The following is a 72089-nucleotide window of genomic DNA, read 5'->3' on the forward strand; positions in this document are numbered from 1 at the left end:
AAAATAATTGTGGTTGGAGATTATCACAACATGAGGCACTGTATTAAAGGGGCATAGCATCAGGAACATTGAGAACCATCACCGTAGAGCAACTAAACTTTTTAGATGTCTATAGAATATTCTATCCAACAGAAACTTAATGCATATTCTTCTCATAGGCCCTTGGAATAATCTGTAAAATAGACCACATTCTTAGTTAGATATCAAGGTCTCCCAAATATAAAAGTCAAAATATACTTTTTCGTTTCTTATCATATAGTAGTATAATGAAACTAGAAATCAATAGCTAGAGAAACTACATGCACACATGGGATTCCAGTTTTTTTTCTGTCAACTTGATACAAGCAAGAGTTTCCTGGGAACGGGAACCTCGTAGGCAAGTCTATAGAGCATTTTCTTAAGTAATTATTGATTTGTTAAATGCCATGTCACCACTGGGCAGGTGGTACTGTGTAATATAAAAAGCAAACTGAGCAAATGAGAAATAACATTAAAATCAGAAATCCATCAAATAAGTAAACTATTGGTACTCACCAGGAAAATAAGACAAGCCCCCAAAGCAGTAGATTATAATATATAATGAACCCCAAGGAAGAAATTAATGAAATAAAGATTAAATGGATAGATAGAATTGATCAGAGTTTATTATTTTAAAAAGGTGAGCAAGTCTGACAAACTCATAGTTAAATAACCCAAAGAAAGTGAGAGAACATTCAAGTAAGTAAAATCAGAGATGAAAAGAGGGAGGTTGCTACAGATCCCAAGGAAATACATAGAATCGTCAGGGAGTACTCTGAAATTTTGCAATAAAAATGGAATATGAGAAGAAATATATAAAGTTAGAAACATATAAAAGCAATAAAAACTAAATTAAGAAGATATAAGCCACTTAAACAGTTGATAATTGTTAGTATTGGATATGGAAAACCTCCTCAGAAGAAAATCCAGGAATATGTGGACTCATGGCTGTATTGTACAGACATTTAAAGGTGTGCTCATAGCAGTGCTCCTACACTATTCCATAAAACAGAAAGAAAAAGAATACCACCAAACCAATTCTTAAAGAGGACATGAAATGCTCTAGACAAAAGTCCAAAGGTATCTTTAAACTATTAAAATTCAAGCTAATGGGACAATTCACTTAAAAAACCCACCTATAAAATTGTCTCCAATAAATCATTTAAAATATGACACCTTCATGGTAAAATGTCTTAAAGCCTTAAACACATTTTATAAAGAATATGTCCAAATAGTTGACAAAAGATACTTCTTTTAGACAACAGTAAGTTCTAAAGTAGAACCTCAACATGATAATATTAACTTTGCCATAAAATGGGCAGGAATGGAAAATGCATTTGTTAGTTTATTTTTAAAAAGGAAATATTGCATTGGTTATGCAAGTACATGATGCCAGTTGGCATAGATTATTCAGTCACAATGTCAGTCACAAACCAGCAACTTTCTCATATTTTGTGTAAAAAGAAGTGTTTTTAATCCATATACACGAGAGTTTTGTATCAGCATTATGTTCCTCAAAACAGAAACACTCACCTATTCTTCCAAGGTAGGCATTGTACAGTGAGTTCAGAGCATCTCTGAGGCCCTGAATTCAATTCCCAAACTGAACAAAACAAGACAAACAATGAAGAAGCATAAACATCATGGAGCAGTTATATAGTGAAATCCACAGTGAGGGAAACTCCTTTACTGTCCCACACAACACTGTTAGGACTCACACGTTATAAGCAGGTAGGGGAAGTCCTACCTAAACGATAGCATATGGTTCTACACATATGAAACCTGAAACAGGAAAAACTTTACTATGTGACAGGAGAAAGCCACTTTTAGGCAAAATGGACCAGGTAGAATGTGGGAGGGACTCTAAGGTGATGGTTTATTGAATCTCTTTTGTAGAAACACAAAAGAGCTAAGTGTCTGTCACACAAATCTTCAAGCTCTATCTTTGTGACTTACGTGTTTTATTTAATTTTTGATGCGTTTTCTTTAATGAGGATTATTTAAAAATGACCTGGGCCATTGGTTGACATGATTATATGCATGTTAATTTCATGTGTAAATTCTAATTTTCCCTTAAAAATAAAAACTTGTTTGCATTTTAATTTTAAAATATACAATCAATTCATGTATGTATATATTAAAATTTGGCCAGTTTTACTGTCTGTATTTCCTTCTTTCATCCTTTCTCTCTTTCCCATTGAAGCTCCCCCTCTTCCCAAAAGACTCTCCCTACTTTGCTCTCACTGAGTTTAATTATGGTTGTAGTCATGAACATGAGTGTGAAGTTTTTTACTGGAAACTGGGCAACATATCCAATTGGTTATCCCACTGAATAAAATAATAGCTCATTCTTCAATACCTATAGTTACTCAGTGAGGCATGGGAACTCATGAGCCCCTTCTGCACACATGATAAAATGTTGATTGTCCCAGGCTTACATAGGTATTGTTCTGTAATTCTAGGTAATTCCTAGAGTGTAATGGCCACATCATATTCAGAAGACACTGCTTCACAGCACTCCTCTCCAACCTCCGTGCTTGCATGCTTTCCAGTCTTTTATTCTGGGGCATTGTCTGAACCTTCGAGGTAGCAAGACAGATGCCCAGTTTAGTACCAAACAGTCCACAGGCAGTTGTCTTTGTACTTTGACTTGTGAGTCTCTGCATTGTTGGAGAACCTTGCTATTGTAGTCCACCATATCCAGATAGCTCTCTGACCTCAGGACACAATGGAAAACTCCCGTTCTCAGAGGGGCTTCCTTTTCTTTGCCACACCTTGTTTGGAGAGTGTTCCTGAGCACAGATACCTGACCTTGCTTGGAAAATAACTCTGCATAAAGCTTCCTGCAAGTGTTATGTGATTTAGCACACAAGTTTCACTCTTTACCCTGCCCTTATGATAGTCCGATACTGTGTTATGACCTGTCAACTCTTCCCACCTATATGATAATTAGATACTGTGTTGTAACCAGTCATTCATTTCCACCAATACCCCTAAGAGTCCTTCTATATCCTGCCCCTGAAACGATAAAGTAGACGGTCTCACTGAAGCTGACTTCTGGAAGCTCTACCATCATACTCATAGCCATCTGAACCCTGCTAAGTGCTTGTGCTCCCTTCACTCTCGTGGATCGGTGACTAATGTCCTTGGAGGAAAGGGAGACCTGCATCGCATTAAGTGTTGCCACTACAAAGTAAAGCTTCTCCAGCGAAGGCTATGTTCAACATCTGTGTTGAACGTAGATGCAAAAATTCTCAACAAAGTACTCAAGCAGAATACAAAAACATATCAGAAGGATCATTCATCATGATCAATTTGGATGGTTTAACCTAAGCAAATAGTAAAATGCAACCCATAATAAAAATGCTACCCAAGACAGAAGTCACACAATTATCTCAATAAATGCATGAAAGACCTTTGACAAAATTCTACATTCCTTCCTGATAAAAGCTCTGGTGAAGCTAGAAAGTGAGGAAGCCTATCTCAACATGATAAAGACAAACTTCTGGCCAAATGTCACACTACATGGAGAAGAACTCAAATAATTATTCTTAAAATCAGAAGGAAGACACTCACACTCATTATAGTACTGGAGCATGAGTAAAGAGAAGGAACAAAGTAGATTTAAATAGGAAAACAAAGTGTCGAGCTCACTTATTTTTTCACATCTATTTCACAATTTTAGTTACTTTTCCCAATTACTGTTTTTGTTATTTGCTCAGTGCTTATTTTTCCACAGCAGTAAGTACATCATTAAGTTATTAGAGACTTTTCTACTTTTTAGTGTGGTCATTTTTAGTGCCATCAGCACCTCTCTTCTTTGCATCACATAAGTTTTGATATATCATGTTTTCAACTTTCACTTAACTGTAGGAATTTTTGGATTTCTTTTTAGAGTCCTGCAGTCACTCATTCATCATCCAATATTGTTCTGTTTAAACTCCATGATTTAGTGTACCTTACATAGCTTCCCTTGCTGTTGATTTTTATTTTTATTTGTTTTACTTCATTGTGTTCATTAAAACAAACAGTTACAAATTTCATTTTCTATATTTTCTGAGATTTTGTTTGTGTTCCTGTATGAAATCTATTTGGGAAAATTTCTTTGGGCTACTGAGAAGAAGGTAAAACTCCAGGGGTAGACTATGTCATCAATTCTGTGAAATCCATGTCATCTAATTTTAGTAATTTTATGTTTCATTTTGTCTACACTGTATGTGATAGTAGGGTATTATGTTTCTGTTCATCTGTGACTTTACATTTAATAGCATTTGTTTTATGGAATCGGATTTGCCTGTGTTTGGTCATATGTATTTTGAATGTCCCCTTTGTGGATTGCTGTGTTGATCAGAATAATGTAACTTTCATTATCTCAGCTGATTATATATGATTTGAAATCTACACTGCCAGAAATTGGAATAGCACATCTATTTGTCTCATTTTTGTTGGAATTACCTATTCCATTCTCTCACTCTGAGGTATCTTTCATTGTGAGATCTTTTACTTTTTTTCTTTTTATAGACCACAAAAAGAAGGATAAGTTTTCTTTATTTTTTCCAACATAATATTTTTATTGATTATTTTGGAGTTTCACATAATACTCCCTGATTACATTCACATCTCTTCCTGGGTGACCTCTCCTAATGAAAAGAAGAAGGAAACAAATAACAAACAAAATTACTTCCCTTTGTGTTGCCCATACACTCACTGGAACTTGGTAAAACTCTCAGTGGCCACCCCCTTAAAGAAAACTGCAGTATTCCTTGAGGCTACCCCTGCCAGAAGCCAGCAACTATAAGTTGCTTATAATTCAGAATCCCTCATAATTTTTAAAGCATTCTCTTTAATGGTTTTATTTCTAGAATATTTTCAGGGGGATAGGCTAGATAAAAGAGGTTGACACAGAAACCTTCTAGTCTTCTAGTCTGTGACATTTGATGGAAGAATTTATACTATTAATGTTTAGTGTTCTCTTTCAAAGGTGCTTATTGATTCCTGTCAGTTTTGCCATCTATATGTTTCTTTCTCTGCTTTTTCTTGACAACTGTGTTAGCATTATTTATCTTTCTATTCAGCCTGAAGGATTTCTTCTGGTGTCCTCTGTAGAACTGGCCTTTTGTCATAAATTTCCTTATCCTATTATTTCTATGGAAATATTTTCTTTTTCATTCAGTTATGACAGATAGTTTTGCAGGGCATATTGGCCTGGATTAGCAGTCATGGTTTTTGAGAATCCATAATATGTCTTTTCAAGTAGACTCTTTTAACTTTTAAGGTTTCCATTGAAAAACCAGCTGAAAGGTGTGCCTCTGTATATATTCTTCTTTATGGCTTTTGGTATGCTTACGTTTTTCCTGTATATTCAGTGTTTTAATTAGTATATGCTGTGGGTCATGACTATATGGGGTTTTGTGCGCCTTCTATATTTGGATGGGTACTTTCTTCCCTAGGTTTTGGAAAAATCCTCCTATGAATTCATTGAAAATATTTGTCAATATAAACACTCCTCCTTCCTTCTACTTATAGACCTTGTCTTTCAGGTTGTCCCCCAAATATTGTATTCTTCCCATTTATGCTTAAAACAAATATCCTTGATTTTCACAAAATAATCCAGTTCCTCTAACTTGTCTTCAAGTCTGACATTCTATCCTCCACATGAACTATTGGTGAGACATTCTACTGAACTTTTTATTTCATTTATTGAAGTTTTCATTTCTATCCCTCTTTCTGCTTTGCTTTTCTTCATTATTTCTATCTTTTTATTCAATTTTACTTTCATGGATATCATGAACAGATTTCCTCTTTTCATTCAGCTATTAGTCTTCTTTCGGGATTCATTAACAAGTTTATTTGTGTCTTTATTGACTAATTTAAAGGTATAATTTTTCTCTAAATTTCCTTGCTAGAGTTTCACATAAGTCACTCTCATTGAGCTCATTGGATTTGATTTTTTTGAAGGAGTCTGTTACCTTATTTTAAAATATATATTACTTGTTGGGATCTTTACATCTAGGGTTAGAACATTTAGGGGTTTTGTTTGTTTGGTTGGTTTTTTAATGTTTTTAATTTTTTTTATTGATCAGTGAACTTTTTTTTTTCAGTAGGGATGTTTGCAGTGTGCGATATTTTCCTCTTTTAGAATGGTATTCAGGGCACTATGCTCTATCCCCAGAGCTTCAATGTGAATTGAGAGTTCTCTGCAACAGCAATCATGACGGAGCATCACATTGACCACCACAGTACAATTATTCATCGTGTGTCCACTGTTTTAGGGAATAATGGACACATACAATACAACGTACGTCAATATAACCGTCGTCATGACTTTCTAGTTTCATCTCTGTTACTGTGTAAAACACTCAGAACAAAAGTTACTGATGGGAGGAAAGGATTGTTTGGTTTACACTTTCAATCACAATCCATCATTGTGAGGAGTCGGGGCAGGAGAAGCTCGAGTAGGAACTTGAAGTAGAAACCATAGAAGTTCATGTCCTGGCTTATGTGAAGTCTTATGTAAACTAGCATTCTTATACAACACAGAATAGTGCTCCTTACAGTGGGCCACACCCTCAATTAACAATCAAAACATCCCGCAACAGACATGCCCACAGCCAATATGACCTGAAGAATCCCTCCCTCTACTGAGACTTTCTTCTAGGATGACTCTAGGCTACATCAAGTTGAAGTTAACTAGGAGAGTGCATATATGTAAACAAAAAATTAAGTAAAAGAACCAAAAAATAACCACAAGATTAATTATTTATATTATAATTATAAATAGGTACTTGAGAGGAAGGAAATACATAGAAAGAGCAACATTAGAGGGAAGGAAAGAATTTAAAAAATGGTAAATGTGGGAATTTTGACGGAAAGTAAACTGGAAGGAGATAGGTAATAAATAGTATGTCTTCAGATAATGTAGAATAGTTTCATTTCTTAGAGGTTGAATCACAGAGATGCTGCATATGAGAAAAGTCTATGTTCTTAGGAAAGGAGAACAAAGGGAAGGTATATGGAGAAGTGGAAAGAATTAAGAGAAATGAAAAGGCACAAATAGTGATGTACCAGAGCTTAGGTACTATGTAGATAAGGGTAGCCAGCTATAGAGAAATATAAAACCTGAATGGAGACTGGCTTTTCAACAAGAGTCTCAGAATGATTACTGTCAGCATTGACCTGGGGTGGGGGACAAAGACTCTGAACTCATTGTACTTTAGAGCAAAACAGTAGAAGTTTCAAAATCTTGGCAACTGTGCTAACATTCCTAAAACATTTTGTTATAAATATTTTATTTTTAATTGTGTGTGTGTGTGCGTGTGTGTGTGTGTGGTGTGTGAGGGGTCTGTGCGTAGTTGTTTATGGAACACAGAAGTGTTGGGTATCCTACATGGTTGTCTGCTCCTCACCATAGGAGCTGGGAATTGAATTTGGGCCCCCTAGAAGCCCATACTCTCAACTGTTCAGTAAAATCTTGATCCCCTTCCTAAAGCTTTTTGATGTAAAAAAATAACACCAATATAATTTGTGAAAGTGACAAATTCACTAAATTTTTGAAAAATGTATTGCCAAATATTCATCCCTGATAGCCAATTTTATTCAAATTTTTATTTCTCTGTCCCTTCTTCTTTCCTTCCCTCTTACCCTTCCTTTGTAGGTGCTTGTGGTCATACAGAATGTGTATTCTGTTACTGAGAAATCTCTGTTACCCCGAACTTATTTTCAGAAGTAGAAATACACATTCCAGAAATAAAATTCAAATTCAGTGCACATTTTAAGCGATAGGATAAATAATTTTCTTTGAGATAGATAGTTATTTACTTTGATATGTTTCTGAAGTACTTTGTACGTGTCCCATTTCATTCTACAGGATACTAAACACACATATATTCTGGCATATACAGGTTAATTAATAATTTTAAAATATTTAATCAAGAACATTTATGAGTGAAACTACTTTTCTCCACCAAGGCTACTCATAGTAAAGACAAAACCAGCTAGATATTACCATAGCTTGGTGGTCTAATGTATACTAAGTGCTGAAGCACCCGTCATTGGCTTTGTATCATCAATACAACAGGATAGAGGCTGCAGGACATTCTTTGTAAGCCAATGGGCTATGTGAACTAAGAGTATTTTGCATGCATTTCTTTCATACCCCACCCTATGGAAGTTTTCTATGAGACATTTGATAATATGTAAAGCGCAATGATCATATACCAAATGCTGATTAATGGAAATACTTTGTGGGCAGGAAGAAAAATTGCTTCTTTTCTCCATTGGGACTTGGGGAGATCACCCTCAGAGCAATGTTGGCAGCAATGGATGGTTTAATATCTGCATCAGTGTAAGTAGCATCACATACATAGTCTGTAAACAGGTTTGGTTTTGCCCTGGAAGGAATGTCTCATGGGTTTTCATTGCTAAGGACAGTTGTAAGAGAGATGGAAGTGAATACATACAAACTCTCTTGGTATGGTAGTTATTTCTTATTTATAAGCCTGAACTAATATATGTTTTGAATTATATTCATAATACAAACAGCTAATCTCATTGGAGAACCACTGCCCCATTGAATGTCATAAACCCCTTAAGGAAATTTTATAAGGTTACTTTTTATATTTTAGTAATCGGCAATGCTCACAATTCTTCAGCATTAACATTTAACTCCGAGGAACAAGTTACAATGACTGTGAAAACATTTAATGAATATTTTAATAAAAAATTTACATTCCAAAATAGATGAAAATGGTTTTTGTTCTGACTCATACATTGAGATTTACTATTCCTGTGCCCTAAAGGACATAATTGTAAAATTCAATTACCTTTTATATCTAGACCCATTGCATCTAAGAATCAAGAGACATTTATTTGGTAATAAAATGATTAATAGTACTTACAGAATTTTTTAATGGTTGTTTTCTTGGAGAAATAAATTACTATCAAATTCAATAAAATCCCTTTTGGCATTGACAGGTAGTTTGAATACAGAGTAGATTTTGTTCTAAAGTCACAAATGAATGTAATTTAGGAGAAAAGCAGAATTGATTCTTAAACTTATTTCATAGTATTTTGCTTCAATTTCACTAGTCCTTTTGTTATGTGCATTTCACAGAGCAATGGGCCCTATGGCTAGAAATGTTTTTTCCTGATGAGTATTTTAAAGGATTGTATATTTACAGTACACAGGAGAAGCCCCTGAAGTCATTGCTTAGTATGAAAATATTTATCTCTTCACTCATTGTTCAAAGAGAAATAACCAAGTTATATGAAAAAAGTCTGAATTATAAAGAATATATTATACTAGAAATGTAAAAAAAGGAAAAAAGGAAGGAGAGAGGGGGGATTTTAAGAGTAATTTTCATACTTCTTATTTTTTGCAATGTTTGTCACTGTGTTTTGACCATAGTATAAGGGGGAATGACATACCAACTTCCATTGTTTCAAAGGTAGGAGACAGCTCTATCAGACTCCTGTCAGCAAGAAATTCTTGGCATTAGCAATAGTGTCTGGGTTTGGTGTCTGCAGGTGGGGCAGTCTCTGGATGGCCTTTCCTGCAGTCTCTGTTCCACTCTTTGCCCATCTATTTCCTTTTGATAGGAGCAATTCTGGGTTAATACTTTTGAGACAGGTGGGTGGCCCTGTCCCTCAACTGGGTGCCTTGCCTAACCTCTGGATATGCTCTCTGCAGGTTCTCTCTCCCATTCATTGGATACTTCATCTAATCTCATCCTTGTTGGGTCCTGGGATCCTCTTGCTTTCCTGGCATCTGGGACTTTCTGGTGGTTACCTCCAGTTCCCCATCCCTACTGCTACACACCTCTGTACAATTTCCGGATGCTCTGTACATCTCCCCTGTCTCCTTCCACACCTGATTCTGTTCCCCCTTTTCCTTCCCCTTCTTCTCTCCCTCCCACATCCTTTCCTCCCTCTACCTCCAGTGGTCATTTTGTTCCCCCATTCTAAGTAGGAATGAAGCCTTTCGTCTTTCTAAGTAGGAATGAACCCTTTGGTCTTTCTTCATCTTGAACTTCATATGGTCTGTGAGGTGTATCGTGGGTATTCCGGCCTTTTGCCTAATATCTATTTATCAGTGAGCACATACTATGTATGTCCTTTTGTGACTACGTTACCTCACTCAGGATGATATTTTCTAGTTCCATCTATTTGCCTGTGAATTTCATGACAATGTGGTATGATCCACTCTCCTAGAAAGACACATGGCATTTTTGAAAGATAATTATTTGTGATTTTGACATAGCTGTGCCACTTGACACAACACTTAAAATCAGAGGGTTGGTTTGCAACAGTTAGTGATGGCTGTGGGTATAAAATGTCATATATCTTATAATAATCAGTGGGAAGATAGTGACCATCAGACAGACACAGAAGCCCCACATGGCCTGAGAAGCTATTGCTCTGGAGTATTCCTGATCTCAAACAAAGCTCTTCAGGCAATTTTGAGGGAGGGGATCAGAAAGTAAGGCAAATAAGAATTTACCACCCCCAGGTACTCAATAAACAAATGGAGGCACAAATGTAACCCTCTACCTCGTCAGATGAGTAATATTGATAGAAATATGGGGAAATGTCTCAAACAGAGAACATTGTCAGTTTTCTGTATCAATCACAAAGTTAATATTTAGGAGATTCCTTGTTAATAAACTTGCAAATAGGTTTTTGGGTCCTTTATGCAAAAAGAAAAAAAAGAAGAGAAAAAAATCAGAAAGGTTGAAAGTGAGTGAAATTGGATATATGTTTGTATTGAAACTCATTGTTGTTTGTCTGCTTTGGCCCCTCTCCTTATAAAACACTTTCCCAAGAATTAAATTCGGGTTCAAAGGAAGGGAAGTACAGAGGTTTTCACAGGAGACAGAAAGCCTTCAGTGTTAGCTCATGCTAACCTTACAATGCTGAATCTCTTCATACACATACACCTTTCCATTTCTAATCCTGATACATTTTTTTTAATTGGATCAAATCTTAGTCAACTAGTCTTAAGCTTCCCTTAGGCTTTTCTGGGCACCCTTATAGGAATTCAGTGTCTGAGAGCCAGCCTCACCCAGCAGGGGTTCCTCCTGATCAGGAGCCTTGAAGTCTCCTGTGATATCTGACCACCCTAGCTGGTCTTCAGCTGATGTCCTTTAGGTCAGGTTACTCATTCTCCCTTTTCTTATACCATTCCTTTGCACAATCTTTCATTATTCTATTTGTACACCAGTCTTCATTTCAAGTTCCAACTCGTTTATTGTGTATCTGAAATTGTGCTCTAGGACACACCATTGTAGTGGCCCATGTGTCTGTGTGTCCTTTTTCAGTTCTCTCAGTAAAGTCTTTCTCGTGGTATTTCAATAAGCACACTATTTTTCTCTAAAAATACTAGAGATTGCTAAATAATCCAGGACAGGGGACCCTCTAGTTATGATTTTCAGGAACTGGATGATATACTTTGTTTCTCTGGGGGAAGCTTTAGTTTAAAAACAGGACACCTCTAAAATCTTGAGGGTTTTCAGAACCAAATATGAAAAGTAACCCACATTTTTGGTTTTCAGGAATTTTTAAGTATCAGTTGTGCTAAAAATTTACTAAAATGTATTCAATTCTCACACATTTATAAATACAATTCCATTATGAATTAATATAAATGTCGGTGAAAACTCATAATTTTAATAATTACCCATCAGAAAAATTTTTTTAAAAATCACTGAATGTTTATCTTTGCCAGTCTGATTTATATATACACATATAAGATGATGAGTAAAGGTATCTATAACCCATGGATTACTGATTATGCCCAAATTGCTTTCTAAAAATATTTGAGTAGAATATGTTAATTATAGAAAGTAATGGGTGTTAATGTGACATTTTTATGCATGCAAATTATGTATTTTAATTATATTTATCCCACTTACTCTCATCAATCCCAATAGTGGTGAGCCTGGTTTACATAATGAACCAGGAGGCCTGCCTATAAACACACACATAAACAAACAAAATAAATCACAAACATATAATTCATATTTCCTTAGCAGACTAACACCTTTTCAAGCTGAAATAAATTAAGAATAACCAGAACAACTCAAGAAAGAGTGCTTTTCAATCAACATTATAAAATTCATGTGAAAACTATTTTCATCGTGACTGTAAGTCATAGTATTGTATAAATGTAACCAAGGAAAACACTCTAAAGTTATTAAAACATAAGGGATATAAATAGTTATTTTAGTATTCATCAATTCAATATGATTTTCCTCTTACCAATTTCTCTTTCTTTGAGATTATAATATAATTGCATCATTTCTTTCCTTTTTCCCCTCAAACCTTCCCCTATATTCCTTCTTTCTCTCTTTAAGGCACACACACACACACACACACACACACACACACACACACACATATATGTGTATGTATATATGTATATATAAATAATATTTCATTGATTATTATGACATACATATATGTTCATGTACAAACACATATAAAATATGTATTATGCAAATAAATATACATATATGTATAGATATATAGATGTATATATGTGTGTAAATATGTACATATAATTAACATTTCATTCATTATCATTACATACATATGTATGTATGTACAGACACACACATATATATACATGCATACATATATGTATATATGTATGTGTGTGTACATATGTGTGTATACACGTGTGTATATATATATTCCTTAATATAACCTGCAGGATACTAGCAACAAATAGTGTCATAAAACAGTCTAGGTAGAATAGACTCAACTAATTTCATTTTCAACTCTCAACAATGATTTGCAGAAGTGCTGTATAAATCTGTTGTAATGTACTACACTCATTTCCTAATAGCTCTAGTGAACACAGGAGTAGTCAGTGCAGATTAATCATGAGAGTCAGGTCAATCTCACTTAAGTTTTTAAAATTGACTTATTTTTCAAAATTGTATTAGACTTCAGAATTTTTTTTTTTTATTAACTTGAGTATTTCTTATATACATTTCGAGTGTTATTCCCTTTCCCGGTTTCCGGGCAAACATCCCCCTCCCCCCTCCCCTTCCTTATGGGTGTTCCCCTCCCAACCCTCCCCCCATTGCCGCCCTCCCCCCATAGACTAGTTCACTGGGGGTTCAGTCTTAGCAGGACCCAGGGCTTCCCCTTCCACTGGTGCTCTTACTAGGATATTCATTGCTACCTATGGGGTCAGAGTCCAGGGTCAGTCCATGTATAGTCTTTAGGTAGTGGCTTAGTCCCTGGAAGCTCTGGTTGCTTGGCATTGTTGTACTTTTGGGGTCTCGAGCCCCTTCAAGCTCTTCCAGTTCTTTCTCTGATTCCTTCAATAGGGGACCTATTCTCAGTTCAGTGGTTTGCTGCTGGCATTCGCCTCTGTATTTGCTGTATTCTGGCTGTGTCTCTCAGGAGCGATCTACATCCGGCTCCTGTCGTAGACTTAAGAATTAAATATCTATTTTTGAGTCAGACTGCAGATTTCCACCAAGAGATACATTCATGCTTTTTTGTACCTTGTGGGTCAATTGTAAATATTAAAATTTTAGTATTTTCCTTTCTGTTCGTATATTGTTGGTCAGTTAGTTTGTTTATAAATTTGAAAAATATTGAACTAATATCAGTCATTTATGGTAATGGGGAAGTGTTTATAATCTACTACTGATACTTGTTTCCATAGTTGAGAGATTACAATCAGTATAAGATTGGGGATATACTCTTTTATTCTTAGTTTATGAATAATTTTAAAAGATTAGCACAAAAGAATCAGTTTTGTCATATGTTTTGATACAGATATTGAGATAGTCATGACATTTTTTCTTAATTTTGTTGATTACATTGATTTAATAAATATAGAAATACATTTTCCAGGCAAGAATATAAATAAACAGAAACCCCAGACTAATTTGGCTTTGGTGTATTTTCATTTTCAGTCTCTATTATATACACCTCACTAATGTATTTATACTTTTTTTGTTGAACTTCCACAATGTGAAAATTAATGAATAGCCATAAATGTACAAACCTCATGTTCTCCTCTTGCCAAGGAGTCCTGATTTCCCTTGATGCCTGATCATTGGCAAACAGGTTGTTTAATTTCAATCGTAGTTAATAATATTAACACTCAGAACACACCCCATGTATCACACAGTAGACTCTCCCTACAAAGATATGCAGATAGGTTACAGAATGGCCAAAAAAGTGTCAAAGAAGCACAGTTCCATGGGCTTTCTGGAGATAGAGGCTGAGAGCTAATACAAATGGAGTCATGTAGTGATCGGATATGTTCTTAGGGAACCTGGCTGAGAGCTCCTTCAGGTATGGGTATACATAACACCTTCTCACACTCTGTAAGCTAGCTAGCTGGGAGAGCATTTCCTGGTCATTGGGAGTTAAGTTCTCTTTATCTTCTATTCAAAATGGGTAGTGTCTTTCAGCAATAAGGCCTTATTACCTGGTTATAGTGAACAACCAAGCAGTGACAGTAGCCAAGACAGTGACATTGTTCTGCAGAGCCTTCAGGCCTCTTGGACCATTTGCTCACAGGGCACATTCAGTGTCTGGCACTGAGATTTTACTTTATTTTATTTCGTATTTGTTCTTGTATTAATTAATGTATTCATTTACTTTACATTCTGTTTTTAGCTTTCCCTCTCTCTTTTCCTCCCAATCCTACCCTCTCTCTCTCTCTCTCCATCCAATTCTTCCTTTCTTTTCAGAGAATGGGAGGCCTCCCATTGATATCAACCAACTTTGGTATATCAAGTTGCAATAGGACTAGGAGCATCTTCTCTTACTAGGGACAGAAAAGGCAGCCCAGTTAGGGGAAAGGGATTCAAGGGCAGGCAGCCAAGTCAAAGACAAACCCTGCTCCTCCTCTTCCAGGACTAGTATGAAGACCGAGCTGCAAGCCTTTTACATACTTGTGTGTGTGGGTGTTAAGTCTGTCCCATGCATGCTCTCTGGTGATTCAGTCTCTGGGAACCCCTGTGCACCTAGGTTAGTTGATTCTGTAGATTTTCTTGTGGTGTCCTTGACCTCTCTGTCTCCTTCAATCCTTCTTCCCCCTCTTCCACAAGATTCCCTGAACTATGACTAATGTTTGGCCCTGAATCTCTGCATCTATTTCCATCAGTTGCTGGGTGAAGCCTCTCAGATGTCAGTTATGCTATGTTCCTATCTGCATGTATCCTGTCTCCAGGTGTCTGCAAGTGCAGAATATCATTAATGGTGTCAGGAATAGGATCTCTCTCATGGCACGGGTCTCAAGTTGGGCTAGTCATTGTTCGGCCATTCCCTCAGTATTTTCTCCATGTTTATTACTGTACATCTTGTAGACAGGACAAATTATGGCCAAAGGTTTTGTGAGTGAATTGGTGTCCCCATTTCTCCATTGGAAGTCTTGCCTGGTTACAGGAGATGGCCATTTTAGGTTCTCTATTCCCCATTGCTCTGCACCTTAGCTATGGTAACCCTTATAATTCCTGGGAATTTCTCTTGTCCTAGATTTCTAGCTTATCCCAACCCAACCTTCTCCAATCCAGACCCAGAAAGTCAAATGCGTATGTACTCATATATAAGTGGATATTAGTTGTAAAGTACAGGATAACCGTGCTACAATCTACAGACCCAAAGAGGCTAAGTAATACAGAAGACACAAGGGAGGAGGCTTAAATCTCTGATAACAGAAAATAAAATAGACATCTGGGTGGATGAAATGAGGGAACAAGGTGGGGGAGGGTCTGGGAGGTAATAGGAGGATTCTGGTCTGGGGAAGACAGAAGGAGAGGAGAGAGAACCGGGAGTGAGATTTTATTTAATGGCCTATGCAACACTGGAGCAACATTGACTGTCCATGCAGGGTATAGTGATTTCAAACTCCTTTAAAAATATTGTACTTTTAAATTAACCTGCAAACTAGTAGATTTCCACAAGTCCTCTTTGCATAAACTTATTTTTGTGACAACACTCTTATCTACTCTACCCCATTTTTACCAATCTTCCTAGTCCAAAGATCCACTCCCTCTTCTTTTGTCTTATCAGTATTTAACTAGCCCTTCCAATTAATTTTTCTTCTTGATGGGAAGGTTTTAAGTGTCCTTATCTTTCTCATGTACATTTCAGTTGGAGTGTGCTGGTACATTTCCTCATCTACCACCCTTTTTAATGAAAAATGAATTAGGAAGAACAATATCAACTAACCAGACCACCCAGAGCTGCCAGAGACTAAACCACCAACCAAAGAGTATACATGGAGGGATCCATGGTTCCAAATACATATGTAGCAGAGGATGGATTTATCTGGCATCAATGGGGTGGTGGTCCTGTGGAGGCTTGTTGATGCAGTGTAGGGGGATGCTAGAGTGGTAGGGCAGAGTGGTGAGTGAGTAGAGGAGCACCCTTATAGAGGCAGATGGGAGGCGGGGTGGGCTGGGGGGTTTGTGGAAGGGCAACTGGGAAGGGGATATCATTTGAAATACAAACAAATAAAATGATTAATAAAAATAAGTAAATTTAATAATAAAAATAGAATCTCAGAAATTCCTCCTGTCCCTCCCTACACCTGATTCCGAGCCAACCCACCATGGAGATATTCCTAAAAGCTGTTTCCTGTACATGGGATATGTTTTAGCTGGGTTGCATTGTCTGGCCTCAGTGGGCGAGGGCACACCTAGTCCTGCAGAGAGATGATATGCCAGAGTGGAGAGATACGCAGAGAGGGTCCCAACTGCTCAGAGGAGAAGGGGAGGGAGAAGGGGGAAGGATTGTGGGAGGGTGACAGGGGGGCAGTGATCAGAATGTAAAGTGGATAAGTAGAAAAATAAAAATTAAAAGAATCTTGGAGGGGGAGAAAAACAAATAAGGAAAATATGGTACTCGTGCACACTAGAAGATTACTTTGCCACAAAGAAAAATGAAGTAGTGAAATCTATAGGTAAATGGACGGATCTACAAACAATAATGTTGAGTCATGGGCCTGAAAGACAAACACTAGCGTTCTCTTCCACATGTGGGTCCTAACTTCGAATCCCTGGTTTTAGATGTCTAAGTTGGAGAAAGCTGGAAATTACAAATGTAGCAATGATGGCAGACTCATACAGAGAGGGGCAACAGTGAAATCTTAGTGAACTGACAGCAGAGACAGGTAACCTTGGAGGCAGAAGAATGAGCTGTATTTTGGTCTTTTAATACTTGAGAGAATTCAAGGCAGAGTCATCAATAACAGGACTCTTCTTTGTGTAAAGGCTTTACTAAATGTAAGAATTATGATTTTTTTCCTGTTCTTTTCTCTAGAGACGGAATGTGTTTTACTATGCATTTTCCATATTTTCCTATACTCAGGTGTATTGATAATCTTTTCATAAAGTCATATATGAGCACCCACATACCATTTTTGTTTATTTCCAATGCTAGAGGTGTTCTTTTTATTTTTGCATTGAGTTATTTATGACTCCTGCCTTTGCACTTTTCTTGAACATTTTACAAAGTGCCTGTTAATAATCTATCTACTGATGGTTGGTTTCTGTTTTCTTACATTGCGTTTCACTAATTTCTCTCCATAATCTAACAACATTATTACTCTTTTTTATTCTATTCTATCTCCTTGACATTGATTTTTGGATAATTCTCTGCTTTCTTCCCACTCTTAAATCCCATAAAAATTTACCTGAAGGCAGCAATAGTTGTGTCATACATTTAGTGATGGTTAAAAATTATTTTGAAATATTATCCCATACTTTAAATTATCTTTCAATTAAGATATTTTAAAAATTTCTGTTTGATAACTTCTAAGATGTATTGGTAATTTTTAATACAGTTCATAATTTCTATGTAATTCTAAGTTTTCTAATTTCCCTTCTTTTATTTACTGCTCATTTAACTACCACTGATATTTCAGATAATTATTTCATTCATTTGAAATTTATTGATGTTTAATGCTTAAAAGTTCTACATCTTTCTTGATATTTTCACCTTATTATTTTGATGACTGTCAAATTTCCCTTTTCTGTGTCTGTGGTTATATCTCTTGAAAATTGAGCACATTTTAAAGCTGTGCATACAGATGCATACAAATGTCTACCTTCTGGGGAATATGATCTCTTAATACATTTTCCTTCTTAGCCATTCAAGAAGACACTGTTAAGTGTGAATGAACTGATTCTAGAGCTTCAGCCTCCTGTCTTGTGAAATCTGTGAGGCTGCATACCAAGGACATGCATCCTCAAATCTCATTAGAAAACATTCAGTGCTGATGCAGTATCTTTTATTGACAAGAATTCTTCCCATTATTCATATCCAGTCAAAGAAGACAGTGAAGGTGAGGTAACCTTAATTAGTAGCTGTGCAAAGAAGATAAAGATAGCTTTGGTTTAAAGGGCTTGTCTCATCTGTGTGTGGAACAGATGGAATAGGTTTATGTTTCCTGTTGCTCTGAAAATTTCAGATTAATCCTTAAAAGAGTTTTTTTGAAATAACAGCTGGAAAATATAGAAGAGAAATAAATAAGCATGCATATTTAATTATGGGTATAATTTTATTCTAAGTATAGTTTTCTTTTCCCCTTACACCATGCCATTAATATTTAATCCTTTGATAATTGCATATTGTTTTTTGAATATATTTAGCACCTACTCTGTGCAAAAAGCTCAGTAGAGATTTATTTTATGAGCCCTGTCTCTCCAAATATAAACAGTTTTATTAGCTTCATGTCTAAGAGTACAGAAAAATCGCAGGCCAAATCATGCTACATAAAAGGTGAAAAGAAGACAAACAGATATTTTTAAGTTGAGTCAGTGAAAAACCTCTTTCACCTGGCAACAAAAATAGTTAATGTCTCATCATCGTGAAAAAATAAATAAATAAAACTAGAAAGAGCATAACAAGTGGCAATTATATTTAAACTCTTCATTGAAATTAGAGCAGAGTGGCTGGCCCAGTGAAGAGTTATAACAAGCACTCTATTAGAAATAGAACATTTGTAGGTGCTGGCAAAAATATTGAGTAATATGCAAAATTATCTTCAAACATCTATATTTAATAAAGTGAGAGTCTCTGAATCAGCTAATTGATATGACAGCAGATTGAGCAGATTCTGATTGAGCAGAAATAACACAGAAGGAGGACAATTATTAATTTACAGATGGCCTTATCTGTAGCCTGCTGGAACCACCATAACTTGGGAACAGGAGTGTAACTCCAAATTCCAGAAGCCATCACAGATGGCAGAACAAATCTCCCAGAGAATAAATTTCAACAATCATTTATATGCACGAGTAACAGTTAAGAAATCTGAGCTTTGCTTTCTTTTCCATGCTCTGGCATCAATCTCTCACAGGGTGTTTACAAGCATATCTGAGAGCCAAGACCTAGAGAAATATATTCCATTAGATTCTCTTTGTAAAGCTAGGTATTGGAGCATGAAAGCTTGTGCATTGTCTATTTAAGACCTGAAATCAAATGAATATATGCAAATCATATCTCTAGTTACTTTCAGAGATAAACAAGATTAAAATGCAAAGTACATATTGTTACATTCCCGTGTCACAAGTAACTAGGAAAAAAATCTATGCAACAGTACGGGTGCTCATTTAGTTTATATGTGCACAAATGTTTCCATTGTTAATCTGGTGATGTATAGACAGCTATTGCACATTCTCTTTCCTATATAGGATACACCTTGTGCTTAACAATCCTGAATATGACTCCAAAATGTGTTCTACTTCATAACGTCTATCCATTTCACAAAGTTGGTACACTCTTTTTTAAATCCCTGATTCTTTATCCAGTAATAGACATTTCTTCATTTGCAGTTGTCATCCCTACTTGCATCTTTAATCCTCATCCCTCCAACTATGTGCTAACATTGCCTCTATCTTCCCTTCCCCAAAACATTTGCTCTCACCTGCACTGTCTCCTTCCCAGTTCTATTTTAACTTCCTACTCCAGAAGCACCACTCTTTCCCTAGCTATGTTTTCTAAGAATGTCATGAATTCCTACAGTTCACTGATGTCTTTCACTAACAATCAATTGAACACTTTAGCTAATGTGCTATATATTCTGCCTGAGCCACTCTGTCGTCATGGTCGGCCAGTGACTGACTGGGTATCTCCTCACATACAGTCCTGTGGAGAAACCCCTTGCCCTTCAACCCCCTTTTGACTTCTATTTTGTTTCTTTTTTCTGTTCTCATTTCTTAAGACTGCTATGCTGTTTACTCCTCTTATGCTTGCCTCCAAGTGGCAGTGCGTGTATCAGGGCTAGACTTAATCATGTGCTCCTCTTAATTTTTACTGAATTATCTCTTCTTACTTGATGGTTTTGAGAGCAACACATGTATTACTCTGCACTTTCCGAAGTGCTGAATGTATCCAGCAACCTAGACAGTTTTGTTGGGATAATGAAAACCTTTCAAAATCAATGTGTGAGTTGGTTTGCCCTCATTTGAGTCTCAAAGAATATTCTTAATTATATTCTCTCAATTGCTGAAATGGCTTGAGTATGATCTTAAAGGCTTATCATGTCATCACTGTCTTCTCCATTTTCAAATTAACACAGAACACAATGGAACAGGAAAAACATCAAATAGTTAACCCAAGTCTGAGGCTAGTAAATTAGATTTACTAATTACCTAAAGGGTATGCTCTTAACCATGAGAGCATGAGGTTCTAGCAGCTAATTCGATAAATCTGATTTCCCATAATTTCTTTACTAAACTTTCTTAATTGAGCCTCTTAACTCTTTTTCCTTTCTCTCACTTTTTCCGTTTTTTTCCTTTGTTTTGCTTTATTTATATAAGCTGTCATGTAACTCAGGTTGGACTCAAACTTAAATGATCTCAAGATTTAAGGATGATCTTGAACTGATAATCTTACCTTTACTCTGCAGTGCTCGGATTGATAGTGTAGCCTATCATCCCTGGTTTGTGCTTCTCTTTGTCTCACTCTCTCTGTCAGTCTGTCTGTTGGTGTGTGTGTGTGTGTGTGTGTGTGTGTGTGTGTGTGTGTGTGTGTGTGTAATTGTGTTTTGCATTGGTCTGTTTTTATTTTTTTCTAGAAGATATATCTTGTTAAAATCCTTCACTAGCTTTTTAGAACCCAAAGACAACATACTAGACATTTAACAGGAATCATTAAATCCTTTACATCACTGAATGCTATGACTCATCTTTAGATCATGGCTCAGATTTAAATTTTAAGTACTTTTTTATTTATTAATTTTATGTGCATATGAGTGTTGGTGTGCGTATACCATGGAACATGTGTGGGGGTCAAAGACAACTTTTGTGAATCAGTTCACCACTCTCAGTATGTGTGTCACTGGGATCAAACTCAGGTCACCAGGCTTGGCAGCAAGCATGTTTACTCATCAAGCAATCTCTCTGGCCCCATGATTTTTGCATCTTTATTTTGTTCAGATTTTTTGGTTCCAAGTTGTCATTTTCCTGATGCATCTCCTTGGGCAGCTGGTACTTCCTCATTCAACAGCTTTGCTCAAATAGAAGCTTCTTGGATGTGTCACCAAGTTATGCACTTCATTTGTGTAACACTTTGTATACAGTTTTATTCAGTGCATGTTGTATTGCTGTGCTTAACTTGTTCTTGTGACTTTGCTGCATGAATCTGTAAAACACTTTTATTTTATTTATATGTATTTACCCAGAATGTAACATGTTGTATAACATAGAGTAATTGTTTAATGTGCTTTCTGTAGAAGGAAGAGAGGGACTGAGGAAAGAGAGGAAGGCAGGGGAAAGCAGAAGGGGAGAAATAAAGGAAGGCAGGAAGTGGGTATTCTGAAAATATAAATCAGTGGATTAATAATAAAGCTGACAAATTTTAGCAAGGGATGTTTTACTCTTTGTATTGCTCTAATGAAACAGCATGGCCAAGGCACTGTCTAATGAGAAGCATTTACGTATGGGCTTGCTACAGTTTCAGTGAGTTGGTCAATGGTCATTGTGGAGAATGGTGGCAAGCCAACAGACAGGCTGGCTGGCAATGGTATTAGAGCAGTAGCTGAGAGCACATATTTTATTCACAAGATGAAGACAGAAAGGTACTGCATCTGACTTGGACTTTTAGGCTTGCAACCCCATAGGAAGAACCCCATAGGAAGAACATCAGTATCAACCAACCAGACCTCCCCCAGAGCTCCCAGGGACTAAACCACAAGCCAAAGAGTACACATGGAGGAAACCATGGCTACAGCTACATATGTAGCAGAGGATGGCTTTATTTGGCATCAATGGGAGGGGAGGACCTTGGTCCTGTGGAGGCTAGATGCCCTAGCTTGGAGGAACACTAGGGTGGTGTGGCTGAGGTAGTTGGATGGGTGGGTTAACTCCCTCATAGAAGTAGGCGAATGGGATAGGGGATTTGTGGAGGGGATATCAGGAAGAGGGATAACATTTGAAATGTAAATAAATAAAATAACCAATAACTAGACTGTGGGGGGGGGAGGGCGGCAATGGGGGGAGGGTTGGGAGGGGAACACCCATAAGGAAGGGGAGGGGGGAGGGGGATGTTTGCCCGGAAACCGGGAAAGGGAATAACACTCGAAATGTATATAAGAAATACTCAAGTTAATTAAAAAAAAATGTTTGAAGTAAAATGAAAAAATAGGAAGAAGAATCTCAAAGAAGGATTTTTTTATATAAAAAGGAATTGTACTGTGTTTTGTGAAATGTGTATGTGAAAATACAGGAAAGTAATGACAAAATGTGTTCTTATAATAAAATAAAGCACTTCCAAAGGAAAAAGAAAAGAAAAGAAACCTCAAAGTTCAACTCCAGTGATACAGCTCTTCCAACAAGGCCACAGCCCCTAGGCCTTCTTAAAAAGTCTACCAACTGGGAAACAAACTTTCAAGTATATGAACTTATGGAGGCCTTTCTCATTCATACCAACAAAGTTAATAAATGTTCTTAATATTTAATGATGAAATAAATGATAATCATTGAACTAAAACAAAGATATTAAAATAAATCAGAATAAGACCGTGACATTATTTTTATCATGATTGTTTTGTGTTCATTATATTATTTATAATATAATTTATGAAATTATTTTATAAGCAATGGCATCAGTACGGATTGACCTGAATTTCTATAAAGCAATAATTCAAGACAGTTGGTGTTTTTCTCATTGCAAGTAGAAAAACAAAATGGGATGAAGTAGTTGAATTTTGTATGGATTCATTGCTACTTTAGTTCTCTGTCATGGGAAGAGTTTGGCTTCTTTGCTTTTACCTTCAGGGATATTGTCACTTCCTTTTTACACTGGCTTTAATGCTCTATGATTGTTAATAATTATTAAAGTTATAGATGACAAACATGTGAAATTGCAAAAGTTATAGAAATAGCGTCCAATAAGATGGACCGCTAAGGTTTTATAATGAGAAACATGGACTATATTCTTTGCCACACAGAACAGTTTTGTGAGTTTGAGGTCCTTTATCTTTATCTGTAGATAAAACTAGTAATGTTTGAGAAATAGAATTGTCAAAACTTTCATCTTGATCATCAGGGATTATGATGTTAAAGAATAACATTGCTTGCAAAATGCTCAGTCCTGGGAGTAACAGGGCAGCAGTTATATCTCCCATATATTGGCTAGAATATTAACCAGAATGTGGTGGTCTAACTAATTAGTCATTTATATGAGACCAAGAATTTTATTCTAAATCATTTTGACTTTAAAATATAGTATGATTGAAATATAGAGAAACGGCAAGTTTAATTTTAGCCTATATAAGCATAAATATAACATGTAGATCCATTTGTGGGAAGTTGCTACAACCCCTGAATGTTAGTGAGTTCAAAGCTGCTGCATTAAATTTACAATGGGAGCCAGAGTAATGTGACTAGAAACCATGTCACTGAGAGCCATTTGAAAATACAGTCTCAGTCAGAGCCAAAGGCAGGCTTGGAAGAGCCTTCCTTCTCTCTTGCCGTTAGAGAAGACTTCTATGCCAGTTAAGAAATATTTTTATTTGGTAATACTTGAGAATATTAAAGACACACGTTTAAGAGGAGAGAGTTTTGCTCAAAAAATATACCTAAGGAGTGAGGGACATGGCTCAGTGGGCAAGAGCCTTGTGTGAGCATGAGAGCCCCAATGTTAATCTCCTGCATCTGTGTCAAAAGCTAGACATGGCCACACCGGTGCTGATAATTCAAGTACTATGCAACAGTGGCAGGAGGATTGCTGGGAGTTTGGGGCTGCCAGCATTATTTTTGGTTCACTGCCTTATGGGAAAGGTAGAGAGTGATAGAGTAGGTCTACCAACATCCTCCTTCGAAATATGCATATATTGTCACACTAAGGTGTGTGTACAACACACAAACACCAACCAAACAACCACACACAGACACAGATACCACCTACACCACACACACATACACACGCACACACACACATATACACATACACACATACACACACACACACACACACACACACACACATACACACACCATCACCGCCATACCACATACAAACATATACAGACAAAATGTAAACACAGCATATATGTGTTTTCAAATACTAGATGGGATATTTTGGAGTATAGGGATCTCCATGACACTGGGCCCCTTCTATGTGTCCTGAGTTCAGCAATCTTTATTTATATTATCCTGGAAGAGTTGATCTCACTGACTGGAAGGTGAGATTGATGAACCATGAATTCTAATGCTTTGAGATTCTCTATATTTTTGTAGCCCTGTAGAACCTTTGTGTTTTCCCCTTAACCTATTTTGTATGAAAACAGTATATTAGCATTGAGAGAGAGAGATAGAGAGAGAGAGATAGAGAGAGATAGAGTTAGAGAGAGATAGAGATCTAAGTCAGTAAAAAACATGATCTAGCATGTATAGGATTCTGATTAGACACAGAGCTTGTCTGCTGCTAGGTTGACCTTGCTTCACATGTTAACCTCTGTGAGTCTAGCATCTTACCTGTTAAGGAGGAAGGCCCTCCATTTGGCAAGACTCAATGCAAGAGGTGAACGAGACCTTCTGGCACACATTAGCTTTTGAAACAGGGCTGTGTTTTCTCTTACCCTGTGTGTTGTGGGTGGTTATGAAAATTGAATTACTATTAAATTGGAGACAATTCCCTGCCAAATGATTCAGCACAGGGTGGCAAATCAGCATGAGACTGTCACATGTTTTTGTATATTTGGTGGGTTTCTGGGACAGCTTTGCTTGCACAGCTAATATTTTTGCTCTGGGCAAAGAATCTGAATACTGAGCTTATTTAAGGACAGACATACCGCTGACATGATGGCCTCAGCTGTGGTCAGAGGCCACGTTTTCATGTCTCCTTCCAGACTGGAAAGCGAACAACTGAGTTGGCAGAATGAACCAAGGCAGAAGCAGTGGGAGGACCTGGTGGTATTGTTCCGTTCAGGAGCAGGTGTTGCTTAGGTAACTCAGCCCCTGCTGCCAGGTGCTGTGACAGAGTCCATGGCAGTTGTAATAACACCATGCAGACTTAGACACCTGACTAGCTTAAATTCCACACATCTGTTTCTCTTCAGAAAGTGTGAGACAAGGTGTTTACACAGAAGCATATTTAAACCTACAGCATTAACAAGCTTGGGCTTAGTCGAAATTATGCACACAAATAAGCAATTTCTTTCTAATTATAAAAATATCTAAATTTGAGATTGAAAGACTTGGTGGAAATTAACTCTTTTCTCCCTTCCCTCCATTTTTCTCTCACTATGGTGATTTAAATGAGAATGACTCCCACAGGCTCGTGCATTTGAATGCTAGGTCCCCAGTGTGTAGAACTATTTGGGAAGGATTAAGAGGGTTGTCCTTATTAGAGGAGATATGTCAATGGGAGCTCTCTTTGAGATTTCAAAAGTTCAGTTTCGTGTTCTTTTTCAGCATGCTTATTTGTGAATAAGATGAAAACTCTCAGCTATTGCTCTAGCAAAAGCTATGCCAGCCAGCCAGCCAGCCAGCCTGTTTGCCTGCCTGCCTCTCTGCCTCCCTGCCTCCCTGCTGGCCTGCCCACCTGCTTGCCCGCCTGCCTGCCTGCCAGCCTGCCTGCCAGCCCGCTGCCATGCTTCCCACCATGATGATCATAGACTAAACCTCTGAAATGGTAAGTCCCAATCCAGCTTAAATATTTTCTTATATAAGTTATATTGGTCATGGTGTCTCTTGACAGCAACAGAACAACCAAGACACTCTTCTAACCCTCCCTTCTCTGTTTTCCTTTCTTCTTTCCTACCTTTCTTCCTTCCCTCTCTCCCTCCCTTCTTCCCTCCTTTAGTCCTTCATTCCTCTCTCCTCCCTTTTATACTTAGTTTGTGTGTCACAAGAAGTAAGATTTTTCAAAGGTTGAGTTATGGGTTAAACAAGTGAAAAGAATGGATCCTAAGTTTTGTAGTAACAATCAAAAGCTGGTGAGTCTCTGAAGCCCAAGTCACAGTTCCTCACTGCACATGGAGATTGCTGATGGACCTACGTCCTCATCTTTCCATGTGTCAGCTACAGCTGGTGCTGTCTTAGCTCATCACTATGATTATGAAGCCAAGTATGGGAGCAAGGACTCTGCCTACTTGAAGAGAGCTGGCAACCCATGAACTCAGGCAGTAAGGAATTCCTTCTCTCTATGGCTCTACATAATCCCTTTATAAAAGAACTTCACCCTGTAGAGTGGCCACCCCCAAAGCCTATCAGTATGCCTTCCTATAAAATTAATTTGTAAAGTCATCCCTCTTTCCTCGGACCCATGATTTCCTGATATTGCTAGTCACTTTCCCATTTCTCAATGTCCCCACTTCTGCTTTTACATCCTGTGGATTGTGTTACCATCTCTTCCTGTTGAACACCTTAATCTTTTCTTCTTACATGGTCCCCTCTCATGACCTCTTCTTGTTCACAAGGATGCGGATGATCCAGTTAGGTTGTGTAATGGATTCAAGCTGGCATGTGTTGATAGTCTCAATACATGGAAAGAATATCCAATTGTTTTTAAACAAAGGTCTTTGTGGGCTGACCATATGAAAGGTAAGGCACTGCAAGGACTAGCCTGACACCTACGTTTGATCTTGGAATCCATGTATAGGTGGATGAGGAGAACTGAGTCAAGGAAGTCCTCTGACCTCTACATGTGTTTTATGTTGGACATATATACAAAACAATTTTTTTAAATGAAAATATCTTTGTTGCCAGAGGAAGAAAGGTAAATGGGGCAGTGTAAACCAAACAGCACACAACTCCTGTATTGTTTTCTTAATGAATCTTAATCCTTTTTTATTATCTTAAATCTGTAACTTTCTATGACTTTGACTTTTAAACTGCACAGTTTATTAGAACTTACTGTGTTGATACAGGAGTCCAGTTTCGGGATGTACTCAAATGCCCCTGCTTCATTTTAATTTTCAGTGTGCTGAGTAGATTCTGTGGTGTATTTTTCCTGCTGTTTTGATTGTCACGTGTCTACATACACCTGATACGTATGAAGCATCTGAGAAGGATTGTTTTCTCAGTGGTCTCTACTCTACTCTCTATGTTGAAAACTGAACCATAATTAATCTATACAGTCACTAGACTTTCAGAAGACACCAGATAAGGCATATTCTGTGGAGGTATATCTTTTTTTATAACTTTTTGAAAGTTTGAACAAATAAAAATGTGGGAGACAGCTCCAGAATATATTTCCAGCAGACCTTTTCTCTGTGGCTTCTTTTTCACCTCCTGCCCAGGTAGCTTCCCTCTAGGAGACTGTTTTGCATATTCAGTGTTACTACAGTAGCTTACCTTCTCTCTTTTGGTATAACCTGCCCTGCTCTTCCTGAATAATCTCTGCTAAATAAGATATTTGACAAGAAATTCCTTCCAGAAGCCCCAGTGTATGGGAGAGTGGATGATGAGAGGAGCTAGATGTCATGAAAAACAGGTTTCTGGAGCTTCACTCAGCTTCCTGTTTGCCCATCCAAGAACAAAAGTAGAGAGCTTTTCTTAACAACACAGAACAACCCAAAGTTAGAAACATTAAATGTTTCATTTTGGGAGACATCCAAAGATATTGATTCATTGTAAGTTCATCTTCCTTCATTTCTACCTTTTTATAGAGGGTTTGCACAGCTGAATATGAACTACTAGGGGCACTCTACTCTCAAAACTGGAAAACAATAAATTTTTGTGGTTTTTTTGCTTGAAAGTTTGTTTGTTATTTAAAGAATGAGAGAAAAATATAAAATTGAGTGGGTACGATCTTGGAGGAGTTGTGGAAGGGGAAACATGATAAAAATATTTTGTATGAAATTGTTTTCAATAAAAGGTGCTTCAGTATCTAATGGCATCATGGCCTATTCACAGTTTTGTTTTGTTTTTTGTAGGATATAAAACAATCATTAGAAATTTTTGAATATTTCTTTAAATATTAAATTAATTAATAATAAGTTTGACTTTGGAGAAGATTATCAACAGTTTTATTCACTTAATGAATCCTTGATCTGAGACAATAATATGAAAATTTTCTCTCTAGTAGCAATGGTGTTATGATTGCCTTTTTCCCTCTCTCATTCTCTCTTTCCCTCTTTCTGTTTTCCTCTTTCTTTCTGTGTACATTATATACTTTTAATGTCTTATATATTTGTAATTTCTAATTTTGTGTACTTTATAATTTTAATTTGCCCTATAACATTTACTATTTAGTTTTAACTTCTCGTGTTTTTAACCCCTCATCTTACATCAAAGTTAATTTTTATCCTAAAAAAATCTTACTTAGGAATAATTTTGGTTTACAGAACATTTTCAATTCAAGGTATTCTTTTCACCTAGCTACTGCAGCACTGGCCCTTCTTGATGATATGCACATAACCATAGATATGGCATTTGTTAAAACAAAGATGGCAACTTTGTTCTGCTGCCATTAGGCATTGCAGACTTTGTCTTTATCTTCTCAGGTTTCTGCTACTTTCCCTTTGTTCTTCTTGAACCAATGACACCACATTGGACGTTTAGTCTCTGTGTGCTTTGTCCCCCATTTTGATTGAGAATGATCGGTCTGATCATTCTTAAAAGCATTGCCAGTTTTGAAGAATACCAGTCTAAAACCCTCATATTGGGTCTGGCTGTTGATTTTATATGGTATTTGTGGGTTTCAAAGAGCATACCATAGAGAAGAAGCACTCCTGTTTCTAATTATACCTATGGCTACATGGCCTTCATATGATGAACATTTAACTTGGTTGCTTAGTTACAACATGCCTATCAGGTTTCCCTAGTCAGTTAAACTCTTTTTCCATTCTGCTCTTTATTCTTATGAAGTAAAGCACTAAGTACATTTTACATTCAAGAAAATAGTTTATATATACATATATATACATATATAATGTTTGAATTATATATAATATATATGTTTATATATAATGTTTGAAATTCTGCTGTGATAGTTTGTTCTACTTATTCAATTATATTAATATAACATTGACTCTGTGTGTGTGTGCGTGCATGTGTGTGTGTGTGTCTCAGACTCAGGGTGTAAAGGCACTTACCACCAAGCCTGATAACTGAAGTTCAATCCATAGTGGAGAAAAACTACCCCTCTGTAACTTATCCCCTCACTGCCACACAGATGTACTAGTGTACATGTTTGTGTATGTATACATACAAACAATAAATATATATAATAAAAAATTACTCAAATTGTTCTAGCTTTATCATCTATTGAAAACTATTTCAGATTGGTTATTATTTCCTTTGGATCAGCCTTCTGATTTTTATTTCTGTGGTACACAGAATATATTTTTAAATGCATCAGTTAACTTAATTGGCATTATAAAGGGGGAAAACTAATATTTCACAGTATGTATTATATGAATATGTCATGCACTTGACTTACATTTGTTGCTTTTTTTAATCCACATTAACTTTGTAAAGGGAAAATTGCATTCAATTTCATATTAATAAACTGAGATTCATTGTCATGGAGTAATTTCCTAAGAGTAATACAGCTAATAAATAGTAAATTCAGAGTTGAACTGGAGGTCTTCCCAACTCCCAAGCAATCTGGTTCTTGTGCAAATTAATGGATCATGGTTCATCTTGAGGTTAAGGCGGGAGCTATAGATAGAGCCATGGGAGAAGCTGCCTAGCTTTAGCACAGAACCAACTGTGGTCTCAACACTGAACAATCCAAAAAGGAGACAGGTGACAAACCATAATGAAAAACAAGCAGTAATTTTAGAGCATGATCATGATCTTTGATCTTTCTTGACTTGAAAATTTTTTAGGGTTTTATTGTTTTTTGCGCTGTCTGTGCTTTGGGCCAACATGGCAGCTAGATTAATTAAAGCCACCCCTGTTCCTCTACAATGCCCAAGAACTCTTACAGCTCATTGTTTTGTCATAGTCTTTTCTTTGTTCCCTACACCAACAGCTTTCTCATTGTTTATTGTTTCTGACCTTACAGTTGAAGGTTATTTTTATGAAAGTTATTATGGCTTTCTGTATTTAGTTTACTCAGTCAATAGGAAAATTGTTGATAATGTCAGGTACTTCAAATCCAAATCCCCAGATATATTTTATATTTTAGAGTATTTTTAGATTTAGAGGGAAATTACCAAGTAGTATTCAAAGTTCCATTCCATATCTGGTTAGTTACTTTTTTCTACTGACATGGTACATGTAATGCATAAAGGGACCGATATCAATACATTATAATTAAATAAACATATACTTTGCTGAATTAGTTTTATATAATTGGGCAGTCTGTGTACAAGGAGTCCTTAGTGGATAAATATATGTGGCTATTTTGGTTTTCTTGGGCTTTTCCTGTCTGGCTATTTTATACTTGCCTGGTTTGTTATGACCTTGGAAGTTTTAATAAGTATTGTTCAGGTCCTTTACAGAGCATTCCCATGCTGTAATTTATCTGAAAATTTTCTTACAATTCCAGTAGAAACATTCACTTGCATGTGAAAGCCAAAGGTGGTCAAGCACCATTTTCATAGCACTAGGCAAATGGTACATTTCCTTACTGTGACTATCTATCTGACTGGTAGCATTTCCCATGATTCTGTGCTCCGAAGTTCTATTTGTACTTCTAATATCTACCTCTAATTTTGAAATTTAGGGAAGGAAATCATTGTGTGTACACCTGTGAGCTGAGGAAAGCTGTTTCAAATGGAAAGGGACTTATATAAATACTTAGACTTACTCAGCAATGGGTAATATTTTTATTTACATCTCCTTATGAATTAGTTATTCATATAAGTATGAATTTATGAATGTTAATTTTACATTTTGAGTCATAATTCAGCTTGACTTTATTTTGTTGCTGAATTGTTTTGAACTTTAGGCCATTTTGTGCATTCCTGTATTCCTCTCACATACATTGGTCATTGTGAATCTTTAAGCACTTCTTTATTTGGGACAATTTGATGCTTTGTACCTCTTACTGTATATTTTTACTCTAGTGTAGTCCTATAATCAATCATGTTTCCAAGAAGCCTTATGTCTTAATTGCTTTTCTAATGCTGTTAAGAGACACAAGGCAATTTATAGAAAGAAAGCATTTGATTGGGGGCTTGCTTATAGTTTCAGAGGGTAAATCCATTATCATCATGGTGGGGAGTGTGGCAACAGGTAGGCAAGCAGGCATGTTATAGGATCAGAAGCTAAGATCTTACGTTCTGATTCAACGTTGGAGGAAGAAGAGAGATCTGAGAGATCTAACCTGGCATAGGTTCTTGAATTCTCAAAGGCCAAGGTAGTAACACATATAGTCTAAGTAGGCCATTCTTCCTCCAACAATGCCACTCCTCCTGATTCTTCCCAAAACTGTTCCACTAATTAGGGATAAGCAGTCAATTATATGAGCTTACAAAGGTTGATTAGATTCAAGCCATCACACTCTGATAACTTTTTTTTAAACAAGATTTTCTCTTTCCTTTGGAGATGTTAATATTTCCAAACAGTCAGTACAGAGAGGATCAAGACAAAAACCACTATTTCCCTGTCAACAGTAAGCCACATATTCATGTTTCAAAGATCAGGTTTTTAAACCAAGATACAGGCATCAGACATACATGTGTATTCAGTGAGACTAGATTGCCCTTGTTTCTAGGCCCTCACAAAAAGAGAACAAAAGAGTATTGTGTTTTTACTACCCTGTGTACCCACTTGTCTCTCTGTTTATGTCTTTGTGAATGTAGCTACATTTCTTTCTGTATAAGTTACATGAATTCATATTGATACATTGAACTATAATCTTTCTGAGTGCTTTCATTTGGGGCGAAGAGTTTCCTCTCAGAAATTAGTCCAATTCTTGCCTACAGTTTTATTGTCTAGAGGAAGTAATGGGAAAGTGAGAACATCCCAGGGCTGTCTTTTCTGGAGATTGGGGATCTGTGGATATGTTGACAGTGCTATGGTATGATGTCAAACATGCTCCTTCAGAGCAGTGGCATTCAGTGGCCCCCACGGCAGTGGTTTTATTGGTGATGACAGTGGCTTTTTCTCTAGTTTCATTTAATAACATGGCTTTTATTGAAGTTATGTAGACTTGGCTTTTCTATTTTCTTGTGTAGTTACCAAAGAAAAGTTTGCAGAACTCTGGCTAGAATAGATAGGAACACTCTTTCAGAATAAATTGGACCCAGAGAAGTTTCTAGAACAAAGTTGGTAAAGGCCTTTTCAGCTCATTCTTATAATGTTGATTTTTTTTTCAAAAAGAATTCCTTCATTTAATTGCACTCTACATTCTTTATGAAACCAAAGGAGCAGAATATCCAGTCTTTTCAATACTCTCACCATTGATGGGCCAGAACTGTGGGACTATTCAGCTTCAACAAGTCTGAGATTTTAGATATGGGGATATACAACACATAGTAGACTGTTCTCAAAGGAAAAATAAATACATGACCCCCTTCAGGGTTTCAAGGAAGAAAAGAGAAACCTAAATGTTTAGAGTCAAATTCTATAGGCTAAGGTGGCAAAACAGGAAAGAAAAAATAATTATAATATCCAAGGCACTTAGTAGTAGGAAGTAATAAATATATCTTAAATAATTAAAAGGCATTCCTTTCCACTTTTCTTAGTGATTCTCATTGCGTGCTTGTTGTTAACCAAGTCTAAGCTCCTGTCATTATGGGTTGAGCAGCTGCAAAGGTGAAATGTTTTGACAAATCCCGAGTGTCGTCCGTTTTATACTGTGGATCAGCACGGACGTTCTTTAGTATCTTCAGATGGCACTGTAATGGGGTTATATTTGGAAGTTTCCCAGTGTGGTGCAAAAGCCTCACGGAGAGAGAAAGTTTATAAACTGCAAGCCTAGAAGTCAGGGAACAGCCAGATGCTCATCCTGCATGAACCCTCCTTCAGCCTTTGTGCTCTCTCAGCTGGACCTTTCAAGCGTCCTATTTATAAATGGAGCTTGAGTACACTGATCAGTGACAACGACTCGATTTGGCCATCTTATTTCCACTCACAGAGGAGAAAAGGCACTTAAAGACTGAGGTAACATCAAAAGGAAAAATAAAACCTGACAGTGAAAGAAAATGTGGGCTAAGGTGTGGCCTTTGCCATACCTCTGATCTATAAGTCTCTGTGGCTCACAGAAAATGTAACTACAGGTCCCTGTTTGCTTCTTCAAAAATATATTTATTAAGAGAAATGTTAAAATCTTTCCATATGTACAGAACTATGTGGAATTTTTACAGAAATTTGCAATGTTTATGTTCCTTCAACAAACCGAAAATAATCCACAAGGACTGTTTGAAATGTCTAGTAGTGCCTAATAAGGTTTACCTAGCTCAGAGGCAGAACATTTGCATAGCTTAGGCAAAGTCCCAGGTTCTACCTATAGTAACTGTAAAAATATTTAAAAATATTCAGTTATTTCTAGTTGCATTTATGGACAAATTACAGAGAGATGAAATATCCAGGAAAATTGCATATAATCATTTAAAGCTATTCACTGATGAACTAGAGGCAGCATGGGAGGCTGCAGGGCTATTTCAGGCAAGTTTTTCCAGTTGGTTATACAGACTTTTGTTCCACTGACAGTTGTAGTGACAGTTGAAAATCCCAAGGTTTAATTTAAGCACATCTGTCTTCACATCCAGAATGGTCTGCATAGTCTCTGCAGTGCTTTATGGATGAGTGACATCAAAGGTAGTCTCCTATCAACTTCCTCCTGGTTACAGGAGGAATTCTCTTGTCCAGTTGAAAACTTAGCTCTTTGTGACACGGAGACATTTCAATTACTCATTTTTATTAGTTGGGTGTCCATTTAGGTTAGTTAATAGCACTTAGTAGCTACTAGCCTCAGCCCTTAGCATTGAGGTTTACTATTTGATTCCTACGATAATGTTAGTGAACAAGTCTTACAATTATCCCCATTTTATAGCTATGTAGTGAAGAGCTAAAATCAGCTTTATACGGTAAGCAATATAGAGAGGATTTGAATCTGGTTAATCTGAAGTATCTATCTTCCTGACCATTAGTCTTCATCGTCTCAACTTTATTCAGAATTAGTCTGGTAAAAATTGTCCTCAGTCTTGCTTCAATGACAGTGTCCTGATTGTTGTTGATGATAGTGTTTTTAAGAAAGGGCCTCACAGGATTCTTGTCCAGTTGAGACATCTGAAGTTAGGGAGTCGGTAAAAATGGTCTCTTCCTCTGTGAACATGGTTTGACCAAAGCAAACTATGTCCCAGGAGCCTTCAGAAAAGTGGTGGCTTCTCAAGCCCCCAGGAAGGTGCTTGGGTCCTCCACCTTTGTCACCAATTCTTCCTCAAGATCATTAAGAAAATTTGAAAATAATGTGCTGGAGGAAACTCTGTGTATGCCCAACTCTCAAGTGGCAAAAAGTCATCAGGGAATTCAGGCTGTCCCCTAAAGATTCTAAAAGAGAGACCCAGATTCCTGAAGAGCAGGAAGCAGTGGCTTAGGAGAAACAAAGAGAAAAGTGTGTCCTTTGCAACCTGATCACAGAGATGATGAAAATGAATAGAACTTACTCAGCTGAATAATGTCTTCAGTTTACTTACATATTCTAGCATGTAAATGTGGGTAAATGAGTTTGTCCAGTTGGCTTGTTGAATAGGCATTTAATTGAAAAAAAAATGAGGCTAAAATTAAGCCATTCAAAAGAAACCAGCTATAAAAGTGGAGAATTTTTATAATTTGTAAATTTGAATTGCATATTTGAATTTATGTCATATACTCCTTCTTTTACCTGTTAAAGTTCTTCCTAAAATCAACATTACATGATGCTGCCTTTGCTTAGATTTTGTACTGATGCAATTAATTGTATGGCCATTGATTATAGAAATAGTGCCATATTGTTATGGCACATTTGCCTTAAAATTTTGACTTAGTCTTTTTTAAAGTAAAAAATTCCATATTAAAAAAAAAAAGAAAGGGCCTCACTGTACCCTTGGGATTAGCTAGTACAATGTGTGGGTAAAGGCTGTTGAATATTTATTTATTAATTAATATTTGTGTGTTTAGGCCAGCAGGGGTCATTGAATCCCTTGGAAATGGAGCTGCAGACTGTTGTGAACACCATGTGGGTACTGGAAATCATATCTGGGCCTCAGAAAGAATAACCAGTACTCTTAACTGCTGAGTAATCTCTCCAGCCCTGAATGCTACATAATATAAATTCTAAAACCAGTGCATAAATCTACAGTACCCAGTAGTAGTGGCAGACATGATCTAGCAAGACAGCATTCAGTTTTATTAATTTTAGTAGAGAACCAGGTGTCATCTAGGATTTTGTGTGGCTATGAATCACCAAAAAAGCCACAAGTGAAGATGGTTTAAACCACATGCCTATATCTCATTTTGATAAGATGATCATTGGGAGTTGGCCATCCAGTTCTGGAATGGACAGAATTGGGGCTACTCACTTATTTTCTTTCTCAGTATACCTCACAGTCCACTCTAGCCACTCAGACCATCTCAGCCAAACTCTGACATTCTTCCCACTTTCCTCGCAGGTGACATCACCTCGTAGTGAGTTAAACTTGAGTTTTCTATCTCTCATGTGCATATTATATCTCCCAATTCACATTATGTTACTAAAAATATTTCAAAAATTGAGGCCATGGGATGGCGTTGAACAAGGGATGTGCAGGCAAGGGATACCTACCGATCGAAGAAGAGCGTCTCTTGTGTAAGTCTTGATAAACATGAATCACTTAAACTAGTTTTGAGAAAGTGGAAGGTCTATCCTGGAAACCAAGAAATGTAATACCACAGGCTTTCAGGACCATTTCACATTCTGTGCCATTTCACAAAGAAAGGAAAACCTAGGCTTTCTGGAGTGATCTGAGTCGTTCATATTAGAAACCTGTTTATAGAGTGTCAGATAATGAATTTCTAGGTGTTGTATTCCATATCTATGTTGCATAACTTTTTTTTCTAAAGAAACATAATTCTGAATCTACTTTGTAGGCAATGGTTTTACTCTGATGAATCTTTCTCTAAATTTCCCACTTCCCTGCCACATTTCTCCCTCCAAGTCCTAAAGTACCTTCTGCATTCCTTCTTTGGGAAGAAGAATTCTAAGCTTCTTTCCAGAGCCTTTGCTAATTGCCATAGTCTGCAACCCCTAATTCTTTAATAAATAATTGTTCATTTTATCTGACAGGCTTTTCTAAGCATTACCGTGACACTGAAGCCCAGAGGCTTTTGAGTTTTAACAGACTTTATCAGTGATTCCTGTTTAATTTGTCTATGACTGCAGAGTCAAAGCCAATAATCTAACAAACTCCAGTGTAAGGAAATACATAGAGAATTGAGGTTCAGGACAAACATGTCATGGGAGGCACTTGGAATTCACATGTGGCTTTCTCTCTTGGTTGTTATTTATTTCACACAGCTTTGATTTAGTCTCTATAATATAAAACATAATAAGCACTCAAAGCACTACATAAGAATAAAGTGCAATTGATGCACCAGAGACTTGGCCCTTGATAAACTCTCTGTGAGTGGCAGGTGTTCTTAATAGTGGTACGTGTTTCATATACAGTTGACAAGGAAGGGGGTCAAATCTCCATATTTGCATGATCTCTTTCAGTAAACTTTTAGGTAAGTCACTCTATGCCATTGTTTATCATGTGAAATGTGAAAAGGAATACAAACCCGACTGAGTTTCACTATTAAATATAACAGCATAAGAAACATATTCAGCACAGTAATTGCTAAGCAATTGGTGGGTTACTAATTCCAGGTTTTTCTTTCTCTTTATTGTTATGCTTTAAGAAATAGAATGGCTAAAAAGAAAAAATGGTATTCTGAAATAAACTGTTTTATTTTATGCATATTTTGCATCTGAGGAACTTTATAGATTACATGAATGTACATTTCTCTGCACAGATATTGTCAGAAGCAAGTATTATTTCTGTAGCTAAATAGTCAGAAGTGTGAAAAGGTGTGTGTGTGTGTGTGTGTGTGTGTGTGTGTGTGTGTGTGTGTGTGTCTTACTGGACTGTACTGGACCCTCAAGCCTTAGAATAACGACACAAAGACCTATTATTTTTTATAAAAGCTTAGGCATTATACCAAGGCTACATGTCAGCAAGCTCTTCTAACTTAAATTAACCTGACTATTTTAGACCACATCCCACGACAAGGCCCATTACCTCTCACTAGGTCCCTGCCCCTGTTCCTTCCATCCCCGTGTCATGCTGGCAAATATTCCCATGTCTGACTCTTCCCACAATTCCTATTGCTACCCAGAAGCCCCAACTTTTCTCTCCTGCCTCAGTTATTAGCCGTCATCTCTTTATTAAGCCAATCGGAAGGTGATGGAGGTGTGTGTTTACAAAATACTGATGCAGTTAATAATCTATAAGAATAACAATGTCAAAGTCTGGACAGTACCCAGTTCTCTGCCTGGTACAGAAATCAACATTTGAATATTACAAAGACAACCTTTAAGCAGTGCACAAAATGTTACTCCAAATACACACACACACACACACACACACACACACACACACACACACACACACACAGAGAGAGAGAGAGAGAGAGAGAGAGAGAGAGAGAGAGAGAGAGAGAGAGAGAGCACTCTAGGTAATACTAGATCTAGGATGATAGCCAGGGGATCTTAGACAGCACAGAACTTCCCTTCAGAGGATGACATTTCAACCACCTATAATGCAGATTATTGAATATACCAAATGCTGCCCAGTTACATTGTTCACTACAGACTGCAGATATTTAAAAATTGTGCAGAGAGAAGCCAGACATATTCTCTGCAATTGTAGGAAATCCAATTAAGTTCTTGTGTATGTGAACTTAGGCTACCGCATGAGAAGATCCTGGGTTTCACACTTGCTCATCCTGAGAATCCATGGTTTAGCTTTGAAATAATGAAATGCATTAAAAGTATGGTATTAGCCTTCAGACAATTAATCTATTCAAAGTCCAAGCATATTGGGAAATCTTGGTCTGTTCTTTATACTGAGACAATACAGAAAGTCATGAAGATGCACGGTTTAGTGTGCTGTTGCCCCATGACTTTTGTGTAGCTTCAAGTTTTCTGGTGTTTAATTTCTGCTGCCATGGAAACTGTCCTGACAGTGCAGACTCTCAGTGACTTCCTGTGAGAATGGCGGCAACATATCTAAGACAAGTGATACTGTCTCTATTACCATCAATCAATATTTATTGAACTCTCCCTGCCTGTCTTGAGGTACATTAGGAGCTCTGCAGTGAAATTTGCCCCCGGCTTCTGCCTGGTTGACGTGAGACCCAGGAGGTAAGGCAAGCACAGTTAACCAGTTCCAGAAGACCAAGAGTGAAGAATCTAAATCCTTGAGAATTAGGGTGTTTGTGATTGAATCACAGAGCCTCAGCAAAAGTTGTAAAGCACTCCAAATGTCTAGTGTAGATAAAGGGATTTAGAGCCCATCAGAAGCAGCAGCTCTGAAATTATGACTGCTTAGGAGATACAGGCTCGGCAGGTATAGTTTTCTTTAATCCTGTGGTCTTGTCTACTGTTGGATGTCTTGGTTTCTGTAACTATCCCTTAGTGTTTTAGAGGATTTGGGATTTGCCAAGCTCACAGCATCAGGTCAGAGTGAAGTTTCTGGACCAAATCTATTGAGATTCTTGCCTCGTTTTGTCTGTAGGAAGCTTTTCCACAGCCTCTCCTCTGTTTCTGTTCGTAATCAGCTTTCTGGAGCAACATTTTGAGGGAGCCTCAGATGTGATTTCCCATCTCACCTTGACTCCCAGCCCCCTCCGAACTTCTGTATCTTATCCCTTCAATGTACATCCCAGTTCTCTCACCTTCTTTAGAACAATTAATGAAGGTAAAATAACCTTTATGCTCAACATCATGCTAGTTCTATGTTAGAATCAATCTTCTTACCTTTCCTAATTGTATTTTCTTGGTCCTGACTTTTCTAGTTCTGTGAGTTAAATTGCTTTTTGCACAGTGAAACCTCATTCCCTGCATTTCCCATCATCTAGCTGTTTATTTCTCTTGTTTCCACTGTACTTAAGTAATTGTCATATGTTATATCGGCTCTGGTTTATTTGTTTAAATGCCCTTATCTACATTTGCCTTGTACAATCTTCACTGTCATGGCTCAGCTCATAGATTCTGTTAGTATTTGGTATCAGTGTTGATATATTAAAAAAATGAATGAAGCAAGAAAATTTGACTTTTAACAAAGAAATAGGCCCTGTTTTCTCTAACTCTATCTTCTTATTCTTCTGAGGTAAGGAAGTACTTTACATTGCTAATAAAATGGAAGGGAAATCAGTGTTACTGTCACTCTCTATGTTACTAAATGATATAGTCAGCCCACACTAGCTTGTGTTAGTCTATAGTAAGTCAGTTTTTAATATTGTGCTAAAATAGTTACACACACACACACACACACACACACACACACACACACACACACAAAATCTGCCTCCTGATCAAATCCAATGCTCAGCCACAATGGAGCCTTTACAGGATCTATTAAGTAGCACCCATACTGCAGGAAGTTTGATGACAGATTCAATGTTGTATTTGGGGGATGCAAATGTGTTTTAGTTTTTCAAATGGGGAAAGTGAGAAACAAAAAAAAGAATCTGTAGATTTTCTGTTAACTATAATTTAATAACGGCACACTTACTTTCTCTGCTAAAATTATTATGTGTTTTTTTGTGCCATTATCATCTTACTTTGACTAGAGCAGGAAAGGGTAGAAGCCAGCAGTGTCTTTCCCTTGGTCTCAAAGTCCTGCTTTCTTCCAGGCTGATAGTGTGCTCCATATTGGTTCACTTGGCAGGTGGCCCTCCTCAAAGAATGGCTCAAACTGAGCACCTGGGCCAGCCTTACAAAATGCTTCTTGAATCGGGCTTCTTTGTGCCTTGTGAGGTGTAGTACTCAAAAAAGAAGCCATTCAAATATAAAATCTGAGACATTTCAAAATTAAATGTATAAAGAGATTATTTTCTATTTTGGCTTATTTGTACTGTTGTTTGTTTTTGTTCTCACTAAATAACCTGTCAAGGGGATATGTCTCCTTAGTGCTGAGAAACAATGTTAGCACCTGGTGGAAAATACCAGAGTTAGATATTAATGACTGAAAGATGCTGTTTCTACAGAACATGTGTATCATTGTTATCAGTTCTGGCGTTTACTTTTATCACCATTTTCAGAACAGTGCCAACATATGTAACCCATGCTAGCAGATAGTATTGAGCTCTCCCAAATCCTTTCTTTTCTTTCACTGAAAATAAAATACTGAAGTCATTCCAAAAAAAAATATTTTAACGAATTTTGAAAACAGAGAAATAGCATTCACTGGGTTATATTTCTTAAATTCTAGATGAAAGGTGGCATTTAAAACAGAACTATTACTGGTGACTCACCAGCATGTCTTTCAGGTGGTAACATCTTACTGTTAAATATCCTCAAGCACTTCCAGGCTTACGGTTTAGAGATGACCATATTTTTGGACATATTGAAAGTGCTTGTTACCATATTTTACCCATAGATTCCACTAGGAGTTTTGCCATCAAGACCCAGCTGCTTCTTTTTCTGAAATGTACCAGAAGATTCTCATTTCTCAGTGCTTCAGTTCTTTTTCTTTCTTATAATATAGACATCTCTATCACATGCCACTCTTCTGCGAATCTGAGGTGGTTTTAAGAACTTAACAAAGGAGTACATTTTCTCCCTCTACCTGTTCATATAGTTGTTGGACTATAATAGTTATATTTTAGGAAAGAAGAATAATGCACAATGCCTTTAACCAGTCATAGGGTCAAATAGGACAGTTATGCACAGAAAATACTCAAAGTTCATTGCCGTTTCTTCTTGTGTCCAGAAAAGGAGAAAACATTGTACTGCCAACAGAAAGTATTCCCAAGGTCAGATTTCAGCTGTACAAATAAGAAAATATTATGCCAAACACTTGGTATAACAAATCTCAGTAAATTTTATTGAAGTTTAATATTATACATGAAAGCCAGAGGTCAAGTATGCCAATAATATTCATTAGTATTGACAAATGCCTGTCTGTGTTACAGTGTTCAAAAGACGGTATCTCTGACTTCTTACATCCCAGCAACCTCCTGTATTTGACATTAGATATGATTCCCATACCTTCCTTAGCATTTAAGTTCCACAGCTGCCAATTTTCAAACATTTGATAGGATTAGATTTGCAGGACTCCTTGACCTAAGACCACTAATTGGCTTCTCACTGATCTGGCTAAGTAGAACAGGCTGGTCTCAAAGTCAGAATCTTCCTGCATCAACCTAACAAAAGTTGAGTGACAGGCATTTGCCACCATGCCCAGCTAGATACCTCTGACTTCCCAAAGAACTGATGTCATTCCCACCACATAAGGATTTCATAGCTTCTCTTCACAGTATTTCTTTTGGGATTAGTTAATGTCTTGGGAGAGAGGGGAGAATCAGTCTTCCCAAGGAATGAGGCTTCTAATTTGTTATCTAATTCCAAGTGGTCTGCCCTAAAGCCAAATATATGTGAACATCAGTAAATGGACTAAGTAAGTTGTATTTATATGTGTGTATACACATACTATGATAATTAAAAGAAAGAGAAGAAAACTATGGAGATAAATGAAAGCAGGGGAAGGCTTGGAGGCTGAGAAAGGGGACAAGCAACAGGGAAGCAGGATATACTAGTAAGGGATTAAATACGACAAGATATATTATACACGTGGATGAAATGTCATAAAGCCACTGTTTTGTAAAATTAATAAATGCCATTAAAATAAAAAAAGAAACCCGATGAAGAATAGTAGTCAGATTTACCCTGAATTGATTGTGTGGGGCAGTTAATGGTGAGAGCGCTTTCTTTTCTGGTTTAAATTGCTCTTCAGGGCTGTCATGACTTCCTCTCCAAGACTGAGAAGAAAGATTTTACTTCCACTCATTTCTTTAGTCAATTCCTCTGGCTACTGCACAGATGAAGAGATTTGTAGTCAAGATAGCCAGTGAAGAAGGAATAAAACTGATAACATCACATAGTTACTTATTGGTCTTATGATATTCCCTTCAGTTGTTAAACAGAATGTTCAAAGAAACATCTGCCCTTGGGACATTCTTAATCTATTTAAAGAACTGAGATAAGTACTTTATGACCATGTGGGACCATGGGTGCCCTGTGTCAGCAGAAAGATAATTAATGTCAATTACTTTGGATTACTGTGATCAGGTATATCTCACAGAAGACACAAGATATAATCTGTATCTTAAGGGCTGGATAAAAGTCACTCCATAAAAGTTATGAAATTATGGTTGAAACATTAGTAAGAATTTACATTCTTGACACATCCAGAGCATGTCAAACACAGAGGTGAATGTTAGCAGCAAACCACTGAACTAAGAACAGGACCCTCTTTGGGTGAATTAGAGGAAGGATTAAAAGAGCTGAAGGGACTTGCAACCCCATAAGAACAACAATGCCAACCAACCAGTGCTCTCAGGGACTAAACCACTACCCAAAGACTATACATGGACTGACCCAGGGCTCTAACTGCATATGTAGCAGAGAATAGCCTTGTTGGGGCGCCAGTGGAAGGGGAAGTCCTTGGTCCTGCCAAGGTTGAACCCCCAGTGCAGGGGAATGTCCAGTAAGGGAGGTGGATGGGGGGGACACTCATATTGGGGAGGGGGAGAGGATGGGGGGCTTATGGACAGGAAACCGAGAAGGGGAATAACATTTGAAATGTAAATAAAGAGATATATCTAATAAAAATTAAATTAAAAAAAGAATTTACACTCTCCAACAGTGATAAGAAAGAACAAGCTAGCATGTGTTGGAGTTTAGGTATTAGATAAATGTAGATATTAGTGTACATGTCACTGATTTTAAATCCATAAATACGAGAACTTATGGAAGTTGCAGAAAAGGAAATGCTAAGAGTGACTTCTGCTTAAGATAAGCTAACTAATGTTACAAAAAAAAAAAAACCTAGAAATAAAAGAGGATACAGCAGAAGTACTTGGAGTTCAGTGAATCTAGAGAGTGGATGTAGTAAAATAGTCTTTTGTTTTGTTGTTGAGACATTAGGAAGGAAACACAAGGGCTTAATGACTAATCCAGTCACGGATAACATTGGAAAACACTCAGCAAAGCAAGCTCAAGGATTTCATTGAACTAAAGGAAAGTTGAAAAAACTACGAAGAATCATTACATCCTTTTAACAGAATTTTAAAAGTAAAATAATAAAAAGAGAATCACGAGATGACAATGTCAATTACCATCTCTTTATCTGTCACAAGTTTTTCTTTATGTTAGTCTTCACTCCAGCCTTCTGAGTACAATGCCCAGGAGTTTGTAAACACAGCAGGGGTTGATTCATTCTCTCACCCTTCTACTAAAGACTATATTAGAAGTACCTCTTCCAGCCAGGATCCAGAGGTGGCTTGACTGATCCTCCCTGCCATTGGTCCAGGGGCTCTCCAAACTTACCTAGCCATGGATATTCTTGGGACTGACTGCTCTAACATTTTTGCTAAAAAGCATACAACATTTAGTTAACACACAGAACTATTTTTGACAGGAAAAACTTGGTCATTGTAAGGCGGCACAACTCAACCATATTATTTCCTATTGTGATATGATCACTCAAAATTTTACCCTATAATTAATAATTTACTATCAATTTTCTTGTTGTTCCATGATTTACTTTCTTAAATGGATCTCAAACTTACATGGATAATTTAATCTAAAAACTAAAACCTGTGGTAAAATATTTTTTTTTATTAACTTGAGTATTTCTTATATACATTTCGAGTGTTATTCCCTTTCCCCGTTTCCGGGCAAACATCCCCCTCCCCCCTCCCCTTCCTTATGGGTGTTCCCCTCCCAACCCTCCCCCCATTGCCGCCCTCCCCCCATAGACTAGTTCACTGGGGGTTCAGTCTTAGCAGGACCCAGGGTTTCCCCTTCCACTGGTGCTCTTACTAGGATATTCATTGCTACCTATGGGGTCAGAGTCCAGGGTCAGTCCATGTATAGTCTTTAGGTAGTGGCTTGGTCACTGGAAGCTCTGGTTGCTTGGCATTGTTGTACTTTTGGGGTCTCGAGCCCCTTCAAGCTCTTCCAGTTCTTTCTCTGATTCCTTCAACAGGGGACCTATTCTCAGTTCAGTGGTTTGCTGCTGGCATTCGCCTCTGTATTTGCTGTATTCTGGCTGTGTCTCTCAGGAGCGATCTACATCCGGCTCCTGTCGGTCTGCACTTCTTTGCTTCATCCATCTTGTCTAATTGGGTGGCTGTATATGTATGGGCCAAATGTGGGGCAGGCTCTGAATGGGTGTTCCTTCAGTCTCTGTTTTAATCTTTGCCTCTCCCTTCCCTGCCAAGGGTATTCTTTTTCCTCATTTAAAGAAGGAGTGAAGTATTCACATTTTGACCATCCGTCTTGAGTTTCGTTTGTTCTAGGGATCTAGGGTAATTCAAGCATTTGGGCTAATAGACACTTATCAATGAGTGCATACCATGTATGTCTTTCTGTGATTGGGTTAGCTCACTCAGGATGATATTTTCCAGTTCCAACCATTTGCCTACGAATTTCATAAACTCGTTGTTTTTGATAGCTGAGTAATATTCCATTGTGTAGATGTACCACACTTTCTGTATCCATTCCTCTGTTGAAGGGCATCTGGGTTCTTTCCAGCTTCTGGCTATTATAAATAAGGCTGCGATGAACATAGTGGAGCACGTGTCTCTTTTATATGTTGAGGCATCTTTTGGGTATATGCCCAAGAGAGGTATAGCTGGATCCTCAGGCAGTTCAATGTCCAATTTTCTGAGGAACCTCCAGACTGATTTCCAGAATGGTTTTAACAGTCTGCAATCCCACCAACAATGGAGGAGTGTTCCTCTTTCTCCACATCCTCGCCAGCATCTGCTGTCACCTGAGTTTTTGATCTTAGCCATTCTCACTGGTGTGAGGTGAAATCTCAGGGTTGTTTTGATTTGCATTTCCCTTATGACTAAAGATGTTGAACATTTCTTTAGGTGTTTCTCAGCCATTCGGAATTCCTCAGCTGTGAATTCTTTGTTTAGCACTGAACCCCATTTTTTAATAGGGTTATTTGTCTCCCTGCGGTCTAACTTCTTGAGTTCTTTGTATATTTTGGATATAAGGCCTCTATCTGTTGTAGGATTTGTAAAGATCTTTTCCCAATCTGTTGGTTGCCGTTTTTTCCTAACCACAGTGTCCTTTGCCTTACAGAAGCTTTGCAGTTTTATGAGATCCCATTTGTCGATTCTTGATCTTAGAGCATAAGCCATTGGTGTTTTGTTCAGGAAATTTTTTCCAGTGCCTATGTGTTCCAGATGCTTCCCTAGTATTTCTTCTATTAGTTTGAGTGTGTCTGGTTTGATGTGGAGGTCCTTGATCCACTTGGACCTAAGCTTTGTACACGGTGATAATCATGGATCGATCTGCATTCTTCTACATGTTGCCCTCCAGTTGAACCAGCACCATTTGCTGAAAATGCTATCTTTTTTCCATTGGATGGTTTTGGCTCCTTTGTCAAAAATCAAGTTCCCATAGGTGTGTGGGTTCATTTCTGGGTCTTCAATTCTATCCCATTGGTCTATCTGTCTGTCTCTGTACCAATACCATGCAGTTTTTATCACTATTGCTCTGTAATACTGCTTGAGTTCAGGGATAGTGATTCCCCCTGAAGTCCTTTTATTGTTGAGGATAGCTTTAGCTATCCTGGGTTTTTTGTTATTCCAGATGAATTTGCAAATTGTTCTGTCTAACTCTTTGAAGAATTGGATTGGTATTTTGATGGGGATTGCATTGAATCTGTAGATTGCTTTTGGTAAAATGGCCATTTTTACTATATTAATCCTGCCAATCCATGAGCATGGGAGATCTTTCCATCTTCTGAGGTCTTCTTCAATTTCTTTCCTCAGTGTCTTGAAGTTCTTATTGTACAGATCTTTTACTTGCTTGGTTAAAGTCACACCGAGGTACTTTATATTATTTGGGTCTATTATGAAGGGTGTCGTTTCCCTAATTTCTTTCTCGGCTTGTTTCTCTTTTGTATAGAGGAAGGCAACTGATTTATTTGAGTTAATTTTATACACAGCCACTTTGCTGAAGTTGTTTATCAGCTTTAGTAGTTCACTGGTGGAACTTTTGGGATCACTTAAATATACTATCATGTCATCTGCAAATAGTGATATTTTGACCTCTTCTTTTCCGATATTTATCCCCTTGATCTCCTTTTGTTGTCTGATTGCTCTGGCTAGAACTTCAAGAACTATATTGAATAAGTAGGGAGAGAGTGGGCAGCCTTGTCTAGTCCCTGATTTTAGTGGGATTGCTTCAAGTTTCTCTCCATTTAGTTTAATGTTAGCAACTGGTTTGCTGTATATGGCTTTTACTATGTTTAGGTATGGGCCTTGAATTCCTATTCTTTCCAGGACTTTTATCATGAAGGGGTGTTGAATTTTGTCAAATGCTTTCTCAGCATCTAATGAAATGATCATGTGGTTCTGTTCTTTCAGTTTGTTTATATAATGGATCACGTTGATGGTTTTCCATATATTAAACCATCCCTGCATGCCTGGGATGAAGCCTACTTGATCATGGTGGATGATTGTTTTGATGTGCTCTTGAATTCGGTTTGCCAGAATTTTATTGAGTATTTTTGCGTCGATATTCATAAGGGAAATTGGTCTGAAGTTCTCTTTCTTTGTTGTGTCTTTGTGTGGTTTAGGTATAAGAGTAATTGTGGCTTCGTAGAAGGAATTCGGTAGTGCTCCATCTGTTTCAATTTTGTGGAATAGTTTGAATAATACTGGTATGAGGTCTTCTATGAAAGTTTGATAGAATTCTGCACTAAACCCGTCTGGACCTGGACTCTTTTTGGTTGGGAGACCTTTAATGACTGCTTCTATTTCCTTAGGAGTTATGGGGTTGTTTAACTGGTTTATCTGTTCCTGATTTAACTTCAATACCTGGTATCTGTCTAGGAAATTGTCCATTTCCTGAAAATTTTCAAATTTTGTTGAATATAGATTTTTATAGTAAGATCTGATGATTTTTTGAATTTCCTCTGAATCTGTAGTTATGTCTCCCTTTTCATTTCTGATTTTGTTAATTTGGACGCACTCTCTGTGTCCTCTCGTTAGTCTGGCTAAGGGTTTATCTATCTTGTTGATTTTCTCAAAGAACCAACTTTTGGTTCTGTTGATTCTTTCTATGGTCCTTTTTGTTTCTACTTGGTTGATTTCAGCTCTGAGTTTGATTATTTCCTGCCTTCTACTCCTCCTGGGTGTATTTGCTTCTTTTTGTTCTAGAGCTTTTAGGTGTGCTGTCAAGCTGCTGACATATGCTCTTTCCTGTTTCTTTCTGCAGGCACTCAGAGCTATGAGTTTTCCTCTTAGCACAGCTTTCATTGTGTCCCATAAGTTTGGGTATGTTGTATCTTCATTTTCATTAAATTCTAAAAAGTTTTTAATTTCTTTCTTTATTTCTTCCTTGACCAGGTTATCATTGAGTAGAGCATTGTTCAATTTCCACGTATATGTGGGCATTCTTCCCTTATTGTTATTGAAGACCAGTTTTAGGCTGTGGAGGTCCGATAGCACACATGGGATTATTTCTATCTTTCTGTACCTGTTGAGGCCCGTTTTTTGACCAATTATATGGTCAATTTTGGAGAAAGTACCATGAGGAGCTGAGAAGAAGGTATATCCTTTTGCTTTAGGATAGAATGTTCTATAAATATCCGTTAAGTCCATTTGGCTCATGACTTCTCTTAGTCTGTCGACATCACTGTTTAATTTCTGTTTCCATGATCTGTCCATTGATGAGAGTGGGGTGTTGAAATCTCCCACTATTATTGTGTGAGGTGCAATGTGTGTTTTGAGCTTTAGTAAGGTTTCTTTTACGTATGTAGGTGCCCTTGTATTTGGGGCATAGATATTTAGGATTGAGAGTTCATCTTGGTGGATTTTTCCTTTGATGAATATGAAGTGTCCTTCCTTATCTTTTTTGATGACTTTTAGTTGGAAATTGATTTTATTTGATATTAGAATGGCTACTCCAGCTTGCTTCTTCTGACCATTTGCTTGGAAAGTTGTTTTCCAGCCTTTCACTCTGAGGTAGTGTCTGTCTTTGTCTCTGAGGTGTGTTTCCTGTAGGCAGCAGAATGCAGGGTCCTCGTTGCGTATCCAGTTTGTTAATCTATGTCTTTTTATTGGGGAGTTGAGGCCATTGATATTGAGAGATATTAAGGAATAGTGATTATTGCTTCCCGTTATATTCATATTTGGATGTGAGGTTATGTTTGTGTGCTTTCATTCTCTTTGTTTTGTTGCCAAGACGATTAGTTTCTTGCTTCTTCTAGGGTATAGCTTGCCTCCTTATGTTGGGCTTTACCATTTATTATCCTTTGTAGTGCTGGATTTGTAGAAAGATATTGTGTAAATTTGGTTTTGTCATGGAATATCTTGGTTTCTCCATCTATGTTAATTGAGAGTTTTGCTGGATACAGTAACCTGGGCTGGCATTTGTGTTCTCTTAGGGTCTGTATGACATCAGTCCAGGATCTTCTGGCCTTCATAGTTTCTGGCGAGAAGTCTGGTGTGATTCTGATAGGTCTGCCTTTATATGTTACTTGACCTTTTTCCCTTACTGCTTTTAATATTCTTTCTTTATTTTGTGCGTTTGGTGTTTTGACAATTATGTGACGGGAGGTGTTTCTTTTCTGGTCCAATCTATTTGGAGTTCTGTAGGCTTCTTGTATGTCTATGGGTATCTCTTTTTTTAGGTTAGGGAAGTTTTCTTCTATGATTTTGTTGAAGATATTTACTGGTCCTTTGAGCTGGGAGTCTTCACTCTCTTCTATACCTATTATCCTTAGGTTTGATCTTCTCATTGAGTCCTGGATTTCCTGTATGTTTTGGACCAGTAGCTTTTTCCGCTTTACATTATCTTTGACAGTTGAGTCAATGATTTCTATGGCATCTTCTGCTCCTGAGATTCTCTCTTCCATCTCTTGTATTCTGTTGGTGAAGCTTGTATCTACAGCTCCTTGTCTCTTCTTTTGATTTTCTATATCCAGGGTTGTTTCCATGTGTTGTTACTTGATTGCTTCTATTTCCATTTTTAATTCCTTCAACTGTTTGATTGTGTTTTCCTGGAATTCTTTCAGGGATTTTTGTGTCTCCTCTCTATGGGCTTCTACTTGTTTATTTATGTTTTCCTGGAATTCTTTCAGGGATTTTTGCGATTCTTTCAGGCATTTTTGCGATTCCTCTCTGTAGGCTTCTACATGTTCTCTAAGGGAGTTCTTCATGTCTTTCTTGAAGTCCTCCAGCATCATGATCAAATATGATTTTGAAAATAGATCTTGCTTTTTTGGTGTGTTTGGATATTCCATGTTTGTTTTGATGGGAGAATTGGGCTCCGATGGTGCCATGTAGTCTTGGTTTCTGTTGCTTGGGTTCCTGCGCTTGCCTCTCGCCATCAGATTATCTCTAGTGTTACTTTGTTCTGCTATTTCTGACAGTGGCTAGACTGTCCTATAAGCCTGTGTGTCAGGAGTGCTGTAGACCTGTTTTCCTCTCTTTCAGTCAGTTATGGGGACAGAGTGTTCTGCTTTCGGGCGTGTAGTTTTTCCTCTCTACAGGTCTTCAGCTGTTCCTGTGGGCCTGTGTCTTGAATTCACCAGGCAGCTTTCTTGCAGCAGAAAATTTGGTCTTACCTGTGGTCCTGAGGCTCAAGTTCGCTCGTGGGCTGCTGCCCACGGGCTCTCTGCAGCGGCAGCAACCAGGAAGACCTGTGCCGCCCCTTCCGGGAGCTTCAGTGCACCAGGGTTCCGGATGGTCTTTGGCTTTTTCCTCTCGCGTCCGAGATGTGTGTGCAGGGAGCAGTCTCTTCTGGTTTCCCAGGCTTGTCTGCCTCTCTGAAGGTTTAGCTCTCCCTCCCACGGGATTTGGGTGCAGAGAACTGTTTATCAGGTCTGTTTCCTTCAGGGTCCGGCAGTGTCTCTGGCAGGGGTCCTGCCGCTCCTGGGCCCTCCCCCACGGGAGCCCAGAGGCCTTATACAGTTTCCTCTTGGGCCAGGGATGTGGGCAGGGGTTGAAAAGCTCTCAGGGAGAACTTTCCCTCGGGATGGAGACCCTCCAACTCCAAAGACCAGACCGAGACACCACAGGATGCAATCAGCAAGAGGATTTGGTTTATTGTTGGGATACACAGGCACAGACACCTGCGGGCGCTTCAGTCACTCGGGGGACTGGCGCACCCCACGGAACCAAGGATGGGCTTTTATAGGATTTTGGGGAGCAGAAGCAAGCATACAGAAGCAGATGCATGGTTACAGGGATATAATTGGTGGATTCTAATATGGCAAGGGTTTAGCTTGGGGGCAAGTTTCCTAGCTACCTTCCTGAAACATAACGGCTGACTCGGCCCCCCAAGGGTTCAGCCCGGGGGCAAGTTTCTTAGCTACCTTCTTGGAACATAACGGCTGACTCGGCCCCCCACCAGGGTGTGGGACCTCTCCCGGGGCTTTTCTCATTGTCAGGTGTTCAACGGCAGTCCTCCTGTTGCCAGGCCTTCAACCAAACACATCTTGTTTGGCAGCCGCTGTGTACTCAGTGTTCTAACCTTTCCCTGAACCAGTCATCTTAAGTACAGCCTTGTAAAATGGCGTTACTGCTGTTAAGCTGGGGTCTTTCATTCCCCCATTTTTTTTGCTAACTTTGAGTGAAATCTTTCACTCGACTTGGTCAAGAAATTTCTGTCTGGTGGGGGCTTATTCCCCCACTGACTCTAGGCCACAAAAGGGCTAGGAGGAGCCACGTAGGAGTTTTAACTTTAAGGGGTTTGGAATGCGCTGAACTCTCCATGTCTGGGGTGTAGTGTTGTGATTAGTCAATTCCTCAGACCAGACTGCCTTGACGTGTGGTGCGTGGATCTAAGCCGAGACTCCGTCTACCTTTAGGGCGGTCGGGGTAGTCAGGAGGACGGTGTAGGGTCCTTTTCACCGTGGCTCGAGATTCTTGGTCTGGTGTCTGTGCACCCACACGGTGTCTCCAATCTGGAACAGGTGTGGCACCACCGGATGTTCAAGCTTGTCCTGGTAAGCAGCGGCCAAAGGTCTCCAGACGTCTCTCTGCACAATCTGTAGGGCCTGTAAATGGGCCCTCAGAGAAGGGCTGTCAGCAAAATCAGCAATGTTTGAATCAAAGAAATGGACAAATGGGGGTGGTGTTCTATATATTATTTCAAAAGGAGTTAGACCATGGGGGCCCGGGGTATTCCGGGCCCGATATAGAACTAGGGGAAGGAGGGCCACCCAATCCTTTGAGCCAGTTGCAAGCGTATGTTTGGATAAAGTCTCCTTAATTGTTCTATTCATGTGTTCTACCTGACCTGAACTCTGGGGTCTATAGGCACAATGTAATTTCCAATCAATCCCCAGCAATTTGGCCACCAACTGACTTACTTGGGAGACGAAAGCGGGCCCGTTGTCTGACCCCAACGCTTGAGGCATGTCATACCTGGGAAAGATTTCCTCGAGGAGCTTCTTGGTGACCATTTTTGTAGTCTCGTGCTTCGTGGGGAAGGCTTTGACCCATCCTGAGAAGGTGTCTATAAACACTAGGAGATACTTGTATCCATATATACCTGGTTTAATTTCAGTAAAATCAATTTCCCAATGGATGTCGGGACGGTGTCCCCTAGGACGAACTCCTTGTCCAATCATGGTCCTTCCCAGGTTAACCTGAGCACACGCTTTGTAACTCTCAGTCACCTTTTGTATCGCTTTGTCCCAATTAAAAAAAAAAAAACAGATTTATCTCTTCTTGATCTAGTAAGGTTTTTATCTTCTTATGTAAAAAGGAGATCAATTCAAAAGTCCTTTGTAGACCCACTGTTTTAGTTGAGGGTGGTAGATGGCCCCCATTTTTTTAGGAGCTCTATGTCCTCATGGGCATAAACCCAACTGGTTTGTCCCACTGGTGGGGGCGTGGGTTGGTCTGGGCTATTTAAGGGCAAGATTTGTTTGCTCATGGCCGCTTCTCTCGCCGTGGCATCGGCCAGCCGGTTTCCTCGTGCCTCTGGGTTGTGCCCTTTCTGGTGTCCTGGACAATACATAATACTCAGTCTTTTGGGCAAGAATAGAGCTTCTAAGAGGGCCAGAATTTTAGCCTTATTTTTAATATCTTTATCTTTAGATGTGAGCAGCCCCCGCCTCCGGTAGATCTCCCCGTGGGTGTGTGCCGTGGCAAAGGCATAACGGCTGTCTGTATATATATTTAGCCTCTTACCTTTTGTCATCTTGAGCGCCTGAGTCAAGGCGATGAGTTCAGCCCGTTGTGCGGAGGTACCAGCAGGCAGGGCTTTCGCCCAAATCACTTTGTCCTCCGTAGTGACCGCAGCTCCAGCCTTTTGTTCTCCCTCTGCCAAGAAGCTGTTGTCATCTGTGTACCATGTGTGGTCAGCATTCTGAAGAGGCTGGTCCGATAGGTCCGGCCTGGTTCCATGTACTTCTGTGAGGATTTGTAGGCAGTCATGCTGTTCTGCCTCCTCTGGTAGAGGAAGCAAGGTGGCAGGATTGAGGGCGACTACGGGCCCAAACTGAACCCGTTCTGCATCTAGTAACAAGGCTTGGTGTGAGAATTAGAGAGCCAGCGGTCTGGGGGCTGCTTTACCAAGGCCTCCACTGCGTGGGGTGTTAGGATGGTGAGTGGCTGTCCCAAAGTCAATTTTCCAGTGTCCTTGATCAGGACAGCAATAGCAGCCACCATCCTTAGGCACGGTGGCCAGCCGGAGGCCACAGGGTCTAATTTCTTAGACAGGTAGGCCACAGGGCGTTTCCAGGGTCCCAACCTTTGTGTTAGGACCCCTTTAGCATACCCCTGTTTCTCATCGATGAACAGTTCAAAAGGTTTGTAGGAGTATGAGGGTGGGATGCTGAACCCTAAAGTCAGGAGCAAATTGTAAGGGTTTGGAACAGTCGGATGAATATCTTCTACCCTCTTGTTGACCTCTCTCAAGTCTTGTACTGGCCTATAATCTCCAGTGCTGGGTTTCTTAACAGGCAGAAGAGGCGTATTCCAAGGCGACCGGCAGGGGACTAGGATGCCTTGATCTAGAAGCCTCGTAATGTGAGGCCTTATACCTTGATAAGCTTCATGTGACAGGGGGTATTGTTTTATGGAGACTGGAGTTGTAATTAAGGGGGGCTGTTGGAGCGCCAACCCCATCTCACCAGTCTCTGTCCAAGCCAGTGTCCTGTCCAGGTTTATAGGGTTAGAACTTGAAGGGGAGTTCCGTGGGGGCCAGTTATTTGGGCCCCTCCTTCCTCAAAATGAATTTGTGCTTTTAGTTTGGTGAGCAGATCACGGCCCAGCAGAGGGTACGGGCAGTCCGGAACATGTAAGAAGGAATGGGTCACCTTACCGGTAGCCAGCTGAACCCGGCAGTCTGTAGTCCATCGGTATTGTTTCTCACCAGTAGCTCTTTGTACCCAGGCCGTCCGGTCGCTGAGTTGTCCTGAAGCTTGGGTGAGGACTGAATGCTGGGCTCCTGTGTCTACCAGGAAAGTAACCGGCTGCCCCCCAACTTTAAGCGTTACCCTGGGCTCAGGGGGGGGTCCTGGCCATGACCTCCCTAATCTTTATCTAGAGCCAAGAGGGAGGTTCGTGGTCGAGGCTTTCGGGGTCCGCCAGGCTTCTTGGGGCACTCTTTGGCCCAGTGCCCTTTCTCTTTGTAATAGGCACATTGATCTTTATCCAGCTTCAGCCCCTTTCGAGCTCCCCCCTATCTCCCTTCCTTTCTTGGCCCTGAACTACGTTGGCCAAGATTCGACTCAATTCTCTCTCTTATTAAAAATCTTTTCAGCTTCTTTAAGTAAATCCTGTAATGTATAGCCCTGCAAATTTTCTAACCTCTGTAACTTAGTCCTGATATCTGGAGCAGCCTGCCAGATGAAGGACATAGAGACACTTGTCATTTGTCCTGGGTCATCTGAGTCATAGGGAGTGTACATACGGTAGGCCTCCTTAAGTCTCTCTAGAAAGGCGGAGGGAGTTTCCCCTGCTTCCTGTAATACCTGTTTTACCTGAGCCAAATTAGTAGGGCGTCGTATAGCCCCTCGGAGACCCGCTAGAAGCAACTGGCGATAAAGGCGTAGGTGTCCCTTACCTTCAGCTGTATTAAAATCCCAGTTTGGTCCTCAGGCAGCTGGGTGGGACGCCCATCATCTCCCAGAACATGCTTTCTGGCCTCTAGGAACACTCCTTGTTTTTTTTTTTTTTGAGGTTAAGAGGGCCTGTAAGAGCTGTTGGCAGTCATCCTAAGTAGGCTGGTGGGTAAGTAAAACAGATTCTATTAGGTCGGTGAGTGCCATCGGATCTTTGGAGAAAGAAGGGTTGTGTTGTTTCCAATTGTAAATGTCAGCTGCTGAAAACGGCCAGTATTGGGTCTGGCCACCGGTTCCCTGTCTAAGTGGGAAAGCCTGGGAGGTTGTATCTGGCACCACCTCGTGCTTATTGTGCGATCTCCCTGCGACAGGGGAGAAACCCTTATCAGACTGTGGCCCGGCAACTGATCTGGCCGGCGGCTCTGCCTCCTCCGTTTCAGCCGGGCCTGTCAGAGAGAAGATCTATGAGAGGGGAGTTTGGGTCTGCCGGGAGGACAGGTTTCTTAGAAGGCTCTGATTTCACAAAGGTAGAGAGAGGAAGACATGGCCGGCGGACCGGGCGGGGCCGAGGGGACAGGCTGGGGGTTGAGGGGAGGCCAATTCGGGTCCACGAAGGGTTCCGCCCGGGGGGGGGGGGGTTAAGGCGAGACTCTCTCAAGTGATAATATAAGAAACCTGGTCAGGATGTCCGTGGACGACCCGATCTTTAACCTGTAAAATAATGATCTTATTAAATGTGCCATTCACTGGCCATCCTGCTCCGAAAGTGGGCCACTCGGATGTGTAGAGAGTCTGCCCTTTTCCTTTTTTTTTTTTTAACCTCGACGGACTGGTTGTGTGCCCGGTCGTGGCAAGAGTGAGACTTAGGGGCGTTGTTAGGGACTGTCCCATGTTAGTTCTAAGGAAGATTAGAACACAGAGAAAACAAACAACACCAACAGTCAAACAAACAACAGACAGGCGTGCTGCACGGCTTTGGTACCAAACTGAAAGCAAAAAGTCAGATGGAGGTGGCAAAGGTCCGGGGCCCCCTGAAAGCCAAAAATACAGACAGAGGTGCCGTTAGTCCGGATCTTTCTCCTCCCAGATTGGGCCCCGAAAAGTCGGGCCCCAACACCCTTGGAACGTCTTCCAGGGCTGCGGGGCGAGAAGTCCGAGCTCATCAGCTCCTTCTTCGTCCCGCCCAAATTCCAAACAACCTGGCTGAGCGCTCACAGAACAGACCTGGCTGAGCGCTCACAGAACAGACCTGGCTGAGCGCTCACAGAACAGACAGAATAAGGCAGAACGAGACAAAATCAGACAGACAGACAGACAGACGCCGGCCGGCTTACCTCCCAGTGGGTGGTGGGTGGTCTCTGGGTGGAGGATCTCCTTTCCCGGCCAATGCACCAAATGAAAAGCTCTCAGGGAGAACTTTCCCTCGGGATGGAGACCCTCCAACTCCAAAGACCAGACCGAGACACCACAGGATGCAATCAGCAAGAGGATTTGGTTTATTGTTGGGATACACAGGCACAGACACCTGCGGGCGCTTCAGTCACTCGGGGGACTGGCGCACCCCACGGAACCAAGGATGGGCTTTTATAGGATTTTGGGGAGCAGAAGCAAGCATACAGAAGCAGATGCATGGTTACAGGGATATAATTGGTGGATTCTAATATGGCAAGGGTTTAGCTTGGGGGCAAGTTTCCTAGCTACCTTCCTGAAACATAACGGCTGACTCGGCCCCCCAAGGGTTCAGCCCGGGGGCAAGTTTCTTAGCTACCTTCTTGGAACATAACGGCTGACTCGGCCCCCCACCAGGGTGTGGGACCTCTCCCGGGGCTTTTCTCATTGTCAGGTGTTCAACGGCAGTCCTCCTGTTGCCAGGCCTTCAACCAAACACATCTTGTTTGGCAGCCGCTGTGTACTCAGTGTTCTAACCTTTCCCTGAACCAGTCATCTTAAGTACAGCCTTGTAAAATGGCGTTACTGCTGTTAAGCTGGGGTCTTTCAGGGTGAGCAGAGTTGATGGTCTCTTCCGCTCTGCAGCCTCAGGAGTGCCCACCTGACCAGGCGGTTGGGTCTCTCTCTCACCGGGTCTGGGAGCAGAGAGCTGCTGCGGGCCGGGATCCGCGGGTGTGGGACTTCCGGTAAACACAGAACATGCCCGGTCCTAGAGGAATTCTGCTTCCGTGTGTCCCAAGCTCACCAGGCAGCTTTCTTGCAGCAGAAAATTTGGTCTTACCTGTGGTCCCGAGGCTCAGGTTCGCTCGTGGGGTGCTGCCCACGGGCTCTCTGCAGCGGCAGCAACCAGGAAGACCTGTGCCGCCCCTTCCGGGAGCTTCAGTGCACCAGGGTTCCAGATGGTCTTTGGCTTTTTCCTCCGGCGTCCGAGATGTGTGTGCAGGGAGCAGTCTCTTCTGGTTTCCCAGGCTTGTCTGCCTCTCTGAAGGTTTAGCTCTCCCTCCCACGGGATTTGGGTGCAGAGAACTGTTTATCCGGTCTGTTTCTTTCAGTTTCTGGTGGTGTCTCAGGCAGGGGTCCTGCCGCTCCTGGGCCCTCCCCCACGGGAGCCCAGAGGCCTTATACAGTTTCCTCTTGGGCCAGGGATGTGGGCAGGGGTGAGCAGAGTTGGTGGTCTCTTCTGCTCTGCAGCCTCAGGAGTGCCCACCTGACCAGGCGGTTCAAAATATTTTTAAAAAATGTTCAACAATGGGCTGGAGAGATGGCTCAGTGGTTAAGAGCACTGACTGTTCTTCCAGAGGTCCAGAGTTCAAATCCCAGCAACCACATGGTGGTTCACAAACATCTGTAATGAGATCTGATGCCCTTTTTTTGGTGCATCTGAAGACAGCTATAGTGTACTTATATATAGTAAATAAATAAATCTTTTAAAAAAGTGTTGAACAATGTTTGGGCATGATAGGCTTTTAACTTGTTTAGTAAGAAAAAATGTCAGTGTGTTATGTATAAAACTAATATACACTATAGGAATGCAAGAAAATTTCAATAACTGTTAGTGATATTTTCTTCCTTATTAAATTTTGACATGTTGAAAAATATACATCAATTACCAATGTTTAGTTGGGTAGGAGGGAAACTTTATAGAATGTCTAAATTCTGTAACTAATCAGAAAAGTTAATTTTTTTCTATTGGCACTTTTCTTAATGTTAACAAAAAAATTTTTTTGCTCATATATAAAATGAAAATAGTATGAATGTGCAATTCCCCTAATTTTGTTACTGTATTTTATTTCGATATCATTGTTTATATTTATATTATTGATACTTATTTCATATTTTATGGACTAAGTGATTTTATGCATATCTCTTTTACTTACATTTTAATATTCCCCTTGGATAGGAGTGCCTCCAGAGGTCAACAGACAGTTAGTATAAAGCTATTGTGATGTTTTGTATATGCTTGGCCCAGGGAGTGGCATTATTAGAAGGTTTGGCTCTATTGAAGTAGGTGTGTCACTGTGGTTGTGGCCTTTATGACTCTCATCCTAGCTGCCTGGAGGTCAGTATTCTGCTGGAAGCCTTCAGATGAAGATGTAGAGCTCTCAGCTCCTCCTGCACCATGCCTGCCTGGATGCCACCATGTCCCTACCTTGATGATAATGGACTGAACCTCTGAATGAGTAAACAAGCCCCAGTTAAATGTTGTACTTATAAGAGTTGCCTTTGTCATGGCGTCTGTTCACAGCAGTAAAACACTAAGACAGAAGTTGGTACCTGGAGTATTTCTGTGATAGGCCTGACTATGCTTTTGTTTGAGTGAATGTGGAATTTGGGACTTTGGAAAGCATTGGAATGCTTTAAGTTTGGTTTAATGGCTAACCTAGTAGAATATGGAAGACTTTGTTGCTGAGTATGATTTGAACTGTGCAGACCTGGCCCAAGAGGTTTCAGTGGGGAAGAATTTCAGAATGTGGCCTAGAGACTGTTTTTGTGGTAGTTTGGTGAAGAATGTGGCTACATTTTGTCCTTGTCTGAAGAGTCTGCCTGAGATAAGACTCAGATTAATTGTATTGACAAAGGAGGTCTCAGAAATGCCCATCATAGACTTTGTTCTCTGGTTAAGTCTCATGATGAAGATTTTAAACAAGTATAGCAAACGTAGAAAAGAAAAATATAAAATATATGGTTTGAGTATTAATGGGGTACTAGGAAGTGAATGGAGCTGAATCTTGTGTTCAAGGAGCTAAAAAATTAAGGGAGTGGGACTTTGGGGCAAGATCCTACCCAGCTAAGTTTAGATACAGGCATGGTGGTACACGCCTTTAATACCAGCATTACAGGAGACAGAGCCATGCAGATCTCTCAGTTCAAGGTCAATCTACAAAGCAAGTTCCAGGACAGTTAATCTTAGGCAGTGAGGAAGTTGGAAAACAGAAAGTTGGTAATAGAATAAGGGGGGCCATATTCCATCCCCAGTAAAGAGCAGAACATGTCAGCTTCAACTATGTGTCTCTGGCTTTAGAGTCAAGAATACAAGGGACTACTGGGACAATTGATTCTGGGTAGCTGGATCTAAGAAATTTGTGGGGATTAAGAAGAAACCAGTAATCACTGTGGTGAAATCTGGCAAATGTTTTCTGAAGCACAGAGAAGTTGGGTTCCAGAGATTGCTATGGTTGTACCTCGTGTTGAAGCTGTATTTTGTAATGTATAAGAGTCACCCCGGTGTCACTGTTTTGAAGACATGAAGGGGTCATGAAGAACAACTGAAGTTTGGCACTGTGAGAGGCTATGAAAGACCATTGGTGAAGGTACAGCCTCAGTTGCAGTTAATGGCCCAAGACTAAAGGGGTCATGCAAAGGATTTGAGGTTTGGCACCATGAAGAGAGCTTCTGAGAGGCTTTTGGTGAAGCCTAGTTGCAGTGGAAGACCAGAGTATATTAGAGATGCCAGTACTATGGAATGATTACTAAGAACAACAACAGCAATGGAATGGATCAACCTGAGTTTAGAGTGCTACAGAGGGCAGAGTTGGAGAAGTGATGCCAGTCCTTTTGAGGAGCCCAGACCAAGTGTGGATCCTAGACATTGAAACAGGGAGCTGTAACCTTGAGGTTGCCTTGGAGACCCCAAGATGTTCAAGATGCCAGAGCCATGGTTCATCTGCTGAGGAAAGCTGCTAATGGGGAGTAGAACCAGCCTAGGAAAAAGAAGTTTGTTACTGTCAACAAAGATAAAAAAGGAGTTGGAGATCTGAAGACTGTTTTGACATCAGACATAGAGATGCAGAGCTTGGAGTTTGGCCAGCTGGTTTCCTGTCTTGATTTGGGGATTACAGTTAAGTGATTGGATGAATCTCAGAAGAGACTTTGAACTTGGTCTTTTAACATTATTGAGACTGCTATAGACTATAAGAACTTTTGAAGTTGGACTAAATGTTCCTGCCTTGATGATAATGGACTGACTCTTTGAACCCGTAAGCCAGCACCAATTAAATGTTATTCTTGTAAGAGTTGCTTTGGTTATAGTGTCTGTTTACAGCAGTAAAACCCTAACTAAAACAGCTATATTCAAGTAAACTTAATAGGTAGGCACAGAAATACACACAGGCATTTTCACACACAAATGCACATAGATGGACACACACAGACAAACACACACACACACACACACACACACACATACACATTCACACAGACAACTAGATCAATAGTTTGAAATTTTAATGAATTTTGCTCTGGCCAGCGGGGGTTCAGAGTGGACCTGGGAGGGGGTGAAAGAATTGGGGACAGGAGGCGCAATGAAGAGAGCAAGTCTGTGTTCTGATCAAGCTCTCAAAGTTTATTTCAAAAAACAGCAGCTTATAAAGTCAAGCAGGCGGGAAGGTTACCCAAGACAACCCATCACTGCCACCACCCTTCCTATAGCCTTAAACTATAAATTGCAGGTATACACTGATAAGAACAGACAACTGGCTAGGTGTCCCAAGGCTGGAGGCTGTAACTGGCTTAATTTTCCTGGAGATAGGGGCCATACAATGAACAGAGCATTCCTAAGAAGAATTCCTGAGAGTGAGAGTGCTTTGCTCCCAGCAGAATTTTCTCCAACGTTATGACTAGAAAGTCGTAGTTTTAAAATATACTATATTTTAAAATGTGTACATTATATCTTATAATATACTTTTTAAGTAAGTGTCCACTGAGAAGTTTATAATTGACGTCTCTGAAAATTTGTTTTATAAATTAACTTGTAACATTATAAACAGAAATGAACTTTTTAAAAAGGCTCATTCTTAACATTTGTGCAGCTCTAGATGCCACTGTAATTTATCTAAATTTGTAGTGATATCATATATATATATACATATATATATATATATAACTCTTACATATAATTTATTTTGCAGGCTTACACATAATTAAGTTCAATACTTAATTTTATTAAAGTAAATGCAACATAAATATTTAAGCAATAAAACAAAATTTGAATCATATAAGCTGTAGATTTTATATACATATTATTGTGATTTGTTTTAAGACCTGCATTATTTTAACTTGCTGAATAATTTATTCAAAAAGATTGCATGCTCAGCTATTGTTGGTTTTGACACAAATCATAAAATTATGTCATATTAGCAGATGAATTACAGCTTTGTTTATCTATGAATTTTACATTTGTCCCCATTCAATTATTCTGGCAATTGTTGAGTATGTTGTGAGAATCTCTTTTTCTCTCTCTCTGTTGTTTTAGTATTATCAATTTTTATTTTGTGTATTTTTAAGACTGTTTATACATGTCATTTTACTGACTTGGCCCTCTCATCATTATGAATATTCTTATTTATTCCTGGTGTGACCTGGAATTCGTCTTTTTGGCCCTAACTTAGAAGTACCAATTTCTGTTCTTTCTCATGGCTACTTTAAAAGTTCAGTATTTTTTTTTATGCTGAGTAGTTTTATAACCCATTTAAAAGTAGGATTCAAATTAATGTATGTCTTACTTTCATATCCTGTTACCCTTTGACTGTGTGTGTGTGTGTGTGTGTGTGTGTGTGTGTGTGTGTGTGTGTGTGTGTGCGCGCGCGTGAGAAGGTGTATGTCCAATATGTAATATCTGTGGATGTCACAAGTGATATTGGGAAAATTCATCAATTATTCTCAATCATTTTTTTTTGATAATAGGCCTCTCACTGAACCCAGATCTAATCCGATTTTGGTTTGATTTTGCATTTTGGAGAAAACATGGGCTGGAGACTTGGCTCAGTCATTTAAGGGTAGGGCTACCAGCAAACTTTCAAGAGAAAATATGTAATATTCATCTGTGATTCTAGATACTTTGTTACTATGCCCTCTTGTTCCATTCACTTTCCTACAAATGACACAATTAGATATGCAAAATAGTTTTATATAGCCATAAATATGTGTGTGTGTGTGTGTGTGTGTGTGTGTGTGTGTGTGTGTGTGTGTGATATTTCACATTTCAGTTCCACTCAGCTGTGATAGTGGCTGATTTCGTGCTTTGCTACTGTGAATAGCTCTAACAGATAGGTGTATCTCTGATTTAGTTTCTTTTGGGTATATATGTTGGGATGGTATAGTTGATTTGTTGCAGTATAATTAAAAAAGGGCACGACCAACAGGTGGCGAACCAACGTGTTGGGCAAGGATCCACTAGTAAGTTAAGATTACCAGTCTAAGAATTAGAGAGAAAGTTGTATTTTCTAAGTTAGAAGGGGCCAGCACCATACTGAATCACATGATGTCTCAAGTGCAGGAACCTTAAACAAAGAAACACAGAAACAGGCTTGCAGGCTGTAGGTCTCCTGCTGTGATAAGTACTGGTAGCTCAGAGAGTTAGAGATAAGAAGCTGCTCTCTTCTTTAACAAAAGTTGTTTGGAAAATGATTTAATTTAGGTTTGGTTTAATTGCTTTAAAGAGAGTAGAAAGAATTAATGCTCCATTAAGTCTTTCAGGATACCCATATTCTTTGTATGTAGGCTTCATGGGAATTTTGGGTTAAAATCCTAGTTAGACAAGCTGCCTGCTTCTTAATGACAGGTATTAAGTAATTGTGATTAAGTTTGTTTTTATAGTTAGAAGACGAGAGAGTACAGAGTTAACCTACATCACGTGGGGGTTTTCACTCGTGGTTTGGAACTAAGATAGGGAAAATTAGCCACTGACTCCAAGTAGAGAGTGGTTATATTTACAAGTTAATAAGGGAGAAGTCTGTACACCAGGCAGAGTAAATACAGACATATATTATAGAAGTCTTTAATAAATAAAAATCCGACGCTCCAGGTAGAGAGCTTGGCAGATTGATGTACTTTTAGTTAAAAATCCTGGTTTGACAAGTTGCTTACCTATTGGTATTGGTATTAATAAAAAGGTGATCAAATTGTTTTATGAATTACCCTGCTAAAGGCCATATGGCTCAACAATGCCAGCTAGCAAAGGTTTGTGGTTATTTTTGATATTTACCACAACAGGAAGCTCAGGTTCTCTTAATATGGGCTCCACAGGAATTTTGGGTTAATTTCCTGTTATAACAGATTACAAAAGCCTAAACGGACTCATACACTATTGTTTTGCTTACTTCTTTTTTAAAAATTGTTTTAATTTCCATAATGGTAGTGATTTTGAGTCTTATTATCTTATTCCTCTGGAAGAAAGTACAAGATACAAGCTTTTCTGGTTACAGACTAAAGAACATGGTATTTTGTGAGAAAGGTTTTGTCTTTGTGTTTTTAAAAAGGGTGATTAGGCTCTGGACACCTTCCAGAGTTATATGAGATGGATGTGTACAGGATTTTGTGTGTCTAGATGAGCACATTATATCTTATCTAGGTGGGTGGTTTCTATCCTTATCAATTGGTTGTAAGTTTATTGTATGGATGTATTGTGGATTGAGAATTTAACAGTTTGTTGAGTCTTGATGTTATCAGGTAGCTGGGACCAGAGTTCCCATCTGGCCAGGGTTGGCCAGGTTGACTAGCAATGGGAGCGGAGATCATAGGAACTGGTCATGCCCTTTTGTAATTATACTGCAGCATTGAATAACATTTTAAGTCAATCATATCAGCTTCTTATACACTGAATTTGTAAGATATACATATTTCTGTCTGATAATTGATGGTTTGTCTGGACCTTCTGGTCAAAACGTGGGGGTCAGCATGTAAATAACAAAAACATTCCTTTTTGTTTTTCTTTTTCTTTTCTTTTTTTTCGGAGCTGGGGATCGGACCCAGGGCCTTGAGCTTGCTAGGCAAGCGCTCTACCGCTGAGCTAAATCCCCAACCCCAACAAAAACATTTCTGACTGAGAAATATTTTAACAGTGCAGAGCAGTGTAGAGTGCAGCTTAGTAATGTTTTGTATCAATTTTCTGCCTTTAAGTTGGAGCATTTTGTCTACTAACACTTAATACAAATATTTATGTCTCTAAGGCTGATTCTCCTTCCGCCCTTTTTTGTAGTTTTCCATAACATCTACTGTGTTTGGCTGTTATTCATTGTTGTTGTTCTTTCTGAATGATTTACATGGAGATTAATGCATGGTCACCTCTACTGGTCTTGAACACTGTTGTTAAGTTCATATTAACATAGTTCTGTTCATCATTTCCATTGTACGTTTTCTCATCATACATTTTACTTCTACATATCTGCAAACCTATAGGTCGTCATTATTGATTTGTACAGTCCAGAGCTGTTTAAAGAGATAAACAAATATAAAGTGTCTTTTCCTCCATTTTCTCACTGTGATGAAATATACGTGGAATTTTCGATTTGACCCATTGTCAGCACAGAGTTCAGTGGTGCTGAACACAATCTAAAGTGGGGCACTCATTACGATAACTCATGTCTGCAGTACCTTTCATTTTGAAACCTGAAAGTCTGTGCTCATTGTGTTAGTCAGAGAGTTTTGTTCTTTTTCTTTTTTTTTCCACTGTGACAAGCGCTTAATGGAAACAGGTAAAAGGAGGAAAGATGAAGTCTGCTTCAGTTTAGGAGGACTGAGTCCTTCGTAACTCCTTGCATTGTTCCATGTAATGGAGGAGGGGGGCAACATGGTGGCAGAGGGTTGTGCTAGCGTACAAGTGTTCATCTCACAGAAACTGGTAACTCTGTGTGTGTGTGTGTGTGTGTGTGTGTGTGTGTGTATGTGTGTGACAGAGACACAAAGACAGAGACAGAGGAGGCAGAGAGAGAGAGAAAGAGAGAGAAAGAGAGAGAGAGAGAGGGAGAGAGAGAGAGAGAGAGAGAGAGAGAGAGAGAGAGAGAGAGAGAATAAATCCCATGCACCCAAAGTTGTACTTTAGATTTTTATGTTTTTATGTTTTTGGTTCATAAATCTGGCATCCATTTTTTTTTAAATTCTTTGTTTTTCTTTTTGGTCATTCATTAAGAAAATATTTTTTAACCTTTCTTCAAGTTCACTGATTATTTGCTACACAATGTCTTATTTGTTATGAATCATTCAGCTATTTTGGATATTCTCCTTTGTTTATGTGTATAGATTATATTTCTCTGCTAAAATTCTTCTTGCATTCATGGGTGTTACCTGCCTCTATTATGCCATGGAGTAACCACAGGAGCAATCCCTTTCTCTGTACAAAATCTGTGCAGTCTATGCCCCCAGCCCCATTAACTCTTTCCTCCCTAGGCTACTTTCTTGTATTTTTCTATCTCCTAAGTGTCTAACATATTATGGAAATTGTAAAAAGAATGAAAGAAGCAGTAGAAAGTCAATTAAATTTGCCCTCTGTGAAGAATGTGATCTTACTTGCAAACCCAGCAGTGCAGTAGAGCAAGTCGACTCTGTTGTTAAGCTCTGTCAGTCTCACAGAATTATTCATGTTAATTTCTGCTCTGCCTTTAGATATTTTAAGGTGGGATCAATATCCTTCATCAGGGATTTGAACTTGATCATCACTGAAACTCCAGAGGTCCCCTCATGATTTATAGGCCACATTCTGCTTCACACAAATTTTATCTCTGCTTTGTATAGAGTTGATGTTTCTAAATTTATAGCATATTCTTTTTTTGCTCCCTAGAGCTGTCTCTTGCTTTTTTTCCTTAGGAACTTTTTATCCTTTATACTAGTATATCATTTTTTAACTCAGGCACTTATATTTCAAAGTAAAGAACCAAGAACCTAAGAAGAGGGAGACTTTTGTAAGCCTTCCTACCTAACATTGTGTCTTTAAGAACCAGTATCTCCTTCCAGACAATGCTGGATGCGCATGGCAAGCTCCCTGAGCTACTCTATACTAACTTAGCTTTGGCTCACTACTTCCACAAAGGCCTGTGAGAACTGAGGCATGCGAACACACGGGTTTCAAGGATGAAATTCTGTAAAATTTAAGTTTATTATGCAATTTCACATGTAGCTTTGAAACATATATTTAAAAAAACCTATGTAACAACAATAAAGAAGAGGTTATTAATTTAAAATACAATAAGGGACTATGTGGGATAAGTTGGAGGAAGGAAAGGGAAGGGGAAATAATATAGTATAATTAAAAAGTAAATCAAATATTTTAAAAAGTGTAACTGGTTGCTTATTTTGGGGGTAGGAGCATTTCTTCTGATGGTTTGTGTTTCTTAACCAGAAAGGACTTATTAACATGTGAGTTTTAGTTTATTTTGCCTTGTTTGGATCTTCACCTCTCATAATTGCTTATCTATACATACCTGTCATCTATATCCAGTTTATCTATCTAATATAAAGTACTGCCTATTTATTTATGTATCATCTATCTATATTTATTTAATTATATATCTATATGTATCATTAATCTATCTATCAATCATCATCTACCTATCATATGTTTTGTGTGTAGGGGTATTTTTGCCCACGTGTATGTGTGTGTATCCATGTATGTGCCTGGTGCCCACAATGGATAGAAGAAGGTGTTAGATCCTCTGGAAATGGAATTGCTAATGACTGTGAGCTGTCATGTAGGTGTTGGGTATTGAACCCTAATTCCCAGGAAGAACAACCAGTGTGATTAACCATTAAGCCATCTTTCCCACACCCTGTTTTATGATAAATTTACTAGGAATGTGCAAGTTACACACTTCTATACTATCTGAAATTTTATAATCTTAAAAGTTTTATGAATACCTTTATGCATCATTTTTTTTTCATGGAAAGGCAATTTTTTTTTTTTGGCTCTGCAACATTTTTCAAATTTTATTGAAGACAGTGGGACAAAATTAAAATAGTAAAAATTAAAATAGTAAACAGATACAACAGGAAATACTAAATTAATATGATAAAAGTATGCCTTTTGAAATTATGATTTTTTTTTTACTAACTTGAGTATTTCTTATTTACATTTTGAGTGTTATTCCCTTTCCCGGTTTCTGGGCAAACATCCCCCTAATCCCTCTCCCTCCCCTTCTTTATGGGTGTTCCCCTCCCCATCCTCCCCCCATTGCCGCCCTCCCCCCAACAATTTAGTTCACTGGGGGTTCAGTCTTAGCAGGACCCAGGGCTTCCCCTTCCACTGGTGCTCTTACTAGGATATTCATTGCTTCCTATGAGGTCAGAGTCCAGGTATCAAAAACAATGACTTTATGAAATTTGTAGGCAAATGGTTGGAACTGGAAAATATCATCCTGAGTGAGGTAACCCAATCACAGAAAAACACACATGGTATGCACTCATTGATAAGTGGCTATTATCCCAAATGCTTGAATTACTCTAGATGCCTAGAACAAATGAAACTCAAGATGGATGATCAAAATGTGAATGCTTCACTCCTTCTTTAAAAGGGGAACAAGAATACCCTTGGCAGGGAATAGAGAGGCAAAGATTAAAACAGACACAGAAGGAACACCCATTCAGAGCCTGCCCCACATGTGGCCCATACATATACAGCCACCCAATTAGACAAGATGGATGAAGCAAAGAAGTTCAGGCCAACAGGAGCCAGATGTAGATCTCTCCTGAGAGACACAGCCAGAATACAGCAAATACAGCGAATGCCAGCAGCAAATCACTAAACTGAGAATAGGAACCCCGTTGAAGGAATCAGAGAAAGAACTGGAAGAGCCCGAAGGGGCTCGAGACCCCATATGTACAACAATGCCAAGCAACTAGAGCTTCCAGGGACTAAGTCACTACCTAAAGACTATACATGGAGTAACCCTGGACTCTGACCTCATCATTTTTTTTAAAAAAGTATTCTTTACTATTGTCTAAAAACAAGGAAGCAATTCAGAGTACCAGATATTAACCTTAGGTAATACAAAATTAAATTATCTTTATGAATTAGGTCAACGTCTTGTTCAAATTATGAGTTCCACAAGTATAAGTTTCTCCATATATCATTTATCTTTCTTATGTCTTAGCAGCATCAACAGAAACCTTTCTAGCCACACATCATGTTTTCCTATTTTACTATTCCCTCTATCTACCACTAATTTAGAAGAAGAAATTAAAGCACTAGTTCTCAATCTTACAAGCCACAGCAAACAGATCTTAGATGGATTGCTAGTATTATAAAATGATGAAGAACTTTGTAAATGTGACTAACAGCTAAAAGAACATTAAATGCTTACTTGTTGAAGAAAAAGTCCAATAGAGGTCAAGTACCATGTTCAGCATTTCTAAGGGTCTTATTATAACATAATCTCATAATCTCAGTTGTACCTTACACTGCCCCTGTCATTGATGTACTAATTGTGCCATTAAAATATATTTCTTACTTTAAGTTTGTATGCATGTATTTGTGTGTGTGTGTGTGTGTGTGTGTGTGTGTGTGTGTGTGTATGTGTGTGTGTGTGTGCACTCCTTGTTTATGTGCGGTGGTCGAAATCTTGGAGAGTTGGGTCCTTCTCCCATGATGTGGGTCCTAGGTCTTCTACTTTTACCTGCTGAGCCATCCTGCTAGCCTTTCTATTGTGCATTCAGGATTTATAACCACAGGAGTCTTTGGTCTAGTCTGTGCTCTCTGAGCTTCTAGTAGCCTATGGTAAAGTGTTCTCTTAATAATATTATGCTTCATTTCTCAATATTGGTAATTGGAGAATTGTGTAAGCAATTAGCAGCTGTACATGGTACGGCTTCCTGGTAGAAGCGTTCTCTATACCTCTTTTCATTTCTTTGTAGGAGCTCTCTGCAGCTTGTGGAAGAGTGAGGGATGGATGGGGTAAGACTGAGGTGTCAAGAACAGCCACTGGACCACCTTCCCTTAACTGGACTGCCTGGTTGAGCCTCAGTGGGAGAAGATGCACTTAAGTCTACTATGACTGAATATCCCAGGGTATGGTGGTACATAAGAGAGATTTCTCTTTCTCTGAGGTAAAAGAGAGGGGTAACGATGGAGGGGTTTGTAAGGATAGCACTGGTTGGAGAGGAGGGATGGTGGTGGGAGGGTCACCATCTGGACGTAAAGTGAAAATAAACCAAGTACATCAGTAGATTCGAAGATACTTTTTGATGGGTAGTGCAGATAAGGGTTGCTGCAAATAGGTTCTGAATAACCCAGACGTGCTCCAGGTGTTTGTGAAAACTCTGACTTCCAAGTTCAAAATCCTTTCAAGCTTAAACATTCAAACAGACAGCTTTGCATAAAGGGCACTTCCTCTAATTAGCATCCTAATGCTCTGCTTAGTAATAGAACCTTCACTTGAACTCCAGCCTTCCTAAGAACCCAGTCTTCCTACCAAACACTTGGACTGCTACTGCTGGCTTAAGCCTGAAATCTGTCCTTTTAGATTCTTCCTTTCTGCATCCCTTTCCCATTTCCAAATCCCGAAGCTTTCATAATGTAGCAATTCCACTGCTTCTGGACAGTGCCTGGGGGAGCTTAAATACTTGAATTATTGTTGCCATTTGATCATTCTCTTGCTGGATTCTTTCTACCAGGTGCCATTTTCCTAAGCCATGCTTGAACATTTCCTATCTTTTGGGTGCTATACATTTCAGAGTCTAAGTGTGTGTGCAAATCTAATGTTGTATGCAAGGACTTTATAATCCTAACGAACTAGTATAAAAGACAAACAATCCAGGCATTTTACTTACAAACCATAAACCTAGAACTATATTCACCAGATATAAAATCCCATGTTACTTGCTGTTTCTCTTGGCCATGAAGTTTTGGTTCATGGTGGCTTCCCCCACCTCCATCTTCCTCTCCCCTTCCTCTACCTGCAACACCTCACTCTAACCTCCATTCCCACCTTTCTCCCTCCACGGTGCAATAGCAGACTCTAGCCTTTTATTTTCCAGTTAATTTGGGGAGAAGGTCACCTGGCATCACTTTGTGTACACAAGGATCTGCTCATCTGAGGCAACCATATCTTGAGAAATCAGTATGTAGCATTAGAGTACAAGCAGCATCAGACCAACCCACTACAACAATGATTAAGTTTCTTGAAATAATATGGGTTGGGGGGATGTCTTATTGGACTGCATAAACTTGTGGACATGAGCATTGATTCCCAGATCCTAGTAAGAGTTGTGCATGAGTATCTGTGGCTAACCTCAGTTTTGTGAGAAGAAAGACAGGTAGATCTTTGAAGCCTGCTTGTCAGCCAGTCTAGAAGAAACAACCAGCTTCATGTTTAGTGAGAGACCCTATCTCTAGAGAATAAGGCAGACAGTGATAGAGTATAATAGGAGTTCTTTTCTGGGCTTGGCATGAATGCACATGCACAACATACACACATACACACACATGTGCACACATACACACACCACACACATGTGCATACATTTATACAAACAAATGTATATAAAATGCCAATTATGAGTGCCCAAGATCTGCAAGTCTTACATACATTGTTCACAGACTTAACTGCTTCTGGTCTATGGTGTAGATAATTTCCTGATTGGCCTTGCCAATCTCATATCCACGACTCATTTCATGCCTGTATCCTACCAACCCTCAGAGGTATAGAGCTGAAGAGTCTATACCTTGGTCTTGAGACAGTGACAAAGTATGCCCATTTCTAAATGTGTTACTTTTTTTTTTTGTCTATGATGTCTGTGGAGGTTGGGACATGTGTGTAAATGGGACTTGTAGCTGTTACAACTAGCCAAATGAGTCTTAGAATTTCTCTAAGATACAAAAGTGTCTTCATTTATACCCTCCCCTACCAGTGACCATCTCTAAACTGTAGACTGTCATAGGAGTGGGTTGAGCTGTTGCCACATTGGTGGCAAGAACTGGAACTCTACTCTTCATTCTGTGCTTTTCATTCTTGTGAGAATTAATTCCCAACACTTCTGTGTTTAAGCTCCTGATTCTACCTGTACTTGCTGAAAGCAGTTTCACTTCTGCATGAGGGAAGTCCAGTATTCTCCCTATTGTAAAATGTGAGATGCTACTAGATGGGTGCTCTGTTTAATCACAGGAAAGAGACTTCTCAAGCCCCTTTAGATTCTTAGAGTTCCCCAAATGAGAAAAATGTGATAGTCTTGCAGGTTCAAACATTCAATGATTGTTAAAAGAAAATCAGAAAACCTGTGGTTCTCTCTATCACACCACTCCTCTTTAGTTGTCATTCTTTCTTTTCCCAAAAGGAAAAAAACAAAACAAAACAAAACAAAACAAACAAACAAAAAAAACACACCAGGGAAGAAGAACTTGTGGGTATGAGGGAACAAGCCATGCAACAGACTCAGCGGGTTTTCTCTCTATGCATGTATCTCTGTTCTCCAGGAACTCATGCCATCTGAAATAAAGGCTTAGCTGAAGGTTAATGCCATCTGAAGGGTAGGGATTAGTGTTCATGACTGAGAGGTACCCCTGAGACCTTTAAGGTTTCACTCACTGACTTTAGAAGGGGATTCAGCAAACTAAGAGAGCCTCGCTTCATATTTTAGCTTTAGAAACAAAGAATTATAGAAACCTAAAATGATTGTTTTTATGTCTGGTTTCTATAATTCTAACCATTTTTATGAACCATTATTTTCTATGCTAGTCTTAATGAACTTCTTTTCCTAGCAATCTTCTAGTTCAAATTAGTATATGTGAAACTTGATATATGGAAACTTTCTGTTCTAACTCCTTCTAATAATGTGTGCACTCGTATGTAGCTGTTCTGCATTCTTACATACTGAGGATGTAGAGATTTGAATGCTTCCTAGGTGTCCCTGGAGATACATTTGACTGTTGGTTTCTTTAGGGGCATGGTTCAAAGACTTGTGGATTTTAAAATATAGGAATATTTAAGTTTCTTATATATTATGGCATTTATCATGTATAAAGTATTTCTAAGAAATTTGTACATGTAATTTATACTGAAAATCATACCTAGACCATATTGTATAAAGGTTCAGAAAAGTGTTATCTTATTGAATTATGTTAGGAAAAACATGCTTGCATGTCCTTGCATACAACTGTTTTTTTTAATATTTTCATAATTGGTCAACTCCACAAATGCAGAACCCACTGACACAGAAGAGCAATTCTATTGCTATAGCACTGGCTGGTGACATTTCTCTTCAGAGGTGA

General features: G+C 38.9%; 1 pseudogene; it reads left to right on the forward strand.

Annotated features, from left to right (window-relative positions):
* Positions 1–25295: 25295 nt before the first annotated feature.
* On the forward strand, positions 25296–34998 carry Pclaf-ps1 (PCNA clamp associated factor, pseudogene 1; annotated as a pseudogene).
* Positions 34999–72089: the final 37091 nt, after the last annotated feature.

Source organism: Rattus norvegicus, chromosome 9, assembly GCF_021556685.1.
Source record: "Rattus norvegicus strain SHRSP/BbbUtx chromosome 9, alternate assembly SHRSP_T2T, whole genome shotgun sequence".
Taxonomy (NCBI): Eukaryota; Metazoa; Chordata; class Mammalia; order Rodentia; family Muridae; genus Rattus; species Rattus norvegicus.